Genomic DNA, 72,089 nt, shown 5'->3' on the forward strand with positions numbered 1-72,089 from the left:
AAAACAGACACTAACTCAGAGTAAAAGGCTGGAAAACAACTTTCCAAGCAAATGATCAGAAGAAGCAAGCTGGAGTAGCCATTCTAATATCGAATAAAATTGATTTCCATCCAAAAGTCCTCAAAAAAGATCAGGAAGGACACTTCATATTCATTAAAGGAAAAATCCACCAAGATGAACTCTCAATCCTAAATATCTATGCTCCAAATGCAAGGGCACCTACATACATGAAAGATACCTTAGTAAAGCTCAAAGCACACATTGCACCTCACACAATAGTAGTAGGAGATTTCAACACCCTACTCTCATCAATGGACAGGTAATGGAAACAGAAATTAAACAGAGACATAGACAGACTAAGAGAAGTCATGAACCAAATGGATTTAACAGATATTTATAGAACAGTCTATCCTAAAGCAAAAGGATATAACTTCTTCTCACCACCTCATGGTACTTTCTCCAAAATTGACCAAATAATTGGTCATAAAACAGGCCTCAACAGATATAGAAAGATAGAAACAATCCCATGCATCCTATCAGACCACCAGGGGATAAAGCTGACCTTCAATAACAATAAGGAAAGAATGCTCACATATACATGGAAGTTGAATAATGCTCTACTCAGGGATAACCTGGTCAAGGAAGAAATACAGAAAGAAATTAAAGACTTCTTAGAATTTAATGAAAATGAAGGTACAACATACCCAAACTTATGGGACACAATGAAAGCTGTGCTAAGAGGAAAACTCATAGCTCTGAGTGCCTGCAGAAAGAAATAGGAGATAGCATATATCAATAACTTGACAGCACACCTAAAAGCTCCAGAACAAAAAGAAGCAAACACACCCAGGAGGAGTAGAAGGCAGGAAATTATCAAACTCAGAGCTGAAATCAACCAAATAGAAACAAAAAGTACTATACAAAGAATCAATAGAACCAAAACCTTTAGCCAGACTAATCAAAGGACACTGAGATTGTGTCCAAATTAACAAAATCAATGTAAGTTTTATAAAGGAAAACATTTAATTGGTGCTGCCTTACAGTTTCAGAGGTTTAGTCCATTATCATCAAGGCAGAATTATGGCAGTATCCAGGCAGGCACGGTGCAGGAGGGGCTGAGTTCTACATCTTCACCTGAAGGAAATCAGGATCAGGCTAAGCATCCTCAAACAGCTAAGAGGAGGACCTCCAAGCTCACACCCACAGTGGCACACTTCCTCCAACAAGGCCACACATTCTAATAGTGCCACTCCCTGGACCAAGCATACCATCACAATAATGATGGATAATCATTTTGATGTGTTCTTGAATTACTTTTCAAGAATTTATTGAGTAATTTTGCATCGATATTCATAAGGGAAATTGGTCTAAAATTCTCTTTCTTTGTTGGCTTTTTGTGTGCTTTAGGTATAAGCATAATGGTGATTTCATAGAAGGAATTGGGTAGTGTTCCTTCTGTTTCTATTTTGTGGAGTAGTTTGGACAGAACTAGTATTAGGTCTTCTGTGGTGGTCTAATAGAATTCTAAACCCATAGAGCACTAAACCCATCTGGTCCTGGGCTCTTATTTTTGGGAGACGTTAAATAACTGCTCTTATTTCTTTAGGAGTTATGGAATTGTTTAGATGGTTTATCTCATCCTGATTTAACTTTGGTACCTGGTATCTGTCTAGAAAATTGTCTATTTCAGCCAGATTTTCCAGTTTTGTTGAATATAGGCTTTTGTAGTAGGATTTACTGATTTTTTGAATTTCCTCAGATTCTGTTGTTATGTCTCCCTTTTCATTTCTGTTTGTATATTTTTTTTCTGATTGTCCTTTACATTACCTTCTTTTTTTAATCTTTATTAACTTGAGTATTTTTTATTTACATTTCGATTGTTATTCCCCTTCGTGGTTTCTGGGCCAACATTCACCTAACCCCTCCCCCTCCCCTTCTATATGGGCTTCCCCTCTCCATCCTCCTCCCATTACCACATTCACCCTAATAATCACGTTCACTGTGGGTTCAGTCTTGGCAGGACCAAGTTAATTTGAGATACATTATCTGTGCCCTTTGGTTAGTCTGGCTGAGGGTTTATCTATCTTGTTGATTTTTCTCAAAGAACCAGCTCCTGGTTTTGTTGATTCTTTGTATAGTTCTTTTTGTTTTTACTTGGTTGATTTTAGCCCTGAGTTTGATTGTTTCCTGTCATCTACTCTGCTTGGGTGTATTTGATTCTTTTTTTCCCTAGAGCTTTTAGGTATGCTATCAAGCTGCTAATGTATACTCTCTCCAGTTTCTTTTGGAGCCACTCAGAGCTATGAGATTTCCTCCTAGCACTGACTTCATTGTTTCCCATAAGTTTTGGTATGCTGTGCCTTAATTTTCATTAAATTCTAAAAAATCTTTAATTTTTTTCTTTATTTCTTCCTTGACCAGGTTATCATTGAGCAGAGCACTGTTCAAGTTCAGTATGTATGTGGGCTTCCTGTCGTTTTTGTTGTTATTGAAGACAAGCCTTAGTCCATGGTTATCTGATAGGATGCATGGGATTATTTGAATTCTTGTATCTGTTGAGGCCTGTTCTGTGACCGATTATATGATAAATTTTGGAGAAGGTACCATAGGTGCTGGAAAGAAGATATGTTCTTTTGTTTTAGGATGATATGCTCCATAAATACCTGTTTAATCCATTTGTTTTATAACTTCTGTTAGTTTCGCTGTTTCTCTGTTTCTATGATCTGTTCATTGATGAGAGTTGGGTGTTGAAATTCCCCATTATTATTGTGTCATTTGCAATGTGTGCTTTGAGCTTTGGTAAGGTTTCTTTTATGAATGTATGTACCCTAGCATTTGGAAGATAGATATTTGGGATTCAAGTTTCATCTGGGTGGATTTTTCCCTTGATGAAATATGAAGTGTCCTTCCTTATCTGTTTTGATATCTTTTGGTTGAAAGTTGATTTTAGTCTGCATTAGAAAGGCTACTTCAGCTTATTTGTTTGGACCATTTGCTTAGAAAACTGTTTTCTAGCCTTTTACTCTGAGGTAGTGACTCTTTTCACTGAGGTATGTTTCCTGTATGAAGCAAAATGCTTGGCCTCTTTATATATTCATTCTGTTAATCTATGTCTTTTTATTGAGGAATTGAGTCCATTGATGTTAAGAGATATTAAGGAATAGTGATTTCTGTTTTCTGTTATTTTTGTTGTTAGAGTTAGAATTATGTTTGTGTGAATATCTCCTTTTGGGTTTGTTGCAAGAAGATTACTTTCTTCCTTTTCTAGTGTGTAGTATCCATCCTTCTGTTGGAGTTTTCGATCTGTTATCCTTTATAGGGCTAGATTTGTGGAAAGATGTTGTGTAAGTTTGTATTGTCATGGAATATCCTGGTTTCTCCATCTATGTTTATTGAGAGTTTTGCTGGATATAGTAGCCTGGGCTGGCATTTGTTTTCTGTTAGCATCTGTATGACATCTGTCCAGGATCTTCTGGTTTTCATAGTCTCTGGTGATAAGTCTGGTATAATTCTGATAGGTCTGCCTTTATATATTACTTGTTTTTTTTCTCTTACTGTTTTTAATAGTCTCTCTTTGTTTTGTGTGTTTGGTGTTTTGACTATGAAATAAGTCAAATGGAAGCATTTTTCTGGTTTTCTCTTTCTGGGAATCTTACTATACTTGCTTCTGTGTTTTATACTTTTAAATTACTTCATTTTGAATTAAAGTTTTTGTGTCTTGTAGGACAAGGTCAAAATTAATTCTTTTGCACATTTATTGAAATTACTTTGAATCACAAATTAAGTGGTGTTTTCACACTTTAAAAATTTATTGATAGATTTAGATATGGTGTTTCATGTCTGATATGGTCACATTTGGGAAGGTGAAATAGTTCAAGTCAATACCATCTTTGCCTACAGTATGACCTTAGATGGATAAATTATTAAAATTAATGGTCATGAAGTAGAGGATAGATTATTTCTCTGATATTGAAATGAGCCAATTCTAGCCACACTAGAATATATATTAAAGGTAGGTTTACTGGGAACCTGCTCCTTTGTGAGTTCACTGGACACAAGGATTGAGGCCAGGAAAGATACCATGGGGAGGTGGGCATGGGGAAAAAGAGAGAAAGAGTGAGTTCATTCAAGTATAGAGAGAAGTAAAGAGAGAGAGAGAGAGAGAGAGAGAGAGAGAGAGAGAGAGAGAGAGAGAGATCAAAATATCTGGATTATATAGAGAAGATTCTTTGTGGGAAAGAGCCTCTGAGGAAAGGCTGGCCAGCCCCAGAGATGTAAATTTCAGGGTTGGGAGCAGGTTGTACTACGTTGGGACTGAGGGGTTCTTGGAGAACCTGGAGGCTTGGTCTGCTTTGATATACAAAATATGTACTTCAGTAACAAAAAGTTAAATCACTTTTAGGCCTTAGTATGACTTAATTATTGTCTTCATTTGAAAATTAATCATGATAATTGTCTGTCAAGTAAACAAGCATGGACTTATGATGGCTACTCTTGGTTATCAACCTCATTACATCTGAAGATAAGACCCAAAAATAAAGAACATACTAGTGAAGGTTTTGCTTAATTCCAAGAAGTAAATCCATTTCTAATGTAGATCTTTGATATAGAAATACACACCTTTAATCAAACCTTTGAGCTGGAAAATACATGCTTTTAATCCATATCTTTAATCTAGAACAATTCTAGGCTATGCCTTATCCTGAAATAAAACCCTAAGACGTAAGTTGGTACCAGGGACTCAGATATTGCTCTGATAGACTTGCTTATGCTTTTATTTGGAGGAATGAGGATTTTGGAAGCAGTGTAATGCTTTAAGTAGGTCTTAATGGACTTTACTAGTAAAACATGGAAGACTTTTGTGCAGAGGGTGATTTTAGCTGTGGAGGCCTGCCTCCAGAGGTTTCAAAGGAGAATTTTAGTATGTTGCCTAGAGATACTTATTGTGATATATTGCTGAATAATTTTATTGTTTTTGCCTTTGTCAGATAGTTCTCCTGAAGCCAAGATGAAGAGATTTAGATTAAGTATATTGGCAAAGAAAATCTCAAAACAGCATAGACTTTGTCCTGTGTTTCACTCTTCTGAAGACAGTTTGCATATGAGCCTAGATGCATATGCATGTATGCAATGTATGTATATTATACACATACACAGTCAAATATATATATTTTAAGGATTAAAGGAGCACCAGGAAGGTAGCTATATCCTGTGTTCAAGGAAATACATAGATATTAAATAGAATGAAAGGAATGATGACCTCTAAGCAAGATCTCATCCTGCTAGCTTCCATTTTGTAAACAGGATTTCAGGAAAATTTAGGTCCAGGTGTGGTTGTCTACACCTTTAATCCCAGCCTACAGGAGCAGAGGTATGCACATCTCTTAGTTGAAGGTCAGCCTGGTCTACAGAGCAAGTTCCAAGATATCCAAAAGTAGGCAGAGAAGGAAACCATGGAAAATAAAAAGCTGGTGAAGATGAATTGAACTAGGGGATCATGTTCCACTGCCAGCAAGCAGCATAACTTGGCAGCTTTAGACATGTGTTTCTGGCCTTAGAGTCAAGAATATAAGAAATGTGGTATGACATCTCCCTCTAAGACTATGAAAAGTTGCTGAGGCCAGAATGGGTGTGGAAACATAGATATGCTATTATATAAAGCTGTAAAGACGAAGACTGGATTGCCTTGGAGACCCCAGTAGTTTAGAGATGCTAGAGCTGTGGAATTCTTGCCCAGAAAAGTGATTATAGGGAGTAGAATCAGCTGAAGAGAAAGAAATGTGTTGTAGTCAACAAAGCTGAAATTAGTTGGAGATCTGAAGAGTCTTTAGAGACCAGACACAGAGATACAGTGTTTGGAATTGGTTCGGCTACTTTTCAGCCTTGCTTTGGTCCAGGATTTCCTTAGTATGATCCCTTTCCTGTGCATTGGAAAAGTAACATGTACTCCTGAACTATTTTGTTATGGATGCAATATGATTTTGATATTATAGATGTTTGTAGTTAAAAGACTGCATGAATCTCCAAAGAGATTTTGAACCTTGGCCTTTTAAACATTGTTTAGACTATGATAGAGTATAGGGACCTTGGAATTAGGATTGAATGCAGTTTACATTATGTTATGACAACAAGTCTAAGTTGAGCAGATAGTGGATTGCGGTGTTTTTAATGGGTAAGGTCCCACATAGATTCACATCTTTGAATGCTTGCTCCAAAGGGATTAGCACTATTACAAGGTGTGGCCTTGTTGTAGTAGGCATGGTCTTTTTGGAGGAAGTGTGTCATAAAGGGGCATGCTTTGAAGTCTCATAAATATTCAACTAATGCCCAGTAGAGAAGACATTGTCTCTTTCTGCTACCTTCAGATTTCTGCTCATTTTCTAGCACCATGTCTATGTGTGCACTGCCATGCTTTCCACCATGATGATAATGATGTAAACCTCTGAAATTATTTTTCTTTATAAGAAAAGGTTACCTTTCATACTGTGACTTTACAGCAATAAAGCTCTAACTAAGACAGCATTCAAAATAAATATGCTTTAAGGTGAGTTCTAAAATTAAAATCTTGTGGTTTATATTATATATACCAGACATCTAGGGTTGTGTCAATTGTCAGGGACAAAATTGGTACCTGATACCAGGCCAATGAGTCTCGAAAGTTCTTATTACTTCTGTCCAACACATAGAGTCATACCAGAACTATGCTCATATCAGCTCTGGTGCTGTGTTATACACAATGAGTTCCATTTTAAATATTTTTATAAATTAGTTAAAAATTCATACAATACATTTTGATCTATTCATACCTCTTCTCCTGATTTCCTCCTATATAAATTTATCAATAAAGCCCATTCCTCTGCCCTGTAGAAAGCTAGGGAATACATTGGAGTTTAGCATTAAATATATGTTGTTCATACATTCAATAATGCTTGCTATTGAAGAAGCAATTCATGTATATGTCAAGTGTCTCTCTTACAAATGAAAAGGTGACAAGTTTTAAACACAGGTATGTGAAGATAGAAGTTGTATAATAAAAGAATATGATGCCAAAGGAATGGGGGTTCTGGGGCGTGAGGTTGGATTGGGTAAGTGGGTGAGGAAGGGTGGATTGGGGAATACCGTCTCAGAGCCAAATGGGAGGGGCAATGTGGTGAACTGCCCTGGGATGAGGGACTAGGAAAGTGTCAATATTTTGAATGTAAATAAATAAGTTAATAAAATTATTAGTCTGCTAAAAAGGAATATAAAAATAATTAAAAGGAAAAGAATGAAGGAGAGAGCAATGGAGGCGACTAGGTAAAGACAAGATATTTCAAACAAACCAAGGTTTCTTACTATGAATTTTCACTAACAAGTTTTTGTTGTTGATGACTTGAGACTGGTATTATATACATCATATTTTTATCATGTTTACCCCTCCCACTACTCTTACCAGAACCCCCAAACTGTTTACTCTACCTATTTCTCTCCATTGTTTTACCACAAATGCCCATCTGCCTTTTTATTTTTGTCTTTTTCTTAAACCAGCATGACAGTCAAAACTTGGCTACTAGTCCAAAAGTGGCATGACAGTTATGGATTCAACAAACTGCTCTTATTGCAATTCAGGCTTATTCCACTGGAAGAAATTCACATCCTAGTACTATGATCAGGAAATAATCATAGGTGAGGGGACCACAGAAGAAAGTATTAATAGAAATTATATTTTTTATTTAAATAGGTATGATGTGACTTATAAATTGAATTCTAAACAATTGTGTATAGTAAAATTACTACTACAAATGGTTTTTGTTTGTTTGTTTGATTGATTATTTTTTAATCAGTGTACTGAAGAGACTAATAATGGGTCAAGCTCCTGAGGAGAAGTGAATGTTGCTGTGTCATAAAGGATCATTCTTCTCTCTTGAGCCTCAGGGGTCATTGAGTAAGAGGCATGGAAAAAATGTAAAAGCTGGAAGAAGAATATTGTGTTGTGTAATTATTTCTTCCAAATTGAACCATTCTGTCTAGGAGGAAAAAAGGCTATTAAGAGTGATGAAACAACACAGTGTTCGAAAGTTATGATCTAAACAAATTATAATGCTTATAATGCTCTGGAAATTTGAGAAAAAAGAATAATAAAGTCTGTGGTGCAAATGTAAAACAAGAGAATGGGCCTAGAGCAAGAGTGAGATTGAGACATGTCCAAACCCTGGAAATCTCATCTTGAGACTAACAAGAGTAAATATTGTTTCCTCTCTGCTCTCTGGTCTTGCATGCCCCAGGATACACAGCTCTACAACTCCTACCTTAACCACAACTGATGTATTCATGTAGCTTTATGGCCAAATTGCAGGTTTGAGCACTTGGAATTCTTCTCCATATAAATGAAGCATTCCTAGTACTCCAGTCTAAGGCAATAATGTACACTCATCAAAAAACCCAACCCATTTATTCAGGATCATATCAACATTGTTCACTCCAAATAACAAAGATCTGTTTTACTGAGTACTGTCTAAAAGAGTTGTTGGACTTTCCCCTTAGAAAAACTGTCTCTTATCAGGACTCACTTGGCCTGACCTAAATCCTGCTAATTTGCCTACCCAGGAGAGCTTAGTTCTTTTCATTCAAGATGGTTTGCAATGGTGTCAGAATAACCCAAGGGCAGGAGCAGAACAGGGCTCACAAGGCCCCTTTCAAAGGCAATATTTTCATGATAGAGACTGGCTGGATAAATATGTGTAAGCTATACAGGGGACAACAGAGACTGAGTTTTTATGAATCAATGTGCATGCTTGGGTAGGCTACATAGTAATGCAGCATTGGTTCACCCATGCTTCTGTAATCAACTCCTCATCTATATTCATGTAAGTCAATCTCTAATATTCACTAAATGATACAAGAATGGAGTCACTTTTGATCTGTCGTTAGTACTCTAATTGATATGATTAGATTTATTGATATGATTCTTCAGAAAGTCATCGAACACTATGTCTAATGAAAGCAATGATATTGGTTTATTTCCCCTAATGAAAACAAACATTAGCACCTCTTATCTATGAAGTTTCTTTGGGTAAATATTGAGAGTATTAAAAAAACTCACCATAGTAAAAAATGTAGGATGTAACTGACCATGGGTTGTTACCACAAATATATGTATCTACAATTCAACCTCTACATCTAATACAAAAGGGACATCAATGTAGTGAGGATATCAAAATGTAGAAGCCAAAGACCAGGATGTCTGGTGCTTAATGTTGTCTTATAAACATGACAGAGTAGTGACACCCATTAAATCTCAATGATATGTCAATATCAATATAAAGAATAACTGAACAATGAAAACAACAGTTGACATGACAGTATGTAAGACAGAATTTCACAAGGCTCTATACCCTATTGAAGAATCACATAGAATCAAATGGGTTGCTGAGAGAGAAGAATACATCTTTCTAAGGATAAGCCTTTGATATGCTTTCAAATGGCCATCTCTAAGCATGTGTACCCAGCAACAATAAATGGATTCAGTAGGGTGGGTATATAAAAATAATATTTAAAACAAAGTATAAATTTGAGGTAAAGATAGGAAGATGCATGAGAAGTTAAAGGTGATGGTGGTGTAGAAATAATGCAAATAGTATGCTTATATAGAAAGCCATAAAAATCTTAAATTAAAAAATGATATTAGGGGTTAGACATTGTGAGATTTCTCATTCCCCTTTTGTGTGAACACTTTTGGTGTTGTCATTGTTCTGTCATACATATACAGCCATATCTCTGAGTTGGTTTTATAAATAGTTTCCCTGTCTTTCCTTACAGACATGGTCTCACACCTGTCTTCTTAGTCCTCTTCCTCTTATAATCTTCCAGACCCTCTTTCCAGATATTCACTAAGCCTTAGGTGCAGGATATTTTTGACATATCTCTTGGACTGAACTCCCCACAATTATTTGCTTTCTGTATTATAATGAGTCCTGTTTATTTCAAATAGTCTCTATCTGCAAATAGAAGCTTCTTTGGTGTTTGGTGAGAGCATTACCTGTCTGTTAGTGCAAGGATAAGATATAGAATGAAGTTTGGAATTATGCTGACCTAGTAGAGTTGCAATAGCAAGTTCTTTCAGATACATAACCTGGGTATGGTTGGGTTTCTAATACCAGGCACAGTTTGCCTCCTGATGATCAGGCTGCTGGGAGAGGGAGAAATAATCTCTCTCATGAATGAGTGCTCTAATTTTTTATCCAAATCAAACTGGTCATCATCGAAATCATAGACTCATAAGTAACACTGAGTGATCTCATCAGGTTTTGTTTACAAATTTAGGCCCTTAAATATAACTAATAACATAATCAAAAGAAGACAGATAGATGGTCAATATGAGAGGGAGCGTAAGAGTATAAGAGTTGAAGAGGTTGGAAGAGGAAAGAGAAGAGAGGGAAAAATGTAATTGTATTTTAATTAAAATTATTCTGGAAAATGTGATGCAACACACAAAATTAGTGATAAATTAGAGCATTGAGTGCAACTTCTTCATCCATGTGAACAGTAGCTGTTAGAAGAGTGCTAAGCACAAGGCTTACTTTGCTGGTAGTTCACATTACTTAAAATTAAAGAAACTATTCTGAATAAGAATCAATATGCCTGAACTCAATTTCAATAGCATGATGGTTCTCTTGTTTCTGGGATGACATGGTTTCTGTCTCTCCTGAGTAATGTGTCATTGTAATCTGTCTTCCAAATTGCTTGTCTTGTTTGGTTTTCATTTTCTAGTGGCTTCTCCACTGAAATTTAAATTTCCTAAGAGAGGTTCACATTTATTAACCTATGTACAGAGCTCACCTAGCTTCTAGAGTACAACAAATATTCAATATATATTTAGGAAATGAATGAATGAATGAATGATTTTTTTTCATATCTGGGTGTGAAACCTCTTTGGTGACAGACATCCAAACACTACATTCTAGCATCCAATTGACCTGAGTCATAATCCTAAATTTATTCTGAAATAACACATGAATACACATGAATACAACCTCTATTTACTCTCTCATCTGTTAAAAATAAGATTGTATGCATAGTATGTGTATTTAAAAATTATTAACCTAAGATAATAAAGTGAATATAATCTAATTGGTAGAACCCTTGCCTAACATATTTACATCTCTGTGCTAGATCCCCAATACTACAATAACTGTTAGACAATTTTTCGTTAAGTGCTTGAACAAAGGAGACAGGGGGATCAAAAGTTCAAGGTCATTCTTAGCTACTTAGCAAATTCAAGTCCACCTAAACTATATGGGTCCATCTGAAAAAGAGAAAGATAAGATACATACATCATGAAATACACAACATTGTGAAGGAATCTTTGACAGTGACATATATATTCTGTAAGGATTATGTTTATATTCATGTTTGTGCATATGTTCATGTGAGTTCAGATGCCATTATGCCACAGTACATATATACAGTGATCAGAAATCGATGTCACTATCTTTCCTGACTTTCCAACCTTCTGATACAGGGTCTTTTATCATTCACTGCTCCATACATAGGCTAATGTACCAGGGGATTTTCAGTGATGATTCTGTCTCCACCTCTCCTCTGTCAACAGGAACAGGAGACACTTTGAATGAAAATTGACTGTTGCTCAGTGATCAACCACTTTTTCCAAGGTAATATCACGGATATAATGTAGAACTTAATGAAACCAATGCTAGCAGTAGAGCTGAGATGAATCTTCATGTGGAGAATCATTGACTCTTCTTTTCTACCTTATAGCATATAAACTGTGCCACCTGTTACATCTTTGAGGTGGGGATTATGAAGTGTTAACCCTTTGTTGGAAAGCATCCATACCGCTTTCTTTACACTATTTTCTAGGTAACAATTATATTTTATACTCTTCCTTATAAAAATTGAATTTGCTTCAATCATTGAAATTTGCATCTCATCTATCCCTATATTCACCAAAGTACCGACCTAATAGAGATTTTACATCAACCTTTAAAATATTTAAAGAAATGAATGAAAAAAAAACCAAAACTAGTTCACTTTTTTATTTTGTCTAATATTGTCTAACACGAACCAAAATGAATCAAATATCAACTTGAATGATTTACCTAGGATTATTTGTGACTCTATAGCTCCCATGATTACCAAGTAAAAGTCCACCAATACTCACATAAAAAGGGAAACAAAATATTAATAGAGATTGACAGAGTCTTTGAAAATTAATTGTTTGCATGTGTGAAATACACTCAGTAGTTACTGGGAATGAGGTAATGATCCCTGATGATTTGAATTCACACTGGAATCCAGAGCCTCAGCAGGGACTCATATTGAGTGATAAACAATGACAGTGAAGAGAGCTGTGTAACTATAAAAACCACAGTAACTTTGAACTTATTAATGAAATGAGTTTTTATTTCAAAAGGTAAGTTATTTTACTTTGTTTAATATTATCTAACACAAACCAAATTCATCAAATATCAACTTAAATGATTTACCTAAGATTGTTTGTGAATGTATAACTCTCATGATTACCATGTTGGTAAATGGAGATACTTTCTTCTTTGAAAATACACTATATTTCCAAACATGGCACAAGAAGAAGAAAAGAGGTATCCAACAAATAGGTAACAGAAAACAAATGAACAAACTTTATTGAATCATTATATTTACATAGGCAAATAATTCAGAATGGTTGGGTATAAAACTAAGGTTCTTTTTTTATTTTATTTAAAATAGACTTTTCTCTCATACGATATATCCCAATCACAGTTTCTCCCTCTTTCACTTTTCCCAGCTATCCTCCAGTTTTCAAAGATTCCTTATTTATTCATCCATCGTTAAGACCCAATTCTATCATGACCCTCAAGTGTATAAACATGTAACCTTGAGCTAACAGCCTAACAATTTCAGTAGCTTTAAAATACTTTTGTTGCTTATGTCACTGAATATCACATGCAAAAGACATTCTTTGTAGAATACATTTTGCAACATCAGAGACATCACAGTGGACAAATAATATAATTATAGAATGTGAGAGGTGAGAAACAATCTGCTCCTTGTTGGGTGAACCTTGATAAACCTCTCAACTCCATAATTTGGGTATTTATTGATCAGTATCCTCTGTTGAAAATCATGTGAATTGATTCCATCACACTCTAGTTTTAAAAAGCTTTGATATTGGGAAAGGATTTGATGTGTTTCAATAAAAATTTATAATAATATGATAATATTATTCATATTTTATATGGTGATAAAATTGATATTTCAATTTATTTTAAAGATGGTTATCTACTTAGAATCATTAAGAATATTTAATGAACTTAGAACAGGAAGTTCCATTTGTAAATTTGATGTGATCTCTATTTTATTTCTTCTCAATTCTGAAAAGAAAATTTATCATTTAAAAAGTTGATGAATATATGACCTTACTTACAGAAATGATAGATTTTATGACCAGTGTCATCAACAACGAACCTCTCTGTGTATGAGTCATTGGAAAACTGAAATGCTTCCTGCTGTCTGGCCTTAATTGTTATGTGCCTTCAACTGCATGGCTACTCTTTATAGTGTGGTCACTAAAAGAAATAGACTGAGTTTGTACTCCCTTACCTCCATTTTTAATTCTCTTTTTTTAAAAGTTTTGGTATTTTTGTGTATATGAATGTTGCATGTATGTGCATACATATATGGTCACCTCAGGTATATCTGGTGCCAAGAACCACAGAAGAAGTCACTGGATGCCCAGAACTAAAATCACAGACCGGGAGAAATTGTGTGCAAGGGATGAAACATGGGTTCTACATAAATACATCAAGTACTCTTAAACATTGGACCACTTCTCCAGCCTTATAAGTGGAAAAAGTCCATGGGGTAATAAAGCTGTAAAGAGACTCTGATGAAAATGATGGTGTGTGTGTGTGTGTGTGTGTGTGTGTGTGTGTGTGTCATATCAACTTTGTAGTGAGAATCTTTAAAAGAAAAGCCATCTCACCATGCAAAGTCTTATAATTGTAAATATTTAGCTCTAATGTCAACAAAGTGTGTTTTATTACAAATAAATACAAATAAAAGTTACATGTGTGTTTCTTACCTTGAAGCTATTTCATTCTATAAAACATCAATTATAAAAGAAACTTTGGGTCTTAGACATAAAAGTAAAAACATAATAAATTTTAAAGCCCGTGCTAATTATTTAGTAAGCATTAAATGAAGTTAGTAAAGATTTATCTTTATTAAATAATAATATGGTTTTAGGTATTAATTCCCTTAAAATAAATATATTTTCATCAAAATTTGTATTTTTGTATATTTTTTGAGAATAGAATGGTGTAGGAAACATACGATATGTATGGATGCCTAAGGACAACATTCCTGCCACCATTTGAGCTCCAGTAATCAAACCCTTCATATCAGGTATCAGCTTGATGACAAGAACCTTTACCTGAAAAATCATCTTGCCAGAGAAAGTCTCATAATTTTAAACATTTAGATTTAGCACCAACTAAATACGTTTTATTTTAAATAAATGGAAATAAAGCTTACTTATTATTCATAACCTATTTCTAGGATTTCTGCTTAAATAATTTTCAAGGCATTATTTCACACATATATATAAACAATGAAATCTCAGATGTAAAACTCCATTATTGGTTCAATCTTTTGAATAGTATATTGGTGTGTCATGCTCTCTGTGTCTATATTAATTAAACTGAAGTAAAATATTTATAGATCATGTCTATTCTGTCTCCATCACAACCTTGATCTGGCAGGAACCACACTGTCCAATGGCTTTCCTGCAGGATGGGAACTACACTGCAGTGACAGAATTCATTTTATTGGGATTAACTGATGACCCAGTCCTCAGAATTGTCCTCTTCACCATCATCCTGTGTATCTACCTGGTGACTGTTTCTGGAAACCTCAGCACCATCCTTCTCATCAGAGTCTCTTCCCAGCTTCATCACCCCATGTACTTTTTTCTCAGTCACTTGGCTTCTGTTGACATAGGCATTTCATCTTCTGTCACACCCAATATGCTTGTCAACTTCCTGCTGGACAGAAATAGTATCTCCTATATTGGATGTGGCATTCAGCTTGGTTCAGCTGATTTCATTGCATCAGTTGAATGCTTTCTTCTGGCTGCCATGGCTTATGATCGCTTCATGGCAATCTGCAACCCACTGCTTTATTCCACCAAAATGTCCACACAAGTCTGTATCCAGCTGGTTGTGGGATCTTATATAGGGGGTTTTCTTAATGCTTCCCTAATTGTAATGGTTTACTTTTTTTCTTTTCTCTTCTGTGGACCAAATATAGTTGATCATTTTTTCTGTGATTTTGCTCCTTTAGTGGAACTCTCCTGTTCTGATGTCAGTGACTCTGTATTTCTTATCTCATTTTCTGCTGGCTCAGTCACTATTATCACAGTGTTCATCATAGCCATCTCCTATTCCTATATCCTCATCACCATCCTGAAGATACACTCCACTGAGGGTCGACATAAGGCCTTCTCCACATGCACCTCCCATCTCACTGCAGTCATTCTCTACTATGGAACTGTCACCTTCATTTATGTGATGCCCAAGTCTAACTATTCTACTGATCAGAACAAGGTGGTGTCTGTGTTCTACATGGTGGTCGTCCCCATGTTGAACCCGCTCATCTACAGTCTCAGCAACAATGAGATTAAAGGTACTCTGAAGAGACAGCTTGGTATGAAAACAGTTTCTTAGAATTATCCTGGAGTTTTTATTTTTGTAATACAATATTTTGATAAAATATGCAGACAAAAACAATCATCATCTCAGACTTGGTTATTAGCATTATTAATAATCTTTTTCCTTCTTATTTCCTTTTCCTTCTAGAACATATAGCAATTTTGTTTTATTGCATATCCCCTTTTAGAATTTTATGCAAAGTTTGTGCATTATTTTCACCCTCCCTCCCAATTCCTACCAGTCTTGTAGCTGTGTTTCCCAACTACGTGTCCTTATTTTCATCAAATTTACTTGTGCTGTTCATATATACTCTGGGATGTAGGCATCTACCAGAGAACAATTATCTTACCAAAGGACAAACCCTTAAGACAATTGATTCTCCTCTTATTAGTTATCAATTGTCAATTACACTTTACCTAGAGGTGCATTTCATGATTACTTCCCACAGCCACATTTGAATTTGGTTTTAGCTCATACAGGTTGGCTGGGATATCATGAGTTCATATCTACAACCCTTCTGAAAAAGAGGGTTTCTTTGCAGTCATCTAATAGGTCTCCTTGTAGTCATCCACCACCGCTGTCCCTTTGCAATCTTTTCACCCAGTCCTTGACAAGATGCCACTGCTTGTAGATGAGAGGGGAATGAAATAGATGCTCCAATTAGAGCTGTGCCTTCCACAGTGGCCTCTAACTCCCCGAACATTGAACAGTTGTGTGTTATTTGCTAGCTACTGCAATTAGTACGTATTTCTCTGATGACAGTTGGGAAGTATGCTAATCTATGGGTGTAATGATAAGTCATTAAAAGGTGGTTTATACTACATCTATTTAGTAATAAAATGGTGATAGAATTTTTTGCTAGGGCCTTTGTCATGTCTAGCACAATTTTGGCCCTGAGAGTGTTGTTAGGTGTGGATTTCATCTTCCGTAGGTAGTCTTACATCCAGTCAGAAAGTAGCTTGTTACTCTCATGACATTGATATAACTTATACCATCATTAGGCATGTCTTTCCTTTCTGGTGGTTACTGTAGTTTGTAAGGTTCACAAGAAAAGTTGTCTGCATAGAAATTGCCATTTAAAATCATCTTCATATTACGTTATTCCTATTGAAATATTTCAATACCTTCCATGTCATTCAGAATAGAATCTAAATACTCTCCATAAACCTTCCCTTTGATCAACCTTACTTGCTCCCTCTTTAGGTTATAAGAATGAATGCACATGTTGTTTTCTTTCTGGAAACTTTTTGCCCACTCTTCATACCTACAAGCCCTTCTAATTTTCTTACTTTAATATCACTTGACCCATGTGGGTTTCATTTCAAACTAATATAACTCATCCTCACCATAGCTAACTTTAGCACTAGTATTCATTCTATTTATGTATGCCAACATATATGCGCATGTCTAACATATATGAAAATATTTTAATTTTATGTAACAATAAATGTTGACATAGAAACAGTTGGAAAACCTATTTAAGAGTGCAATTAAGAACATCAATAAAATACTGAAGTTTAAGAGAAGTTGAGTAATATCTTATGAATTTCAAAGTGATATACAATTGGTTATGGTAAACTCAAATATTATTGATATTGAGCAAATATATAGACCAACAGAACAGAAAAGGTGGTTCACAGTTAGTTGCATATGATATGAATTATCTTCTGTAATATTAGGGATTAGTAAAATATTTTGACAAAAACCCTATTTTCCTCTATCTTTATAAATAAACATGTCAGCTGTAATATATTAAGCACAGCTTTAAATAAAAACAATTGTCTTATGATATTTATTTATTTATTTATTTATTTATTTATTTATTTATTTGGAGCTGGGGACCGAACCCAGGACCTTGCGCTTGCTAGGCAAGCGCTCTACCACTGAGCTAAATCCCCAACCCCCGATATTTATTTTTTTATTAGCTAAAGGAAACATCACACAACAAAGGTAGAAATCAGAGCATGTCTTGGTGGAATCAGTTTTTGCCTTCTACCACATGGACATGATTGAGGGTCAGGCATTGCTATCAGGCTTTATGACGAGTGGCATTACAATTGTGATTTCTCTCTGGTTCTTCAAAAAGTATTATTTAGGAATACAATTCAGTAGGTATATGAGGACCAGACATAACACCGTGCCATATCATTCTATAGCATGGCAATGTCTATAACATTAAACAACACCTGGAGGGACCCTGAAAATGCAGATGGTGCTATTTTAAGATATATTGTGTATCAGAGGGACAAAGAGCTTCTGAGAAATTCTATTCTGCCCATATTACCATTTTAAGGCATTTTAAAAATCCATGAAATAAGTGTCTATGCACAGAGATGTCTGCTGTGTCAATGTGGTAAATTTGCCGTTGATTCTTTCATATGATATTTGTCAATATTTTTTCTTTCTTCTTCTTTTAAGAAAGGAATTAATTTGTGTAACAATTTCTCAGGAATATTCCATCATGGAAGGTATAGCAATAGTAAAGGAAGGCAAAGAAACAGGAGCATGTTGGGGCATCTTTTGGGTATACACCCGAGAGGTATAGCTGGGTCCTCAGGTAATTCAACGTCCAATTTTCTGAGGAACCTCCAGACTGATTTCCAGAATGGTTGTACCAGTCTGTAATCCCACCAACAATGGAGGAGTGTTCCTCTTACTCCGCATCCTCGACAGCATTTGCTGTCACCTGAGATTTTGATCTTGGCCATTCTCACTGGTGTGAGGTGAAATCTCAGGGTTATTTTGCTTTGCATTTCCCTTATGACTAAAGATGTTGAACATTTCTTTAGGTGTTTCTCAGAATGGCTATTCAGCATCCATCAGCTGTGAATTCTTTGTTTAGCTCTGAACCTCCTTTTTTAATAGGGTTATTTGTCTCCCTGCGGTCTAACTTCTTGAGTTCTTTGTATATTTTGGATATAAGGCCTCTATCTGTTGTAGGATTGGTAAAGATCTTTTCCCAATCGGTTGGTTGTTGTTTTGTCCTAACAACAGTGTCCTTTGCCTTACAGAAGCTTTGCAGTTTTATGAGATCCTATTTGTTGATTCTTGATCTTCATGCATAAGCCATTGTTGTTTTGTTCAGGAAATTTTCTCCAGTGCCCATGTGTTCGAGATACTTCCCCACTTTTTCTTCTATTAGTTTGAGTGCATTTGGTTTGATGTGGAAGTCCTTGATCCACTTGGACTTAAGCTTTGTACAGGGTGATAAGCATGGATACCCAAAAGATGCCCCAACATATAACAAAGACACATGCTCCACTATGTTCATAGCAGCCTTATTTATAATAGCCAGAAGCTGGAAAGAACCCAGATGCCCTTCAACAGAGGAATGGATACAGAAAATGTGGTACATCTACACAATGGAATATTACTCAGCTATCAAAAAACAATGCCTTTATAAAATTCATAGGCAAATGGATGGAACTGGAAAATATCATCCTGAGTGAGGTAATCCAATCACAGAAAAATGCACATGGTATGCACTCATTGATAAGTGGATATTAGCCCAAATGCTTGAATTACCCTAGATTAACAGAACACGTGAAACTCAAGAAGGATGACCAAAATGCGAATGCTTCACTCCTCCTTTAAAAGGGGAACAAGAATACCCTTGGGAGGGAATAGGGAGGCAAAGTTTAGAACAGAGGCAGAAGGAACACCCATTCATAGCCTGCCCCACATGTGGCCCATATGTATATAGCCACCAAACTAGATAAGATGGATGAAGCAGGTTGACAGGAACCGGATGTAGATCTCTCCTGAGAGACACACCCAGAATACAGCAAATACATAGGCGAATGCCAGCAGCAATCCACTGAACTGAGAACGCGACCCCTGTTGAAGGAATCAGAGAAAGGACTGGAAGAGCTTGAAGGGGGTTGAGCCCCCATATGAACAACAATGCCAACCAACCAGAGCTTCCAGGGACTAAGCCACTACCCAAAGACTATACATGGACTGACCCTGGGCTCCAGCCTCATAGATAGCAATGAATAGCCTAGTAAGAGCACCAGTGGAAGGGGAAGCCCTTGGTCCTGCCAAGACTGAACCCCCAGTGAACGTGATTGTTGCAGGGAGGGTGTTAATTGGGGGAGGATGGGGAGGGTAAGCCCATATAGAAGGGGAAGGGTAAGCGTTAGGGGGATATTGGCCAGGAAACCGGGAAGGGGAATAACAATCGAAATGTAAATAAGAAATACTCAAGTTAATAAAGAAAAAAAAGAGGGTTAAGTGCGATGCTTCTCCACTTGGGAGGGAGAAGAAAGCAGAGGTCAGAGGGAAGGTGAGAGACTGGAGGGGTTGGGGGAAGTGTAAAATGGAAATATATTTAGGAATTGGGTGTGCGTGACCAGGAGTGAATCCCCAAGAGCTAGTAGAATGAATGAATATATAAAATCTCAGGATGTGGTAGGTGAGGTGACTCTCTATTATGTACCAGAGACCTGGGACAGGAGAGAATCTCAAGGTTCAAAGACAGGGACATTAGATGATATGATCAACATTTAGTAGAGGGGACTTGTAGAATCCATTTCTGGTACAAAACCAGGCATCAAGTGGATGGATAAGGTTGCCATCCCATAGTCAAAAACTTTGATCCAGAATTGTTCCTGTCTAAAAGAAAGGCAGAGAAAAATGGAGAAGAGACTGAGAGAAAGGACGTCCAATTACCAACTCAAATTTAGACTCTTCACAAGGGGAGGCTCCAAGGTATGACACTATTATTCATGCTATGATGTACTTACAGAGAAAAGCCTAGCATGGCTTCCCTCCTAGAGGCACAAGAGTCAGAAGCAGCTGACTAAGACAGAAGCAGATATTTGCACTCACACAGTGGTCTGAAGTTGGGAACAACTGTGGATGAGATAGGAAAAGGCTGGAAGAAGTTGAGGATGAGGGCAATCCCTTAGGAAAACTAGCAGTCTCAGACAATGTGCTACCCATCAATGTGCAGCATGATCCACAGAGAGCAGAGAACTGCCTATTTTGGTCTCAATGAAAGAAGAAGCAACTAACTCTTGAGAGACTTGAGTCCCTGGGGTATGGGAATACCTAGCAGGACGTTAGGGGTTGTGGGCATGTGGAGTTCTTTCTCTTCAAGATGGGAGAGGAGGAATGGGATGGAAAACTGTTTGACTGAGAGGGTGATAAAGATTGTACTGTGTTGCCTGAGCCCTGGAATACATGTTATTCACCGTCCAACCCTACCTACCCTTGGGGGTTGGAGGTGAGGTGGCACAGAGTCAAAGACACAGACTCTGGGAACAGGTCTCCTGTTCCACCCAGGCTGCGTTAATCCCAAGAAAGCATTTCTTCTAAACAGCAGTTCTTGATCAGTTGGCATTGTCTGTACCAGCAATCTATGTTCTTTCAGGCAGTCCTCAATTGGTCCTCCAACAGGTGAGGCTCCCATTGTTTACGTAACGGTGGCCCTACTGCTCCTGCTACAGGAGTGTAAAACATTTTAAACATAATTTCAAAATAAATTTTTCCCAACTTAATTTTTGGTTATATTGTTTTATGGCAGCAAGAGAAACCATAAGAGATATTGACTCTGGTTTATTGTGATAATCCTGGACATGATAATGTTTTGGGGAGAGGATTATGGAAGGACTTTAGAACTATGGACTAGAAAATCCATTAAGTGTTGAGAGCCCAATGACCTGTTCTCTAGGAACAAGGAAGCTAAAAATATTGAGAACACAGGCTAGGTTTGTAACATTTTGTGGAAAGCAAATACTATTGGGAGTTTTGTGTGAAGAATCTTTAATTCTGAGTAGCTGTGACTGTAGAATCTGCTTTGCTTAACAAGTTACTAGAACTACTAAAGATTTTTGCAGAGATATTCAGTGATCTCCAGCTTAAGCCAGAATATTAGTGGTGATTAAGATAAGACTTAAATCTTTTGTCATCTCTCTGAAGTGTTTGCACAGTGTAAGTATACCAAACCTCTGTTTTGACATGCCAAATTGTGTCTCTTAATGTGGAGGTATGTCAATGTAAGACACTCCATATTTCTATTTGTTCTAAAGCTGTGAATAGATCAAGAAGGATGACTGATGCTTCACCCAGTGTTTGCAGTAGTTGAGTCTCTGAAGAGAACCAAACACCTTGGAAGAGCATAGAATTCATGAATCAATTCCAGACGATTGAAAATTGAGTTACTTATACTGCTAAGGCTTGGTTTTACTTTGTTCAGATTGTTATTATGCCCTGTTTCTTCTTTGTTTTCTATGAGGTCACAGTTTAGAGAATTTGAGTTTTAGAACAGTTGTGATTTTCAATGTGAGATCTTTTGAATAAATGAAAGGAAAATATTTGGACAACAAACTGCATGCTCTTATTTTGGTGTTGTGGTGGAGGAAATAGAACCTATAGTCATCTGAAAACTACGGAAGTGTTAAAAAAACACTTTCATAAGGTCTATCTATAACCAATTCTCTTGGATTTTTTTCTAATTCATGACAGAGAGGGCCTAGCTCATTGTGGTTACTCCCATACTTTGATCAGTGTCCTAGGTTTAATAAGAAACTGACTGACATAGTCATGAGAAGCAAGACAAGATGCAAACAATAAAATAAGTCAAATAAATCTGTTTCTCCAATAAAAAAAAAGAAAGAAAGAAAGAAACAGAAGCATGAGGCTTACTCATCACATTTCATCTATAATTAGAAAACAAAGCATGATCAGGAAGTAGGGGGGCAGGTTATAATATCTCAAATACTGCTCGAAACAGCGTCTTTCATACTGCCAGTTTCCACTTCCTTAAGAACTATTACTGGACCAAACAACTCCATTAGCCAGGGATCAAATTACTCACTTCCCGTGACTTGCTCAGCCTGTCTTTTTATGTGATCATGGGCCACCTCCTCTTCTAATCCTATTCCTCGCCTCTTACCTGCCATCAAAATTTGAAACCATAGGGGATTGATTCTCTGAGTGCTCCACATTGGTTTACAACCCACTACTAGCAAAGGAGATATGTTCTCTCCATTCTGACTAATATCTCCAATTCATTGGTTCATCTTAACACTCAAAATTAGTCTATCTATGCCCTAAATACACTGGTTAAACTGTATCATTAGGACTTATAAACTCATCACAAACAGTTTTTCAAAAAAAAAAAAAAAAAACCACCTACTGCATACTATCTACTTGCTCAATCCAGATGTCATAACCTCTCTCCCCTAGTTGCTTTCATCATCCCTCCCCATTGGATAAAAGTGATTTTCCCCTCTTCTAACAGGTTTAAGTGACAGTTCAGTTGCTAGTCTTTACTCTTGCAGCTATGTTTCCATTTATTCTTCATTTCATCCATTCATTTTTAAAAATGACATGATAAAAATAATATTATTTTGGAGTTGAACAAGGCTGTGGATTATTGTCTATATTCTAGTAAGGGCACACAAAAGTTAAGTCAAGAGCCTCTGGTTGGGCAGTGGAAAAGGGAGGTGGGCTGAGAATTTTAGAGAGTAGTACAGAGAGTACAGAGAGACAGAGGAAGGGAGGGAGAGGAAGAGATAAGATGGAACCTATAGCAGAGAAAGAGGAGCCAGAACCACACAATCCTGGGAACCATAACTATTGGGAATTTCTTAGATAGATGGTTAAATAGTAAGTAGGGTACATTTGCCACATCTGCGTGTGTAGCTTGTGTTTATATCAATTGAGTTTTTAGTTCATTATTCAGGCATTTTGTGGGTTGAGAATTTACTAATCTAAATATGACTTATAAATTACAAGCCTCCAGAGTTTTGATTTTACCTTGTTATGGGGATTTGTGACAGCTAACCACAGGGGGCAATGGCTGGGAATGTGAGTGGAAAATCTCTTGGGATGAGAATAGACCTGTCTGCTGCTGGTGCCTTGCCAGTGATAGCGTGGGTTACATATTTTATATTTCATGCGACACAAGAAATATCAAAAGAAGGAAAGGAATACAAGGGAAGACACAAGAATCAGAGACCTACTCATTTAATTACTCAGAACTCCATAAAATTATGAAGTTGAAAGACCATCTATACACAGATTTGGAATGGATCCATGCAGGTCCCATGCATGTTACTTCAGTCTCTGTGAATTCATATTCATATTGCTAATGATGATTTAAAGGGATGTATGGGACCCAGAGGCATATGTTGGACAATCCTTTGAGGGTACAGTGAGAAAAGGCAGAAAAAAGACAGAGATAAAAAATATATTCAGGATGCCTGTCCAGTGAATACGACAACAGCACATTTAATCTGTATAGCCTTTTTATACCCCACAGTTCCATGTGGAACAAAATCACAAGCTAGCAGAAACAATGGTTATTGAACATATAGGGTATCTTTTCCCTTCTGGAGTCCCTGTTCCATGATTAATAGAACATTCGGCCTCTAGCACTGAGCATCAGGTGCATTTTTTTTATCATTTCATTTGTCAGCAGGCCAGAAAATCTGTCAGCAGACCCTGACCCTCCTTTAATCAGCCTGTCTATTGGTGCAGAAAGACTGTGCATGTCTTAGGCATCCCTTCAAGAAATGTGGACTTTATCTGCCACCAGTACATTAATTCTAGTATCCATGCCCTATCTTAGGTTGATCCACGTCTGAGAGAATCTTACATGTCTTTGATTACCAGCCTCTGCAATGGGGATTGTAACCTATTATATTGCAGTTTTGAGCCATATATGATAGATATCTCCATGGATGTTAAAAAAGAAACAACATTTAGCCACAAGTAGTAACAGGTATAATCCTATAACTATTAGACTAAGTATCCAAGGCAAGTACTGAAAAGGCCAAAAGAGTAAATAAAACCAGGAAGGCGTGTTCATTCTTAATTGCTCTAATCATTCAGAGGCAGCTTTTGCAGCACCGAATTGCAGGACTTTGGCATCGTCTAGATTCAAAATTTCCTGATGGAATTGAATTAGGTCCAAAAAAAGTTAGCATCATGCTAAACATCTTTAACATCTTCATGCAAACATACTCAATACCAACCTTGTTGACTTTCATTATACCCTTTTGGAGTAATACAAATTCATTGGTATTCTACATGACTCATATTCTAAATGTGATCTCACTTCTGGCCCTTGAACTTCATCTTTTAAATACTATACTACTTCATACAAGGCATTTATCTTTTGTTCTAGCTTAATACCTGTATCTTTTTGCATTCCTAAAGCTACAGTAACATTTTTAGACAAAACATTAACAAAGTGAACAGTTTCAACGAATTGAGATAAGCTAGTGTGGCTGTAGTAGCAATGACTATAATAGACACTATAGGAAGAATTCTAGCATTGAAAAATACAATCATTCTTTTAGGTCTACTCAAAGCTTTTGGAATTTTATTCAACACTTGCAAGCATTAATATGTTTACCAACCAATGTTCTGAAACATTGACTAGAAGCATAACAGATGAAGGTTGATGTACTATCATAACAGAAATTCCTTGCACAGTGTCAGATACACAATTAGCCAAATTACAGTTGTAGCAAGTTACATTGAATCTGGACCCTTACATAGTGATGTTACTTTTCCTACCAACAGTGCATATGGTGGGGAAGCACAGACCAGTACATTTCCCACTGGCATCAATCTGAACCCAGTGTTCCATCTCCATTAATATCTATGTTAGCTGACTTAATATTTCCCAATATAGGTCTGTGATGGTTTTGAGCTAGATCACAAAAGTTCTTTTTGTGACAGTTCTTTTTGCCAGTCATCCATATTTGTTTGAGGACTCTCCTCAGTTGGCATCAGAAAGTGCCTCATCAACATCAGCATCATGGGTCTGGTCAATTGCATTTTCCCACATGGCAAACCAAATGCTCTGCAAACCACCTGTCACTTTCAGGATCCTGTGGAAAAACACAACATACCATTTTCCCCATATAAATACCAGAATGGGATCATGCCATATGACAGTAAGCAGGTCTGTCGATTTCACCTGGATATAAGTATGCTGAGTTGTAGGGTGTAACAGACACTTGGCAGCAGAGAGTCCATTGGCATCCAAGGTCAAAACATTTAAAATAAACTTTTGTAGTGAAGGAGTATACAACTCTCCATTTTTTACTTTTTGTAACTGAATTTTAAAGCACCATTGGCTCCTTCTATACAAATAAATTATTATATATATAAATTATTATTATATTTTATTTTAAAAATATTTTTAAATATTAGTTTAAGATATAAATTTTTATAAGTCTGAACATTCTCTTATTATTGCTACAAATATGAGTTATAAAACATAAAAATTAATGACATAAATGTTAAAAGAAAACATTTCTTTAAAAATAAATTATATATTTAAAAATATTTAAATATTTGATTAAAATAATTAAACTTTATTCATTTTATTGAAGTACTGCTACAGAATCCCCCATAAGTTTTTTTGCTGTCTACCGCAACCTGGTCACAAAATCTTGGAAGAACTTGGAAACTGCCTAATTATGATGAGAACTTCAGGTCTTTCATTAAAGAAATCAAAGGAGACTTTAGAAAATCAAGAGATCTCTCCCATGTTCATGGATTGGTAGGATTATCATAGTAAAAAATGGCCATGTGATCAAAAGCAACCTACAGATTCAATGCAATTCCCATCAAACACAATTCTTCAGAGACCTGGAAAAAACAATTCTCAATTTCATATAGAAAAACCAGAGACACAGGATAGTGAAAACAATTCATAATAAAAAAAGAAATTCTGGGAGTTATTTTGTCCTATTGACAGCGTCCTTTGCCTAACAGAAGCTTTGCAATTTTAGGAGGTCTCATTTATCAATTCTTGGTCTTAGAGCATGAACCACTAGTGTTCTTTTTTTTTCATTCTTTTTTTTTTTTTTTTTTTTTCGGAGCTGGGGACCAAACCCAGGGCCTTGAGCTCACTAGGCAAGCGCTCTACCGCTGAGCTAAATCCCCAACCCAATCCCCAACCCACTGGTGTTCTATTAAGGAAGATTTCCCCTGTCCCTGTGTTTGAGGCTTGTCTCTTCTATTAGTTTCAGTGTATCTGACTTTATGTGGAGGTCTTTGATCTACTTGGAGTTGAGTTTTGTACAAGGAGATAACAATGGATCAATTTATATTCTTTTACATACTGACCTCCAGTTGAACTGGAACCATTTATAGAAAATGCTGTCTTTTTCTATTGGATACTTTTAGCCACTTTGTCAAAGATTAAGTGACCATAGGTGTGTGGGTCCATATCTCGGTCTTCAATTCTATTCCATTAATCTATGTGCCTATCGCTGTACCTGAGTGACATAATCCAGTCACAAAAGAAGATACATAGTATGCACTCACTGTTAAGTGGATATTAGCCAAAAAACTTGAAAAACCTAAGAAAAAAAATTCACAGATCATATGAAGCTCAAGAAGAAGGAAGAACAAAATGTAGATGCTTTAGTCCTTCTTAGAAGGGAGAACAAAATATTCTTGGGAGGAAATACAGGGACAAAGAGTGGAGCAGAGACTGGAGAAAAGGTCATCCAGAGACTCCTCCACCTGGGGATCCATACCATATGCAGGTACCAAACTTAGTCACTATTTCTGATGCCAAGAAGTGCTTGCTGACAGGAGATAGATATGGATGTCTCCTAAGAGGCTCTGCCAGAGTCTTACTGATACAGATGAGGATGCTTGCAGCTAGCCATTGGACTAAGCAGGGGACTGCAACATAGGAATAAGAGAAAGGACTGAAGAAGCTAAAGGGGTTTGCAACCCCAGAGGAAGAACAATAATATCAAGCAACCAGACCTCACCAGAGCTCCCAGGGACTAAACCACCAACCAATGAGTATACAATGGAGGTGCCCATGGCCACATATGTAGTAGAGAATGGCATTGTCCAGCATCAATAGGCAGAAAAGCCCTTGGTCCTGTGAAGGCTCATTTTGTCAATGTAGGGGAATGCCATGGCATTGAGCTGGGAGTGGGTGGGTGTGGGTACATCTTCATAGAAGCAGGGGGATAAGAGAGGGGGTATGGAAGAGGGAGGAGGAAAGGGGAGAACATTTGAAATATAAATACATAAAATATCAAAAAAATTAAAAAATACTTCTGGGGAAATCACCTCGAGATGTACAACAGAGCAATAGTGATAAAAACTGCATCGTATTGGTACAAAGAGAGACAGACTGATCTGTGGAATGAAGACTCAGAAATGAAACCACATACTTCTGAATACTTGATCTTTGACAAAGAATCCAAAACTATACAATTTAAAGAAGAAAGCATTTTCAATAAATGATGCTGATTTAACTGGCAGTTGGTATGTAGAAAAATGAAAAATAGATCCACATTTGTGACATTGCACAAAGCTCAAGTCAAAGTTGATCAAGGACCTCAAAACAAAAAATGATACACTGAATCTTAAAGAAAAGAAAGTTGGAAAGAGCCTTGAACACATGGGCACAGGGGAAATTTCCTAAACAGAACTCCAGTGGCTCAGGCTCTAATATCAAGAAACTGAAAAGCTTCTGTAAGGCAAAAGACATAAACAATAGGATAAAACAACAACCTACTGATTGGGGAAAAAGCTTCACTAACCCTACATCTGATAGAGGGCTAATATTCAAAATATATCAAAAAGCTATAACTCCAAAAAATAAAACAAACAACCTAATAAAAAATTGGAGCTAAACAGAGAATTCACAACAGAAGAATCTCCAATGCCTGGGAAGCACTTAAAGAATTGTCTAATGTCCTTAGTGATCAGGGAAACACAAATCAAAACGACTCTGAGATTGCACCTTATACAATCAGAATGGCTAAGATCAAAAACTCAGGTGACAGCACATATTGATGAGGATGTGGAGAAAGAGGAACACTCCTCCATTGCTGGTGGGATTCCAAACTGGTACAACTTCTCTGGAAATCAATTTTCAGGTTCCTCCGAAAATTGGAAATAGGTCTACCTTAAGACCCAGCTATACCACTCTTGAGCATATACCCAAAAGATACCACACCATACCACAGAGCCACATGCTCTATTCTGTTCAGAGCAGCTTTATTTATAATAGTCAGAAGCTGGAGACAATCCAGATGTTCCACAATGTAAGAATGTATATAGAAGATATGGTTCATTTACACACTGCAATACTATTCAGCTATTAAGATGAAGGACATCATATATTTTGCAGGCAAATGGAATATTCTGAGTGAGGAAACTCATACCCAATAGGACATGCATGGTATGTATTAAAAAATAAGTGGATATTAGCAAAAAATGTACAGAATACCCAGGATACATTCCACAGAACTCAAGAAGGTTAGGAGAAGGGTCCAAGTGAGGATGCTTCAATCGCACTGGCAAGGGAGAAGAAAGCATTCATAGGAGGCAGAGGGAGGGATCTGGATGGAAGAGGGCATGGGGAGGGAAAAAGGGCAACATGATTAGGTATTGGAGTGGAGGAGGGAAAACAGTAGAGAAGCTATGAGGGAAAGCAGAATGAATGGGAAAATGCAACTGCAGGGGATGGAAGGCAGGTGTACCCTCTAGAATGTACCAGAGACCTGGGAGGTGAGAGATGCTCAGGACTCCAAGGGAGGTACCTTATATGAAATGCCCAACAGGGGTGGGAGGAACTTGAAGAATCCACCTCCTATAAAAAGAATGGGCACCAAATGGAGACATGGGGTTGCTATCCCATAGTCAAAAACTCCTACCCAGAATTGTTCCTATCTAAAAGAACTGTGGACATAAAAATGGAGATGAGACTGAGGAAAAGAAGATCCAGTGACCAGCCAGAATTGCAATCCAGCTCAAGAGGAGGCTCTAAGACCTGTCACTATTACTGATGCTATGCTATGTTTACAGGCAGGAGCCTGGTATGGATGTCCTCTGAGAGGCCCATGAAGCAGCTGACTGAGACGGAGGCAGATATTTACACCCAACCAATGGACTGATGTTGGGTACCACTGTGGTTGAAGTAGGGAAAGCTGGAAGAAGCTGAGGAGGGCTACCCCATCAGAAAACCAGCGATCTCAACAAATCCTGACCCCTTACATCTGTCAGACACTGAGCCACAAATGAAGAAGCATATAAGAGGTGGTCTGATACATATACAGCAGAGACTTCCTGGTGTGGTCTTAATGGGAGAAGTGGTGGCTAACCTTTGAGAGCTTTGAGGCCCTAGGGAGTGGGAAGGCTTGGTGGTACTGGGGAGCACATCCACTTGGAGATAGAGGGAGGGGGAATTAGATGAGGAAATGTGGGAGGGTGGGTCAGGAGAGAGATAATGACTGGACTTTAAAACATTAAAGTAATAAATAAAAAAAAATTCAAGGGATGCTTTAACCTATCCTTTGCCCAATGGATGAATTTTTGGCAATTGATGTCTACTTATAGGGGGTTCATTCTCACTTAAGAATGTGACTGCTGGTAGGTTTCTCATACTCCTGTGCATGGCTATGCACGGATTTACCTGTGGGCAATGTAAATTGGACTCAGGGGATTATTAATAAGAAGAAATTAAATAAAGGTTCAACTAACAGTCACTTGAAGGAGTTGGGGGAAAGTGGTGTTAGATGGCTATGATCAATGTACTTTATGAAAAGATATAGAATTTTAAAAAATAAAGCATTGAAATGTATTAAAAAAATAACTGTTGAGCAGGCTCATGATACTGCCCCTCTTCTGCTAGCATCTCAAATGTAATAGACAATTGCTGTGCTGGATTGATCCCATTAGTATTTTGATACTGCTCAACAAATCCTGATTTCCATAATAAATAATCTTCTCCTGAGAATCATGCCATTGACAATTGTTTTCAGCCCCCAGGATTGAGGGGGCTCCATGGTAAATGATTCAAGCATAGCCTCAATAAATGGGGCTGTTGGCCCATACTGTGCACATGCAGTTTTTAAGTTTTTTTTAACTGTTTAAACAGAAGAGGCTGATACATTTTGAACCTATCACCTTTAAGATTGACCTCTTCTGTAACTGGAAACGCAAAATGAAATCCCCTGAACATCATTTCCTCTCTTAGTACCTCTTTCAAGGTCACTTGTATGAGAAACAAAAGCCTCTGTGAAGGCTATGTCCCAGACAGCTGTCTCAGTAGTGCTACAACTGATGGCTCTGTCTTTGTCTCTGCCTCTGGAGGAAGGTCCAGTCCAGATAGGACTCTTAGTACTTTATGAGCATTCAGCTTAGGATCCACTCTGATGGTCCTAAGAACTCCCCTTGAGCTTGTGGAGCCCGCAATTGCTGCATTTGCACAGACAATGAAGTAAAAGTATTTTGCAATCACTGCACTTCTCTGTAACTACCTTGTCCTCGGAATTGCTTTTGAGTTCTTCCAAAGCAACAGTTGGCAATAATTTGTCTCCCTATGATATCTAGCAGCTCCTGCTTCCAGCTGCTTAGTATACATAAGCTTGACTGCAAGAGCAGGGTACTTAGTTTCACTTTCTCACTTCTTTGTTGAAGTGTCCTCTGATGGGAGCTGCTTTCATTGTAATCTATTTCTCTTTCTCATGTCTAGAGTCTATACTATCTCTAATCATAGTTAAGAAACTATAAGTTTCTACAGACATTTTACCTGGTCCACGTTGATCATAATAATTTTGAAGTCTTTCCCCAACCTTTTTCCAGGTCACTAACTTTCCTAGTTAGTTTTTTTTTCTGCATCTTTACTTACTTATTTTCATTTAATTAAACACACACTTAAGTCTCCATTTTCTAAAACCAGAAATGGTTTTTGTTTTTAAACCAGGAGTAATGTGGTGCCCATAATCTTGAACCATTTCACCCAAGGATTGAGGTATTTCTTCTACTCTAGGGAAAGTCTTGTTGCCCATTTTGAACTGCTGACTTCCATTCTTCTGGAATTTGTTTTCACTTTCCCACATTGAAATGAATCTCTAAAAGAATGTTAGGATGACTTTCCTCACATCATATTAAGGTGTGATTCTGCATTGTTAATTTTGATTGCTGTACTGGCAGAGAACTTCTTGCTGGCAGGATTTTGGTATTATCATTTCTATGGCCCATCACCTACTTCTGATTTGTAAATGCTTGTTCATCTCCCACCTCCCCAAAACATGGAGGTCAGGCAATACCTCATTGCTGAAAGGCAAATTAAGAATTGTTCTGGCATTTTCTTTCTGCTGATTGGTTAAAATTAAAGTCAGACAGCTAATAGCTTGAATCAAGAAGTACTGGGTCAGAATTTATCTGCAGGTAGAGAGACAGGTAGGATAAAAGCAGATGTGAGATTTGAAACAGATACAGAAAGAAACAGAAGGGAACTGAAGGGAAACCGGAACCTGGCAGGGAGGTAGAGAGCTATTGACATGGATTGGGGCAAGTTGAGAAGTCAGGTTAAGTTAAATGAGCTAGTGGAGAGATTGCCCCGACTCCCCCAGCTAAAAGGCCAAAAGTTTTAAACTACATAAATGTCTTATGTCTTTACTATTGTGACTAGGAGGCAAATTCTAGGTCTCCAGGAAACAGATCACATTAACCAGTTTTATAGAGATATAGAAAATAAGGACTCTACAGATTAACAAGTATTAAATGATAGAATTTTCTAACTACTATTTTCAATCATAAGAGGAGAGAGTGACATGACTCTCATGGCCCAGATGTGTTGAATGGGTGCTGCAATCCACACTATTCTCCTGTTGACAATCACAGTTAGAGTAGGGAAACAGGCTAATGCACATTTTTGTAAAATCTGTTACTAACATTATGGTCATTATTTTCAGAAGAACAGACATTGTCAATTCAAGACTTAGTAAAGGAGAGAGATTCCTTAATTTCTTACAGACTAGCTATCTCCAATATTTTCTTGTTTCATTTTTAAAGGGATTAATTTCCTTTTAATTTTTATATGTATGAGTGCTCTACATTTGAAGAGGTGCACCACATACATTTCAGGTCCCTTTAGAAGGCAGAAGAGTGTGCTGAATCCATTAGACTCAGTATTGTAGATGTTTTTGAGACAATGTAGGTTCTGAAAACTGAACCAAGATAATAAGCAAGAGTAGAATGGTATTTATCCAGTCCACCCAACTCCTAATTTACTCTTAATTCCACCCTACATCCCTCTGTATTATATATTTGTCTTCTTCTTTAATTTCTTTTCTCCTACATTTAGTATATGTGTTTGTAAATAAGAGCACAATTTGTTAAGAGTCATTTCATTTCTTCTACCATTTAGGTTCCATGGAATCAAAACCACATGATTGGACTTGGTGGTATTCACTTTTCCCACTGAGAGTTTGCTTCTTCTTAAGAACACTCATGTAAGGAGCTGTATACAAATCTTTCCAGATAGCTCAATCCAGTCTTTATGACTTGAAAAGAATTTCAACATGTCTGATAAAAGTGTAAGGCAAACCTCCTACACCAGACCTTAGAACATTAGTTATGTCAATCCCAAATTCTTGAACATAAAGATTATATTCCTCCTATACACTGAATTCACTTTTCTGAGGTTGGAATAGTCAACCTGTTTTCTGTATTTTATTTAATGTATTGGCTAAGCATGGATTTATTAAGAAATAATAAGTTAATGACTAGTAAGAAATTTCCAGATATTTCTTGGTATGCTTGAGGATAGTCTAGAAAGAAGACAGGAAAAATATATAAAAAGCCAGTCTACCATGACAACTTATAATTGTTTCAGAAATATTATTTCAGATGGGAGTTGTTTTAAGGTAGATACAGAATTACCATCAGACCATTCATTCCATGTAGATATATTTGTTGAGTTTTGTATCCTAGTAGCAAGTAGCCAAGAAAGACATGTTACTGAATGAAAAAATCAACATTTTAAAACTTAAAGCATAGTAGAAAAGAAAAAAGTAGTTAATAATGTTAGAGTTAGTGTTAGGAAAGATGGGTTATATTAACTTGTGTAGACTAGAAAAGAAATACCCCTGGGCCAGGAATATTAGAGAAAGAAAATTGAAAGGGCCTATAAGTATAGAGAGTGGGTTGAAATTGCCAGATGGAAAATTGCAAGTGCCCTCATCCTTATAGTCCCATGAAAGACAAGTCAACTCAGAGTATAAATAGAAGTATAAACTCAGTGGAAAATAGAAGAATACCTGAATTATCTTCTGAATGGAAAGAAAGGTATTAAAATACTTCAATAAAAGCAACCAAATACAAATGTATTTTTGAATTTCATATGTGTTGTACAGACAAGTTGTCTTAATAACCCTACAAGCTACAATAACCACTTGCCTAGAAATACATGCCTACTGGTGCTATAGTGACACATATATCATGGGAGTAGCCAGGAACTGACAGAATCTAAGGCTAGCTCCAGAAGATGAAACCCTTATTTTATATCATTCTCAGAGTTAAAACATGTACTAGACATATCAAAAACCCTGGTAAAGAATATAGAATAAAAGAACAGACAGCTCTAAATGAGATGTACATATCACTCTCCTCTCCTCTATAAGCAAAGGAATCCTTGTCAAGGAGTGGGGGAAATGATTGAAAGAGTCATAGCTGGTGGATGACTACAAAAATACCTTTGGATGGCTACAAAGAAACTTTTTATTTCCATACACAACATCATGGTTGTAGATATGAACTCATGAGTGTGTATGAGTTCAAACCGAACAAAATCCCAGGATGGAGCTGGGAACTGGGAATAAAGTCCCTCTCTATTTGAGGAGTAATTGACAATTGATATCTGGGAAGAGGACAGTCAATTGTTTTTACGGGTTTGTCCTTTGGAAGGATAACCAAGCTACAGAAGATGCCTACACACCAAAGTATATACAGGCAGAACAAGTATTATCAGACAAAAAAGATGGATTCTGGAAGGGGAGCTATAATACTAGGAGAAATTGGAAAGAGGGGGTGAAAAATAAACACTTTGTATAAAGTTTTCAAAGACAGATATAAAACCACAAAATAGTAAATGTAATGAAACAAAATAGCTATACATTCTGGGAGGAAAAGGAGCTGAGAAGCAAAAGAGTAAGGAGAAAACTAGCAACCAAATGTCACATAGTGGTCACGTTGATCTTACATAATTGCTCTTATCATATTAAGCTTGAAAAAATAAGAGATCATTCTATGAAACTGTTTTCCTCCAAATCTGTTTCTTCAGAGCACTTTTAATCTCATTATTTCTGAGACTGTAAATGAGGGGGTTCAACATGGGGATCACCAACAAGTAGAAGACAGACACTACCTTGTTCTGGTCAGTGGAGAAACTGGACTTGGGCATCACATAAATGAATGTAACAGTTCCATAGAATAAAGTGACTGCAGTGAGATGGGAGGTGCAGGTGGAGAAGGCCTTCTGTCGACCCTCAGTGGAGTGCATCTTCAGGATGGTAATGAGAATATAGGAATAGGAGATGGCTATGACAAGTGCTGTGACCATAGTAACTGAGCCAGCAGAAAATGAGGTAGCAATAACATAAACACTGACATCAGAACAGGAGAGCTCAATCAAAGGAGCAAAATCACAGAAAAAATGATTGATTATATTTGGTCCACAGAAGAGAAAAGAACAAAAGGAAACCATGGCAAAGGAAGCGTTAAGGAAACCCCCTATATAAGAACCCACAACCAACTGGATACAGACTTGTGTGGACATTTTGGTGGAATAAAGCAGTGGGTTACAGATTGCCATGAAGCGATCATAAGCCATGGCAGCCAGAAGGAAGCATTCAGCTGCACCAAAGAAAGCAACTAGGCTGAGCTGTATGCCACATCCAAGGTAGGAGATGATATTTCTCTCTACCAGAAAATTAGCAAGCATATTGGGTGTGACAGAAGATGAGTAGCCTATGTCAACAGAAGCCAAGTGGCTGAGAAAAAAGTACATGGGGTGATGGAGCTGGGAGGAGACTCTGATGAGAAGGATGGTGCTGAGGTTCCCAGACACAGTCACCAGGTAGATGCACAGGATGATGGTGAAGAGGATGACTCTAAGAAGTGGGTCATCTGTTAATCCCAATAAAAGGAACTCTGCCACTGTAGTATGGTTCCCATTCTCTAGCCAAGACATGGGATAATATAGCTGCTGCCAGATGAAGTCTGTAATGGAGTCAGAACAGGAAGGGATTTATAAATAGTTCACTTCATTTCATTTAATAAAGACATATAAAGCATTACAATCTAACCTGTTATTCAAAAATTGGATCAACGATGGATGTTTTTACTCTGGAATTCATTGTTTATACATTTGTGCAAATTAAGGCCTTAAAAATTATTTAAGCAGAAATGCTAAACATGTGTTATAAATAAATAATGTCTACTTACATTTATAATAAAACATACTTAATTGCCATCAAAGTTGTAGATTTAAAATTATGAGACTTTGCCTGGTGATAAAGTTACCTGATAGCCAGAGTTTGATTGTAAATCAGATGATGGGAGGAGAGAAACAACTCCTGATTATTGGCCTTTGGTCTATACATGTATGTCATGTTTCCTACACAGTTCTCCTCACACAGATGAACAGATATATGTACAATAATATGAGTCTTAATAACAATAGAGTTATAAGTATAAACAAAGACTTAAGATCTAAAATCATATGATTATTTAATTACTAATCTTTTGAATGCTTACTAAATCATCAGGACAGGATTTAATTTTTTTCATTTTCAATTTTATATCTATGTAATGTTAGTTTATTTATTTCATTTCTTTATTTATTTCCATTTTACAGAAGAAAGGAGTTTCATGTTACACACACACACACACACACACACACACACACACACACACACACACACTAATGGGGATGGAAAGGTGGTTCAATTGTTTAGTACTTGTTATACTTGGAGAGAACCCAGGTTTGATCCCTAGCATTTATAGTGTTTCTCCTAGCATTCTGTAGTTCAAATTCTGGGGATCCAGTGGACTTTTGTTTGGTTCACAGGCACCAGGAATACAGGTGGTACACGATTATATATTGACATGCGTGCAACATTCTTACACACAAAAATAAAAGTTAATGAAACTTTAAAAGTGAATTAGAAGTGAACATAAGGCAGGTTGGACTCAATATATTAAATATATTAACTTTAGTAAGCACACTATAAATATAGAGTAGCCATGTAGTTGAGGGCACATACAAAGTAAGGACAGACAACAGGTAGCATTTCGAGTTTTCAGTGACTAATATATAGAAAGGTGCTTTGTTGGTGATACTGGTCATAATATCTATCAGTTCTGTAAATAAGGTCATGTCTTCATCAGCTTTCTTTTCAGAATTTAAATTTCTTTTCAGAAAATAAATTTCTTTTCAGAATTGAGAAGAAATAGAATGAAAGTCACACTAAATTTATAAATGGAACTTCCTGCTGTAAGCACAATAATATTGTAAATGATTCTAAATAGATTATTGTCTTTGAAATAATTTGAATATCAACTTCATCATATAAAATATGAATAATGCAACATTTTTCTAATTTTTATTGAAATGCACCAAATCTTTTCCAATGTTATAGTGTTTTTTAACTAGAGTGTGAAGGAATTAATTTATATAATTTTTAAGGGTGAAATTGCTCAATAAATATTCAAACTAAAAGAGGTTAAGAGAAGTATCTAGGTTATCCTAACAAGGGGCAGATTTTCTCTCATCTCTCACATTCTATATTTACATTTTTAATCTGTCCAGTATGATATCTGATGCTGGAAAACCTACAAACAAAGGAGGGTTTTGCATAAGATATTCACCTACATTAAGAAACTAAAACATTTGAAAGGTACAGAACTTTTTAGCTTTATGGCTGAGTGATACATGTGTATATGTTTCAAGGCCATGTTGGTTTCTTATCTGACCAATTGATGGATAAGTATAGAATCTTTGAAAACTTCAGGGTAGTTGCAAAGAGTGAAAGGAAGAGAAACTGTGATCGGGGTATATTGTATGAGGAAAAAATCTATTTTCAATAAAGTAAAAAAAAATCTTAGCCATTCTGAATAATTTGCCTATGTAAATATAAGTTCATTTCACAAATTTCATTTTCATTTTGTTACATATTTGCTTGATTCCATTTGACTTCTTTCTATGCGATATTTGCAAACTTTGGTAAAATTTCAAAAAGTATCTCTATTAACAAGCAAAGTAAAAACTCTTACCTCTTGAAATAAAAATTCATTTTAGAGTAAGAAGTTAAAAGTTACTATAGCTTTATAGTTTCAAAATTGTTTCTACTGTCATTGTTTGTCACCAAGGATAAGTCCCTGCAGAGAATCTGGATTCCAGTGTGAGTTGAATGCAACAGGGATCATTACATCATTCCAAATGAGTACTAAGCAATTGATTTCACACAGAGACATAATTAATTTTGAAGGAATTAATTATTATTAATTATTGTTTTCCTTCTTATGTGAGAATTGATACACATTCACTTGGTATTCATGGGAGGTACAGGATGACAAAAAATCTTAGGTAAATCGTTAAAAGTTGATATTTGATTTAAGTTAGTTCATGTTAGAAGATAATAAGTGAAGTATAAAAGTAAACTATTTTGGCTTTTCTCATTTATGTATCTGGATTTTTCTTTTAGTATTTTAGTGGTTAGTGTAACATATTCTGTAATATAAGAGTTCTAGTGAATATAGGAAGGGATGTAATACAAAGTTCAATAATTACTTGAGGCCACCACAATATTTTTAGGCAAGTGTGTAGAATGTGATTTTTACCTAGAAAGTAGTGCAAAGAAGGAGGTATTGATGTTTTCAAGATAAGACTTAACATTTCATAATTCATACTTCAGATAGGTAACAGCTGGTAAATCTTATATGCCACAAGGGAGAAAAGAAGGCTTAGTGATCCTCCACCTGAAGATTCATCTCCATTCCATTGCTAATCTTGCTTTTTTATGTTCTACATTGTACCCTTGATATTACTTTGATAAAAGTGGTTGACCACTGAGCATCAGTCAACGTTCATTTCAATTGTCTCTTGACCCTGTTGGCAGAGATGAGGTAGAGAGAGGTTCATCACTGCAAACTCCCTGGAATACTCACCTGTGTATGGAGCAGTGGATGACAGAAAAATCTCTGTATCAAACTTTGACAAATTAGGAAATATAGTGATTTGAATTCTGTCCATTGTATATGTACTATGGTATGCTGGCACCTGGACTCACATAAACATAACCACAATCACGCATGCATACTTCATACACAAAATCTACAAAACAGCTGTCAAAGAAAGCATCATTCACTAAGTTGTATATGTATAAATTTTCTTTCTCTTTTTAATATAGGCTAACATAATCCAGATTGACTGAATTTGCTAAGTAAGGGTATGAAATTCTGATCTTTTATTTTCATGTCTTGTGTACTTAACTGACATGTATTTAAAACAGTTATGTGGTACTGTGGATCTAGAACATGATTGTAAGTATGCAAGGCAAGGATTCTATCAGTTGGATTATATTAATAAGACATTATCTTAGCTTAAGTATTTGTTTACATACATAATCATACATCCTATCATCATTTTATAGATGAGAGTGGGAACAGTTTGAGTTTAAATGACTTATAAATGTATTCATGGCTCAAGTCATAATTTAGGACTCTGACTCAGGTTGCATTGGATGCTATAATCTACAGCTTGGATGACTCTCACCAATGAGTTTTCACAACGAGATATAAGAAAATCATTCATGCATTCATTCTTCCTTTCAAAAACATGTGTTTAAAATTTGTTGTATTCCAGAAACACAGTTAATGCTGTACATATGTTAAGGAAAGTTAACCTCTTAGGAAATTCAGACTTCAGTGGAGTAGTCACTAGAGAATGAATACCAAATATGGAAAGAAGTAAGAAGGACAGATTACACTGACAACTTAATCCGGAGTCTCACATACCATGTCATGCCAGAACCAAGGCTGACTTCATGGTATTGAAATCATGCTCATACATCCTGATTCTCATTAAGTACCTTTTATTCGATGTCATGTGAACTAGCGCAGCAAAGCAAACTTCTGTTGTATGCTTTCCTGACAGCTATGGTTGAGATGGTTGAGAAAGCTAAACTCACTGCTCTCATTTATCATTAATTTTGTGTTTTATGTTACATTTTCTCAGAAAATTTTTATTTTAATTAAAATGTAATTAAATCACTTCCCTCTCTTCTCTTCCCAACCTCTTTAATGCTCTTCCATTCCGTTTGAAACTGATGATCTGTTTCTTTTGCTTTTGTTGTTAGTTATATTTAAGGGCATGAATATGTAAATGTAATCTTCTGAGTTCACATACTATTCCTTATGTATATATTCCTTCAGTGCTGGCCACCTTGATTTGGATAACATATTGTGGATCTCATTTCTGAGAGAATATTTCTCCCTCTCTCAGCATTCTGATCAGCGTGGAGGCAAAATTGTGTCCAATCTAAGAATCTAACCAACTATCTAGGCTATGCATCTAAGAGGAGAATTTGCTACAGCCACTTTACTAGATCAGCAATACAATCAGATAAGAGAAGCTCTTACTCAACACCAAAGAAGCTTCCCTTTGCAGCAGATTAAGACAATTACAGAAAAACAGAACTGGTTATACTATAGACTTCAAATGATTATGGTGATTCCAGCCCAATGGATATGTGTGTAACATAAGGCCTGCACTTAAGGCTTGGTGAACATCTCAAAAGAGGGTCTGAAAGATTGTAAAAGAAAAAGGGCCAGTCCAAGTATAGTCTTTGAGTAGTGGCTTAGTCCCTGGGAGCTTTGGTTGGTTGGCATTGTTGTTCTTATGGGGTTGCAAATTGAATGTCAGGGGGCGTGGCAAGGGGGAGTGGATGTGGGGGGAACACCGTTGTGGGGGAGGAGAAGGGGATAGGGGGTTTATGGACAGGAAACCAGGAAAGGAAATAATATTTGAAATATAAATAAAGAAATATATCCAATATAAATAAATAAATAAATAAATAAATAAATAAATACTAAAAAAAGAGAGAGGACAAAGGAAGTCAGCTATGAGACTATGTCTCCTAAAAATGACAGGAAAACTATATTTATAATACCAACTCAAAAATATGGCTCTCTAGTTAGGTATCATTGGACCTGCAATACTGCTGCTCTTTGGGTATTCAGATGCTGTTACTTGCCAATCCTGGATGAAAGGAATTAAGCTTATCAAGGCACATGAGTTAACATTACTATAGTCAGGCCAAGTAAGTGCCATGGTGTTACTGTTTTTGGTGTTACAGATCCTCTTTATCAGGAGAAAGTGAAACAGATCCTTTACACAGTATTCAGTGAAACACATCTTTATTTGGGGATAACAAGGGCTTTATAAAGCCTTAGAATGTTAGTAGGTTTTTTTTTTTTTTGTAGTATACATTATTGACTGGGGCTGAGGTGTTAGGAATGCTTCATTTACATGAAGAAGAATTCCACACACTTAAATCTGTAATTTGCCCATGAAGCTACATGACTATCTCAATGGTAGTGGTAGATGTGGTAGTCATAGTTTTATGTACTTTGGAGCATGCAGGACCAGAACAGGGAAGGCACTATCCTTTTTCCTGCTGGTTTCAAGATGAGATTTTTGAGATTTTTTTCATCTTTATTAAATTGGGTATTTCTTATTTACATTTCTATTGTTATTCCCTTTCCCGGTTTCTGGGCCAACATCCCCCTAAACCCTCCCCCTCCCCTTCTCTATGCTTATTCCCCTCCCCATCCTTCCCCCATTACCGCCTTCTCCCCAACAATTATGTTCACTGGGGGCTCAGTCTTGGCAGGACCAAGGACTTCCCTTTCCACTGGTGCTCTTACTAGGCTATTCATTGCTACTTATGAGGTTGGAGCCCAGGGTCAGTCCATGTATAGATTTTTTGGGGATTTAGACATATCTCAACCTCATTCCTGTTCTAGGTCCAATCTCCCATGCGACCCTTGCCCTACTGGCCTTAGTAGGCAGAAGAAGGAGACTGTGTTACACTGGGCATAGAGAGCATAATTAAGAAAGGCATCAAAGTCATCCTTGACACTGAACCACTTCCTCCAACTAGTCCACATGTACTCCAATAAGACCATAACTTCAAAATGCCATTCCCCATTGGCCATGCATTCAAATACAGGATTCTGTGGAGGCCATACCAATTTAAACCACCACCAATACAATGGTTGTATTAATTACAGTTCTCCATAGTTACAGAACTTATAGAGTGAAACTTAGAGAATAAGTTTCTCTCGGTATATCAAAAGGGTTTTGTATTATGTGTATTCTGTACCTTTTGACCAATATCCACATATTAGTGAGTAAATGCAATGCATACCCTTTGGGGTCTAAGTTACTTCACTCAGGATGGTATTTTCTAGTTCCATCCATTTGACTAAAAAACTCATGATTTCTTGTTCTTAATAGTTGAACAGTGTTCCAATGTGTAAATGAACCACATTTTCTGAAACCATTCTCCACTGTGGGACATCTGGTTTGTTTCCAGCTTCTGGCTATCACAAATAAGTCCATTATAAACATTGTGGAGCATGTGCCCCTCTGGTATGGTAGGATATTTTTGGATATATTCCTAAGAGAAGTATAACTAGGTCATCATGTAGATCTATTCCAATTTTCTGAGGAACCTCTAGATTGATTTCCAGAGTGGTTGTACCAGTTCACAAAACCACCAGCAATGAAGGAGTGTTCCTCCTTATCCTTTGCCCATATATGCTGTCATCTGAGTTTTTTATCTTAGCCATTCTGATTGGAGTACTGTGGAACTCAGAGCTGTTTTGATTTGCATTTTCCTGATCACTAAAGACTTGGAATCTTTTTAAGTGCTTCTTTGCCATTCATAATTCCTCTTGTGAATTCTCTGTTTAGCTCTATACACAATTTTTTTGAATCAGTTGTTTGAGGTTTTGGAGGTTAACATCTTGAATTTTTATGTTTTGGATATTGGCCCTCAAATGGATATGGGGTTAGTGAAGATTTTTTCCCAATCTGTAGGTTGCTGATTTTTCCTAATGATTATGTTCTTTGCCTTACAGAAGCCTTTTCAGTTTCATGAGATCCCATTTATGAATTCTTGAACTTAGAGCCTTAGCCATGTGAGTTCCACTTAGGAAATTTCTCCCCAAGCCAATGAGTTCAAAATCCTTTCCCACTTTTTCTTCTTTTAGATTCTGCGAGCCATTTTCATGTGGAGCTTCTTGATCAACTTGGATTTGAGCTATGTTCAAGGTGAAAAATATGTATTTATCTTCATTTTTCTACATACTCCCTGCCAGTTAGACATCCACTATTTATTGAAGATACTTTTTTCTTTCCACTGTAGAGTTCAACTCATTGATTATCCTGTTTATCTATGTACCAATACCATGAAGTTTTTATCACTATTGCTCTGTAGTATAGCTGTGATCAGGGATAGTGATTCCCCACAGAAGTTCTTTCATTGTTAAGAATTGTTTTCACAATTAGACAAAAAAAGGAAATCAAAGTTATACAAATTGGAAAGGAAGAATGAGAATATCACTGTTTGGAGATGATATGATAGTGTACTTAAATGACCCTAAAAATTCCACCGGAGAACTCCTACAATTGATAACCTCAGCAAAGTGGTTGGATATAAAATTAACTGAAACAAATCAATATACTTCCTCTACTCAAAGGATAAATGGGCTGATAAAGAAATTAGGGAAATTAAACCCTTTGTAATAGTCACAAGTAATATAAAATATCTTGGGTGACTCTAACCAAACAAATGAAAGATCTGTATGACAAGAGTGTCCACTCTTCAAAGAAAGAAATTGAAGAAGACACTAGAAGATGGAAAGATCTCCCATATCCATGAATTGGCAGGATTAATATAGTAAAAGTGGACATCATGCTGAAAGCAGTCTACAGATTGAATGCAATTAGCATCAAAATTCCAACTCATTTTTTCATAAGATTTAGAAAGGGAAATATAAATTCCTTTGGAATAACAAAATATCCAGGATAGCAAAAACAATTCTCAACAATAAAAGAACTCTGCAGGCATCACCATCCCTGAGCTCAAGCTGTACGACAGAGGGATAGTGATTACAAGTGCGTGATATTGGTACAGAGGCAGGTAGATCAATGGAATAGAACTGAAGACCCAGAAATGAGCCTATACACCTATGGTTACTTGACCTTTGACAAAGAAGCTAAAACCATCCAGTGGAAAAAAGACAGCATTTCAACAAATGGTGCTGGTTCAACTGGTGTTTAGCATATAGAAGAGCGCAAATGGATCCATTCTTATCTTCCTGTACAAAGCTCAATTTGAAATGGATCAAAGACCTCCACATAAAACTAGATACACAGAATCTAACAAAAGAGAAAGTAGGGAAAGGCGTTGGACACATGGGCACAGGAGAAAGCTTCCTGAACACCAACGGCTTATGCTGTAAGATCAAGAATAGACAAATGGGACCTCGTATATTTGAAAGGATTCTATAAGGCAAAGAACACTCTCAATAGGACAAAATGGCAACCAATAGATGGGGAAAAGATCTTCACCAAACATATCATTGAATAGAGGGCTAATATTCAATATATACAAAGAACTCAAGAAGTTATACTTGAGAGAATCTAATAACTATTAGAAATGGGGAACAGAGCTAAACAGAATTCTAAACTAAGGAAATTAGTTATTTCCTTATAGTTAATTGAATGGCCAAGAAGCACCTAAGGAAATGTTCAACATCCATAGTCATCAGGGAAATGTAAGTCAAAAATACCTTGAAATTCCACCTCATACCAGTCAGAATGGCTAAGATCAAAAATTCAAGTGACAGCAGATGCTGGTGAGGATGTGGAGAAAGAGGAACACTCCTCCATTGCTGGTGGAATAACAAGCTGCTGTTGTAAAAGTATAAAAAAAATGCTGTCTTTTATCCCCTACTAGATCTGGCATTGCAGTGCCCCAAGATATCTGCTAGATACTTTAAGTCTCAGTCAGCAAAGCCTCTCACCCGCTTTGCTCCATCCCATGTCATACTGACGAAGGTCTCTCTCTGAGGCTGGCAGTAATATCTCTACCTATGTAGTTCCCAAGGCAGGTTTCCAGGCCAGAAACACACATCCCAACTCCGTGGCATCCCACACACTCTCCCAAATTCAATTCTCCACAAGATAAACCACACAACACAACAACCTCTGAACCAATTAATAAGATATAATTGCCCACCTAAACATACAAAGCCCAGTACACATCCATCCCTTAAGAACATTCATAACAACCTGTAAAGGTACAGCATGGAATCTTTTTTTTTGTTGTTGTTCTTATAAAAATGTACTTTATTTTAAAATCAGTCTATAAAAGTAAAAATCACATACAAAAAATACAGATTGCTGCAACATGTTGGCAAAATAGCTCCCAGCTGGACTTGTGTAAGGAAGAACAGGTACTGACTGAGGCACCTGAGGGCACCTGGAGGGCAGGGTCCAACCAGAGTCTGCCATCAGCCCATCACTAATGTGTAAACAATAGTTTCAAGTAGTAGTTAGCACTCTTTTAACTACTAGGGAGTTGAAGCATGACCATTCTTGTGTGACACTTAAAATGTTCTTTAGGTCTGAGCAGATGAGGGCACTTCACGTTGTTAAATAAAAGTTTTTGAAGAAGAGGTTAATAGAAATGGATTACAGCTCTGAAACACTCTAGAGGTAACTGCCTTAATTTTTTTTTCATTTTCTAAGAAACACAATTTGATCCTTTTGCTTCTGTGTATCAAGAGCTAAAAAGACACATCTGTTATCAAAAGGTTTAATGCCCCGTGATCCTTCAGCGCCCGTGTGAAGTGTAAGCCATGCTACCTGCTCAGAAGCTGCACCTGCCCACACTTCCAGTGCGTTTCTGATGGACAGAAATCCATTCTACCTAACAACTTTAGGTCCAGTAACCTAATGGGCAGTTTCAAGCCATCACTGTAAAAGATCACTGAAAAGAATTTCAAGTCCTTGATTTCAGAGTAATATAAAAATAACTGCAGTACTCAAGGAACGATCAGCATGCCCAATCAGCTCAGAATTCTATCAGGCTTTTCAGAGTGCTGACTAGACTATTGCATTCCTCAAACAAAGTAAGTAATTTTAAAAAGCTAAGCAACCACACATAGATTGTAACATACGTTGATTATAAAGTTTTAAAAGCACACGAGTAGGGTTTCCTTACCTAATTTAAGATCCTGGAAACATAGCACAACTCCTAAAAACAGCAAAGGATACTTCATATTAACCCAGTTTTAGTGAACAGCCTTTGAGGTTTCAAATCCTGCACCAATCCTAACTTCCTGCTCTGGTTGTGTGTGTGTGTGTGTCTTTTCTCATTTAGAGTTTAAGGTACATCATGCAGAACTGTACTTCTCTCTGTTAAGCTAACCTTATACCTGCACACAAAGTTGAAATGTGTTAATTCCCAGAAAAGACCACCTCCAACGCTACCAGCCTCTGTTGCTTTCTTTCCAGCTCACCATACATATAGCTTATTCTTCAAAGTCAAGTTTTATAAAATACTGAATAATTAAATAGATAAAGTGATATACACCATGAAGACTGTAAGCCAGGGGTAATTAAAAAAACTCGATTCTAAATAGACTTAATTAGAAGGGCACTTAGAAGAGTTGCCTCAAATTTTGCTTTAAAAAGCATCCTGAAATAATAGGCTCACCTAAAATTTCCAAAGACCTAATGCTTATTAGGCCCTTAGGGCACAGCACTGCCAGAAACAGCTCTCTGTTTCTGAAAAACACTTCATGGCTGTCCCTCTCAAATGGTTCCCTTCCATACATGTAAAGTGAAGGCGAAGGCAAAACCAACAGGAAGAGTACCCAAGGTCTCCAGCACGTGGATCGGCTGCTTGTGTCCTCCTTCCAGAGGAAGAGGAGACACAGCTTTACGGTAAGCACTTCATAAACAACTGGGCTTTTTCAGACAGTCGGCATTTGATACCCCAAATCTCCGGGTTCTTCTTGTTGTCCATAGTTGGCCTTGCAATGGAGGTGAAATAGGCACAATTAATCTGCAGGCGAGGAAGATCTTCTCTCAGTAGCTGAAGGGTCCCATCTGGCACGATTCCAAAAACTTGTAGTGTTTTTAGTGTGGGGATTTCTCCAAGTTCAAGTAGAGTCTCAGGTATTATATCATAGCACTGGCTGAGCGAGAGGTGTTGGAGGTGGTTGAGTTGAAAAAATTCGGGAAAGCAGTCATTCTTTAGCATGATATTGTCACTTAAGTCGAGGCAGACGAGGTTGGGGTATCGTTTAATTAGGGTACAAAGATCTGTTTTCTGGAGGTTCTTTCGGTAGCCACTGAGGTTCAGCTGGGTGAGGGTGTCTGGTAAATGTGCCACAGTCGCTTGCACATGCTTTTCAGTAAAGTCAAAGTACCAGGAGAGATTCAGTTCATCCAGTCTGGAGCAGCTGCTCAGCAGGGTGGCCACGGCAAACTCTGAAAATCCAGAGCACCCACAAAGGTTCAGTCGCACCAAGTTTTCATTCTACGTAAGAGTAGTGACAATGGGATCTGAAAGCTGCAGGCCTTCCAGACTCAGATTCTGCAGCTTGGAGCACTCAGACAGAATCCTGTGGAGGTTTGACACATTTATAACTGAGTTCGACAGGTCCGTGTGCTATACACGGAAAGAGCTGAAGCTTTCACCCAGTGGCTGCTCCATAAACGACCGTGGGCAGCAGAAGGCCACAACTTCTCGAGAGAGCAAGCGCACAGTCAGGTCTGGGTGCATATTTTTGCCTACATGGTCTAGAGATTGCCAGAGAGACTAGTCGAGCGAGAAGCGGTACCACCTCTTGCAAACTCCAGAGACTCTCAAAAGCTCAGGGAGACACAGACAGATAAAGATCCTCAGGAGCAGTTCATCTGGAAGGGAGTCCCAGGAAACACCTGGAAAGTTCTCTTGATTGAGCTTAGGCCGACAGATGATCACAAAGTCTTTGTCACTTGCTTTGCTCTCTAGCCTTTTCCTTGGAGGGCTCTGGGGGTGGCCGAGGTTTGAAAGCAGTCCATGTGGGATGTTCTCACTGTCCACCTCTTCCTTCTCCAAGGCAGAGACACCCATGCCTGACAGCAGTTCAGAAGTCTTGCTGGAATCCCATCCCCATGTGAAGCTGGTGGTGATGTTGCTACTATGGTCTGGAATCTCCTGAAGGTGTTTCTTATGCATGGTGTCCACTGATTAAGGAGTTTTGAATGCTTGAATTAACTGAAGAACAGCATGGAATCTTAACGTCAGCTTCCATGTTGTCTCTCTCAGCTGGCTACTCTCCCCTCTCCCCCCTTATGTTCCTGTCTCCTCCTCTTCCTTCAAACTTTTCTCCCGTCCACCCTTCCTTCTCGTCCAATGACAGGCCTCATTCTATCTTGTACCTGCCTCACCTGTGACATCATCCCACAACAAGCTGGTTTAATTACTCTGGAAATCAGTCTTGCAGTGCCTCATAAAATTGGACATAGTACTACCTGAGGACCCAGCTCTACCACTCCTGAGCATATACCCATAGATGCTCCAACATGTAATAAGGACACATACTCCACTATGTTCATAGCAGCCATATGTATAATAGCTAGACACTGGAAACAACCAAGATGTCCCCCAACAGAATAATGGATACAGAAAATATGGTACATTTATAGAATGGAATATTATTCTGCTATTAAAAATGATGACTTCCTGAAATTTTCAGGCAAATTGATGAAATGAGAAATTATCATCCTGAGTGAGGTAACTCAATCACAAAAGATCACACATGGTATGTACTCACTGATAAGTTGATATTAGGTAAACAACTTGGAATACCCACGATACTCATGGACCCCATGAAGTGCAAGAGGAAGAATGACCAAAGTGTAGATACTTCAGTCCTACTTAGAAAGGAAACAAAACAATCAAGGGAAGTAGAGGATGGGAAGGACTTGAGAGGAAGCAAGGAGAGGGAGGGGGAAAATGAGGGTCAGAATCAGGTATGGGAGGAGATGGAGATGCACAGAGGGTCAGGAAATTGAACAGAGGTGTGTGGCAATGGGGGATGGGGAACTGGGTGTAGCAACCAGAAAGTCCCAGATGCCAGTAGAGCAAGAGCCTCTCAGGACCCCATGGTGATGGCATTAGCTAAAATAAATCACAAAGAGGAGGGAGAACCAATTGAGAACATATCCAGGGTTTAGGCATGGCTGCCTGTTGAGGGATAGGGCCACCAATCTCCAAATTTTAAGCAAGAATCGCTCCTGTCTAAAAGAAATACAGGGACACAGAGGGGAGCAGAGACTGAAGAAATGGCTATCCAGAGACTACTCCACCTGGGGATCCATCTCACATGCAGACACCAAGCTCAGATACTATAGCTGATGCCAATAAGTGCTACCTGACAGGAGCCTGCTATTCCTGTCTCCTGAGAGGCTTTGCCAGAACCTGACCGATACAGATGTGGATGCTCAAAGCCAACCATCAGACTGATCACAGGAACCCCAATGGAGTATTTAGGGGAAAGACTGAAGGAGCTGAAGGGGCCTTATCTTGTATCAACAGGACCTCTTGCACCAAGAGGGCCTGTAAATGCTTAATGCCCCAGTGTAGAGGAATGCTAAGACACTGAGACATGAGTGTGGGGGTGGGTGGGTGGGAGAGTAACTTCATAGAAGCAAGGTAAGGGGGATGTGATAGGATTGCAGAGGGGAAAAAGTGAAAGGTAATAAAATTTGGTTTTTCCTTTGACAAGTATGAAGTGTTCTTCCTTATCTTTTTTTGATAGTTTTTGGTTGAAATTCTATTTTATTCAATATTAAAATGGCTACTCCAGCTGGTTTCTTGGAACCATTCTCCTGAAAAAAAATTTCACCATTTTATTCCGAGATAGTTTCTGTCTTTGTCACTGAGGTGCATTTCCTGTATGAATCAAAATGCTGGGTCCTGTTTATATGTCCATTCAGTTTGTCTATATCTTTTTATTGGGGAATTGAGTCCATTGCTGTTAAGAGATATTAAGGAAAAGCATTCTGTTATTTTTGTTGTTAGAGGTGGAATTATGTTTGTGTGTCTCTCTCCTTTTGGTTTTGTTGCAAGGAGATTACTTTTTTGCTTTTTTCAGGGTGTCAGGGTGTAGTTTCCATCCTTATGTTGGAGTTTTCCATGTATTATCCTTTGTAAGACTGGATTTCTGGAAAGATACTGTGTAAATTATTTTCATGGAATATCTTGGTTTCTCCATCTAGTTATTTGAGGGTTTTGATTTTGTACAGTAGCCTGGACTGGCATTCGTGTTCTCTTAGGCTGTGTATGTCATCTACCCAGGAACTTCTGGCTTTCATAGACTCTGGTTAGAAATCTGCTATAATTCTGATAGGTCTGCCTTTGTATGTTACTTGACCTTTTTCCCTTACTGCTTTTAATATTCTTTTTTTTGTTTTATGCATTTGGTGTTTTGATTATTTTGTGATGGAAGGCATTTCTTTTCCGGTCCAATATATTTGAAGTTCTGTAGATTTCTTGTATGTTCATGGGCATCTCTTTCTTTCAGTTAGGGAAGTTTCCTTCTATAATTTTGTTGAAGATATTTATTGGGCCTTTAAGTTGGGAATTTTTACTCTCTTCTATACCTATTATCCTTAGGTTTTGTCTTCATAGTGTGTCCTGGTTTTCTTGAATGTTTTGGGTTAGCAGGTTTTTGCATTTTGAATTCTCATTCTCTGTTGTGTTAACGTTTTCTATGGTATCATCTGCCCTTGAGATTTTCTCTTTTACCCCTTTTATTCTGTTTGTGATGCTTGCATCCATGACTCCTGATTTCATTCCTAGGATTTCTTTCTCCAGAGTCTCTCTTTTTAATTTCTTTATTGTTTCTTCTTCCATTTTTAGATCCTGGATGGTTTTATTCAACTCCTTCACATGTTTAGTTGTGTTTTCCTATAATTCTCTAGGGGATTTTTTTTTTTGTCTTTCCTCTTTAAGGGGTTCTACCTGTTTACCTGTGCTCTTCTGTATTTCTTTAAGGGAGTTATTTATGTCTGTTCTAAAGTCCTCTATCATCATCATGAGATGTGATTTTCAATGCAAATTTTCCTTTTCCAGTGTGATGGGGTATCCAGGCCTTGCTGCGGTGGGAGAACTGGTTTCTAATGATGCCAAGCAGTCTTGGTTTCTGTTGCTTATGTTCTTGTGCTTGCCTCTTGCCATCTTGTTTTCTCTTCTGCTACTTGCTCTTGCTGTCTCGGACTGGAGCCTGTCCCTCCTGTAATCCTGGTTGTGTCAGAACGCCTCAGAGTCCAGTTGTTTCTGATTCTGTGATCCTGTGATCCTGAGATCCTGGATGTGTCAGAGCTCCTGGCAGTCAAATTCTATCTGGGATCCTCAATCCTGGTTGGCCAACCTCCTCAGATCCTATTGTGTCAGAGCTCCACGGAGTCAGGCTTTCTCAGGGTGTTGCAGGAGTGTGTGGGGAGCCAGAGCCCTGGGTTTGCTTTGAGCACAGGTGCAAGCTCGAAGGAACCTGTGCTTCTGGCTGGGTGGGGATTTTTTTCCTGGTTTTTGTGGGTGTCCCAGTAAAGACAGGTGTTGAGAAAGATGTGGCCTAAATTGTGATCTTGAGTGTGTCAGAACTCCCGTGATCCTGTTGTGTCCAGTCTCCTGGGAGTAGAGCTTCCTCTGTGACCCTGTGAACCTGTGATCCTTTGTGTTTCAGAGCACCTGGGAGTCGGGCTCCCTCTGGGTATGATAAGAATAGATGTGGAACCAGCGCCCCAGGTCTGTTCTGGGACCAGGTTCAGACAGGAAGGAACACGTGCCACTGGTTGGGCTGGGATTACTGCGTTCCTGGATCTTCGGGGACCCAGTTACTCTGGGTACTGGGGTATATGTTGTGGTCTCTCTGTGATCCTGGGTGTTTCATAGAACCTGGGAGTCAGGCTTTCTCTGGGAGTTGTAGGATTGGGTGCAGAGCCTGTGCCACAGGTCTGCTCTGGGAACAGGTTCAAATTTGAAGGAACCTGAGCCATTGACTGGGCGAGGTTTCCTTAGTCCCTGGATCCCCAGGGGACCCAATTACTCCAGGTGTTGGGGCAGGTCTCCTCATCTGTGATCCTGGTCTTGTTAGAGCACCTGGAAGTTCAGCTTCCTCTGGATGTTGTGGGAATGAGTGCAGAGCCAGAGCCCAAGGTCTGCTCAGGGCACTAGTCCAGATTGGAAGGAGGGGAATAACATTTGCGATGTGAATAAATACACTATCCAATTAAAAACAAATTGTTTTTACTATCCTTGGTCCACATGAAAGTGTGACTTGATTTTTCCATGTGTTTGAAGAATTGTGTTGAAATTTTGATGGGTTTTGTATTGAGTCTGTAGATTCTTGTGGTAGGATGCTCATTTTTACCATGGGAGAGGAGAAGGAGAAGGATAAAGGGAAACATGATCAGGTATAGGGGGATTAGACAGGAGAGAACCTTGAGGGCCAGCAGAATGAATGGAAATATGCAACTTTGGGGGCTGTGAGGTGCGGGGCTCTAGAATGTACCAGACACCTGGGAGGTGAGAGACTGTCAGGACTCAAAGAGAGGGACCATAGATTAAATGCCCAACAATGGGAAGAGGAAACTTGTAAAGTCCATTTTCAGTAGAAAAACAGGGCATCAGGTAGAGGCACGTGGTGGCCATCCCACAGTCAAAAACCCAGAGTTGTTCCTGTTTAAAAGAACTGCAGACATAAATATGGAGATGAGACAGAGGGAAGGGAAGTCCAATGACAAGCCCAACTTGGGATTTGTCTCAAGGGGAGGCTTCAAGGCCTGACATTATTGCTGGTGTTATGGCATGATTACAGACAGGAGCCTAGAATGGCTGTCCTCTGAGAGGCCCAACAAACAGCTAACTGAGACAAATAGTCCCAACTGAAGTCTGAGGACCCCTGTGGTGGAATTAGGAAAAGGATGGAAGAAGCTAAGGAGGAGGGTTACCTCATAGAAAGACCAACAGTCTCAACTAACCTGGACCTGAGATATCTCGGAAACTGAGATATCTTATAGCCAGGAATATAAGACCTGGTCAGAGGCCCCTGACACATACACAGCAAAGGACTGCCCTTTCTGGCCTTAACGGAAGAAGAGGTGCCTTACCCTTGAGAGACATGATGCCCCAGGTATTAGGGAGCTCTGGTGGCAGGGCACAGATATCCTCTTGGAGACAGGGGAAGGATGAATAGAATGAGGAAGTGTAGGAGGGAAAACCAGGAGGGAGGCAATGTCTGGATCTTAAAAATAAAAGTAATAAAAGAAATGATAAATTTAACCTAGTTTGTGTTGGTTACAATTGTTCTGTAACCTCCCACAGAATGTTAGGTTATGAATAAATGATAACAATTAACACTGTTATTTATAACACTGTTATTTATACTTCTCTACACTCTTTTTAACTCCCAATTCTGTCTCTTCCAGTAGCAAGCCACGTAAGTCATCAGTTTGTTGATTCAGAAGCCTGAAAGTAATTTATCTCTCCCTCCTTTGTCTTTACTCTAATAATGGAGAAATGGTTTGCAATTCTGCTCACCATGAATCTACCACTTCCTTCTTTTTCACTGATAGTGAGGATTCAACCCAACCCTTTCATCACTTACTTTAAGTAAATCAACCATTAAGATATTTAATATTATCTGTGAATATGATTAGGATATGGTGACCACATAATTGGTTCAAGGCGTGCCTTAATTGTAATTTTAGATGTGAATAGTATTTAGTAATCATTGACTAAAATAGTTAATTCCTTACAATCTGAATGGTCATCATCCAATTAACTAACAGGTTTTTTTCTTTTCTTTTTTTTATGATAGAGGTCTTCAGAAGAGGAAGGACATTTAACTCTATTCTCTTTAACCTATTCTCTCTCTCTCTCTCTCTCTCTCTCTCTCTCTCTCTCTCTCTCTCTCTCTTTCTGTGTGTGTGTGTGTCTGTTTGTCTCTTTTTGTGTCTGCCTCTGCCCTGTCTCTGTCTCTTTGTCTATGTTCCCCCTCATGTGTATCTTTCCTGCCATTTCTCTTCATCTTTTATTCCTCCGTGTATGTAAATTCAGGGGCCAATTATATCAAATATCTTGAAACAGTAATTTGTGTGTGCTTATATGTATTTTTATGTATGTGTAGTCTGTTTATATGGGTAAGCCTACTACAGTCCTCCTCTATCCTTATTCTTTTTCAATTTGGTATTTATGCATTGACCATAGCCATAAATCTAAATGGTATGTATTCACTTATCAATGGATATTATCTGCAAAATATAGGATATCCATGCTACATTCTACAGACCAAAGAAGGCTGGACAGGAAGGAGAACCCAAGCAAAGATGTCTGAGTCTCACTTGGAAGGAGGAATTGAATGGTAGTGTAAGGTAGAGGGAGGAAGGGAACTGAGGGGGAGAGGAATAGTTAGGAGATTAGGGATGAGTTCAAGGAGGGAAAGGTGAGATGGCCTGGTAGCCATCAGAATGAAGAGAGATCTGCAACTGACAGGGGAGGAAGATAGGGAGCATCTCCAGGAAGACATGGAGACCTGGAATAGAAGAGATGCCTAAGAATCAATGGGGGTGTCCCATTGGGGATATAAAGCCTGGGAAGGCTGCCTCCTGTAGTTGGGAAGGAACCCAATACAGTGACAAGGACACCAACCTACCCACAAATCTTTTGACCCAAAATGTATTCTGTCTACAAGAAATGCAGGGATTGGAGATGGAGCTGAGACTCAGGGAAGGGACAAACAATAACTTGTGCAAATCGAGACACAACCCTGACACTATTAATGATACTCTGTTGTAATTTCAGATAGGAGTCTAGCACGGTTGTCCTCTGAGAGGTTCCACTCACCAGCTGAGTAGACAGATGTAAACACCCACAGCCAAACGGAGGACGGAGATTGGGCACTCATATGGAAGAACAAGAGGAAGGATTGCAGGATTCAAAGGATTGAAATTACATAATGTAGGATGTCATACAGGTGAAGGCAGATACAAGACAGAACGAGGTCTGTCACTGGACTTGGATCAGAGGTTATTGTGTTATGTGTTCTTTCATATGGTGATTTAAGTTTAAGAAAGTTTGTGGCGATGGAGACACTGGGCCACTATGGAATTGAGATGTATATTCTGGCATGGTGGCAACCTGTCTTGGGAACTAAATAGGTAGAGAGATTGTTGCCAGGCTCAGAGAGAAGCCTTCGGCAGTGTGACATGGGATGGAGCAAAGCAGGTGAGATGCTTTGCTGACTGAGATGACGATATCTACCAGATGTCATGGGGCAATATGGTGCTGATCTAGTGCGGGCTAAAAGACAGCAATATATATATATATATATATATATATATATATATATATATATATATATATATAATTTTACAGCAAATTCCCTCTGTCCTGTTTCAACTTTGTCCTTGTCCCCAATCAAATAACCTGGATGCTTGGGGCTCTCAGAGATTAAACCACCAACCAAAGAGCATACACAGTGTGGAGCTAAGCCACTCTGGACATATGTAGAACATGTGCATCTCAGCCTTCTTGTGGATCCTAAACAACTGGAGGAGGGGCTGTCTCAAAAGCTGTTGCTTTATGTGCAATATGTTCTTATAGTTAGGCTGCCTTGTCTTGCCTCAGTTGGAGAGGAAGCACCTAGCCTCCTAGAGACTTGAAGATACCAGAGGGGCCCACCCACTCAGAGAAGAAAGGGAAGGGGAAGGGGTTAGGAATATGGAAGAGGTAAATGGAAGGGGCAGTGAGGCGTATGTAAACTGAATAAGTAATCAGTAAATAAAAAATATAAAAATTATATAAAGACAGCATAATAGAGGCAGAGACATGTTGATAGGGTCCTACCGGAATTTGACTCAAAATATGTTCTGCCTACAAGATGGAGAGGGACAAAGATGAAACAGGACAGAGGGAATGGCCAACCAATGACTATTCCAAATTGAGACACATTCTATGGGCATAAACCAATCCCTGACAATATTAATGGTACTCTGTTATGCTTGCAGACAGGAGCCTAGCAAAACTGTCTTCTCAGAGGCTCCACCTAGCAACCAATTGAAACAGGTGCAGAGACTCACAGACAAACATTAGATAGATCTCTTGTGGAAGAGTTAGAAGGACTGAGAAAACCAAAGGATATAGGGACTCCATAGGAAGATCAAGAGAGTCAAAGAGCCTTGACTCACGGTGACAAGGCAACCAACCAAAGAACAAGCATGGGCTGGATATAGGACCTGTGAAGCTTGATATTCATGTTGTTACCAGAAAAACTGGATCTTCTCTTGAATCTATTGCCTGCCTGTTAATCCTGTTCCCCAAACTGGGCTGCCTTGTATGGGCTGGCAGAGAGAGAATGCACCTAGTCCTGCGGTGACTTGATGTGCCAGGGTGGGGTGGAATGGGGGATGATCTGTGGGGCAAATCCCAGGGAGAACAAATATTTAAATATTGGTGTTTAAATAGAATAAATAATGAATTAATGAAACATGGGATTTAACAGAAAATAAACATTGCCATCCATGACCTGAACCTGAAAGATATGACCTTCTACTTTATAGAAACCTACAGCTTTAAGGCAGAAGTATGGGTGGTTGGATAGCTGTGTTATGAACAGGATTCCTATTGTGGTATATCCAGCCAACTCAAGAGATCATTCAAATTCCCTGTTTTCTATCAAAGCAGCAAATTTTCTTTTTAGCATTCTGTTGAGCTCAGTGCCTTAATGAGGCCCTTAAGGACATACTCCTGGGGATAATTGAGGTGATCTCACTCCTGTGAATGTAGGGGTTCAGTTTTCTAGGGTTATTTTAGCCATGGGACTTACCATGGGACTTACACGGGGCTTACATGTACTTCTGCAAGTCTTTTGTATGGTTTATTTCTTTGGTGGCCTTAATATTATATTTTCTCCTACATTATATTATATATCTCAACCCTGTAACTAGAAGCTTTGTTTGGTGACAAGAGATAGCCAGCTGGACCTCAGCCTCCCTTGAAGACTTCATTAGGATGGCCTTCATTTTGTCTTCTAGGAGATTTCTCATGCATTATATTCTAATACATTATATTGTATACATTATATTATGATTAAAATGTCCTTACCACTCTCCTCCTCAGCTTCTCCTTCCCTCCTGTCCTATCAGGATCCAGTCCTTTTTGTCTCTCATTGGGAATGAATAAGCTTCTAAGAGATAACAGTAAAACATAACAAATAAAATAAAGGAAGATAAAATCAATCACTCTGTTGTTGGACAACACAAACCAATGGGGGGAAAAGCCCAAAGAGAAGGCACAAGAATCAGAGACTCACCTCTTAACACACTCAGAAATCCCATATAAAATATTAAACTGAGTTCTATAACATTTATTCAGATGACTTGTTTTACACTCAGTTAAGCCCTGTGCTTAATGCCACAGCCCCTGTGAATTCATATCACCTTTGTTCAATTGGTTTAGTGGGCTTTGTTCTCCTGGTATTCTTTCTTCCCTCTGGCTCCTGTGATCCTCAGCCTCCTCTTTCATGGGGTACCATGGCTTTGAGTGGAAGTTAGAGGGGACATTCCATGTAGAGCTGTGTTTTCCAAATTCTTCTGTGTGTAATGTCTGGTTGAGGGTGGCTTCATTTGTTCGCATCAGCTACAGGAGGAAGCCTCTCTGCTGATGACTTTATAAGGCATGATCTATGAATATAGCAGAGCATCAATGTTATTTTATTTCTACTTTTATTTGGCCAGTAGTACTTAGTTTTACCCTAGTTGTCTGGGCTATGTAATCTCTGTTCTTTGTCATCCAAGCACTGTCAGGTAGGGGTTCCATGCCATGGAGTAGGCCTTAAATCAAACTAGGCATTTGTTGTCTACTCTCATAGCCTCTGTGCCACATGTTACTACAGTATAGTGCATTCATGATATATTGTATATCAGAGGTATTTTGTATAGGTTCTGCCCCAACCTACATGGCAGATGTGGAGGTTCTGCCCTGCATAGCATATGTCAGGTTCAGCCCATACCTGTATAGCAAGTGTTGCTGTATCAACTATTTTTGCTATCACAGAACTTGGTGGAATTTCCTTGCCTGAGTTTAGAGTTCCACTTTTAGAAGAGATACCTGTGCCAAGAAATGGAAGCCTATGTCATTGGCTGCCAACATAGGTAATTTATGTCATCAGTCATGTCTAAGGTTTGGGCTTATGGTTTTTGCCTCTGTAAGCCTGCTGCTTTGCAATAAAGCTGATCCTTGATCAGAACTTTGTATTGACTCCATTCTTCTCTTGTCCCTGTTGTTTGCTGCCCAGATCCCCATTTGAGTTATCTACAGTTGTGGGTCGACTACAGTTTTTGGCTGGGTTGGTGTATATATTTGTTTTTTGATAGACTGTAGAGTTCCTTCCCATACCAAAGGAACTAGAACATGGAAGAGAAAGTAACCAGCTCAAGCTGTCCATGTTCAATGAGTTGTATGGCTATGCTGTCAGTTTGTAAAGAGCAAATTATTGTCTTCACAACAACCTCAGTTGATTGGAAATGTCTATGGTAACCTATGGAAAAAAACTCAACTGGATATAACTCAGTCCTGACACTGGAAGCTTTTCTTGGTGACAAGAAATGGCCAGTTAGGTCTCAGTTTCCTGTATTATTGGGAGGCTTCATTAGGGCATCTTTCATTTTATATTTTAGGAGATTTCTACTACAACAAGTTATCATGCCAGTCCTCAAATACATATCACCTTTAGCTGAATTCCCCACATTCTTTTATTTAACCCTATCTTCCCCCTCTTTCCTTACTTATTCTTATTTTTCTGTCCTACACCCTGAGTCCATACATAAAATCTTTTGTACTTTCCCTTTTAAGGGAGACCCATACATACCACATAGACCCTTTCCCTATACTAAACCTCTCTTTTTCTATGGATTATAACTTGGTTATCATTTATTTAATGGCTGATATACACAGAGAGGAGAATACATACAGAGAAATTTCATAAGTTCCGATAGACCACATCACTCTAATATGTTCCTTTTATATTTTTAAAAAGATTTATTTTTTAATGTATATGAGAGTCTTGCATTTAAGGATGTATACTATATGTATGCCAGGTTACATTAGAAGGCAGAAAAATTTACTGAATTCCTTAAACCTATAATTTTAGATGGCTATGAACACAATGTGGGTTCATTGCCTCTTGGATTCATGCTGTTTCTGATTATTATAGAGTCATTAACATTAACATGGGGACATTCCTTGGAGGGATGTGAAAATATGTAGATTATAATACAAAGTAGCCTTATGCCCAAAGCTGCCATCAACACTCATGAAGGCCCACTTCAACTGACCCTGTCCCAGGGGCAGGAAACATGTTATTTTGCCCCCAGCAAGATAAATCAGGTCCTCTCCAAGAGTAGTATGTGCTCTTAAAAGCTAAGCCATCTTTCCAGTCCATCAGATTTCCTCTTAATTCTACTCTATATCCCCTTGTTATGTATCTCAAGTCTGACCTTCTTCTTTATGTTCTTTATGTTTCATTTAGTGTATGTGTAAGTGTGTGAGTGTGTGAGAGAGAGAGAAAAGAGAGGGAAAGAGAGAGAGAGAGAGAGAGAGAGAGAGAGAGAGAGAGAGAGAGAGAGAGTGTTTCTAAGAGCTCAACTTTATGAGTTGGTTCTTTCTATCTTATAGGTTTCTAGGATCAAAGTCCAATTAATAGGCACAGAGATATTACCTTTTCCCAGTAAGCCTCTGCTTCTTCATATTAATAATAATCATGTTGGGAACTTTATACCTACCTCTCCTGACAGTTTGCTCAAAGTCTTTAGTACTTAACACACATCCCAAAGTATTTGGCAAAATTAAGGTGAATCTGATTGCATGAGACTTTAGAACTTTGGTCACATTAACCCCAAATTATTGAACATAAAGGTTGGCCTCCCTATCAAACCTGAATCTGTAGGTCCAATGTCAGAGTGTTCAAATGCTTTCTGTATGAACCTAGGTACCTGAAAAATAAGTTAATGACCAGTAAGAACCATTAATGTATGTATCAACAAAGATTACCATCTCATTCCTTATATATTTGATGATACCTTATTGAGAAGACAGATAAAAGCTGTTAAAAACCAGCAGTGTCTTCCATAATGACAAATTCTTTCTGGAATATTGTGTCAGAACTTTGGAGTTATTTTACAGTTAGATACTTTATAACCATTGAGCCATTCGTTCCATGTAGGGATTTTTATTGAGTATTTATTGTATTTCTGAACCAAATAGATGCTACAGATCTGTTAATGAATGAAATAATTTTCATGGAATTCATACTTCAGTGGAGAGCACATTAGAAAAAAATGAACCTTTTAAAACATAGGGGAACACCCATAAAGAAGGGGAGAGGGGAGGGGGATGTTTGCCCGGAAACCGGGAAAGGGAATAACACTCGAAATGTATATAAGAAATACTCAAGTTAAAAAAAACATAGAATGTGGTAGGGAAGAATAAATGGATCTGATATGAGTCATGAAGGTAGCGCTGGCATTGTTTGGTGTTAACTTGGGTAGGCTAACAATAAAATCCCCATGGGACAAGTGGTAGTACAGCAGGAAACTAAGAAGGGGTTGAGAAGAGTATCTGGATTCTATTCTAAAGAAAGTTCAAAAAAATTAAAATAGGTGCAGCCTAAAACAATCATGTTTTCAATTATATGTTGAATATGTAATTTATCTTGTGAACATTACAAGTATGCACCATCAAGGAATGACATGCTTACCAATGGTGTAGTGACACAGATATCATGGAAACAAACAACAACTTCCTTATTGGATCTAAGTCTAATTCCACAATATAAAAAACACACCTAACACAACCTGTGCTCTACAGGTCATAAACCCTACAGAAGAACCTACCGCCATTATTTCCCTCAGTGGACACAGTGTCAGACCAATTTGCTATGACTTATTATCATACCCATACATTAGTACACCTTCAAGCCTTCATCATCATAGCTTCTTTTTATAGTAGATGGTATTTAACATTACTTGTCAACGTGCACAGAATTAGAGACCGTGGAAGACTCAGCACTAGATGGGATATCTTTATCACACTTCTTTCTTTCCAACCTAAAGATTGCTGTGGAGAGAGGGTGGGGAGATTTTAAGAGCCAGAGCTTGTGGATGACTACAGACAAAAATGTTTTCAGAACACAAAAGAATGAATGAAAATATTATTTTGTGTTAGGTGTGTTTGCACAAGATCAAACAAACAAAATCCTAGCACTGAGAGAAGACAAAGGTATGAGCTTCATAGGTAGCTGAGGAGTTTTGGGAAACTGGTATCTTCTAGGAGAAGGAAAAACAGTTTTTTAATAATGGTGTGGCCCCCTGGTAAGCCAACCATGCTTCAGTGGAAGCCTAAATACTTTGTATTAACAAATAGCACAAAATGAGTTTGATAGAAAAGGACAGTTGGGTATGTAGGAGACGAAGTTAAACTGAGAAGAGTTGAGAGGGGCTGAACACAGTTAATTATATTGTATCATTTTCTCAAAGACTCATCAAAACATACAAAAGAGAAACGCAATGAAAAGCAATTGCTATATATACTGGGAGTAAAAGGTGACCAAGTTAAGGAGAGTAACAAGAAGGTGAATAACCAAACCTCAGAGGACAGTTCAATTGGTTTTGTGTAACTGGCATTATATTAAGTTTTACAAAACAATATATTGTTCTGAGAAAACATATTCTTAGCAAGCTGTTTTTTCAGAGCACCCTTAATCTCATTACTCCTGAGGCTATAGATGAGGGGGTTCAACATGGGGATCACCACCATATAAAACACAGACACCACCTTGTTCTGGTCTGTGGAGTAGCTGGACTTGGGCATCACATAAATGAATGTGATGGTTCCATAGAACAGAGTGACTGCAGTGAGGTGGGAAGTGCAGGTAGAGAATGCTTTCTGTCGACCCTCAGTGGAACGCATCTTCAGGATGGTGATGAGGATATAGGTATAGGAAATGGCTATGATAAACACTGTGAGCATAGTAACTGAGGCAGCAGAAAATGAGGTAACAGCTACAGGAACACTGACATCAGAACAAGAAAGTTCTACTAACAGAGCAAAATCACAGTAAAAGTGATTGATTCTATTTGGTCCACAGAAGGACAAGGAAAAAAAGGAAAGGGTAAAGGAAGAGGCATTAAGAAATCCCCCTATATAAGATCCCACAACCAACTGGACACAGACTTGTGTGGACATTTTCGTTGAATAAAGCAGTGGGTTGCAGATTGCTACAAAACGATCATAAGCCATGGCAGCCAAAAGGAAGCATTCAAGACCCCCAAAGAAAGCAGCTGAGCCAAACTGTATAGAACATCCAAGATAGGAGATGGTATTTTGGTTTATAAGGAAGTTGACAAGCATATTGGGCGTGACAGAAGATGAGTAGCCTATGTCAGCAAAACCCAAGTGACTAAGAAAAAAGTACATGGGGTGATGGAGCTGGGGAGAGACTCTGATGAGAAGGATGGTGCTGAGGTTCCCAGACACAGTCACCAGGTAGATGCACAGGATGATGGTGAAGAGGATGACTCTAAGAACTTTATCATCTGTTAATCCCAATAAAATGAACTCTGTTACTGCAGTGTTGTTTCCATGCTTCAGGAGAGCCATGGGACAATGTAGTTGTTGCTAGATTAAGACTGTGATGGTAAATTACAAAATGGGATTTAGAAATAAGCACATAATTTCATTTAATACAGTCATGGAGAACAAGAGAAATTAATATATCATTCAATAATTGAATCAATTATGGATGTTTAGCTAGAATTTTCAATATTTGAACATTTATGTGCAATAATCATTCAAAATTACTTAAGATGAAGCACTATAACTGTGTGATAAAAATAATTTTAACTATGTTAATTTGTCATACATCATACTTAATAATCATTAACACTTAAGTTATGAGACTTAGCCTAGTGAGATGACTTCACAGATAAATATTCTTGCCACTGAGTCTGACAGCTGACAGCTGACAACTAGAGTTTGATTCCTGGAACCGTGATATAGGAATAACAAATTCCAGAATATTGTTCATTGTTTTCCACACATATGCCATGTTACCAGTAAAACTACCTCATTCAAATAAACAGATAAATAAATACAAAATAGTGTGAATCTTAAAAAGTAACAATATACTTATTGTAAATTTAACAAAAACCAAAATGTAAATGTATAGAATTATTTAATGAAGACTTAAGTAATTGCTAACTTTTATTTAATGCTTACTACATTAAAATGTAGCACAGGACTAAAAATTCTTTTTATGTTTTCCTATTTTTATTTCTATGACATAGCATTATCCTTTTCATCATTTTCATTTTACAGCAGAAAATTATTTTAAGTTGAGTAACACATGCACACACACACACAAACACACACATACACAGAGGAAGTAATCAATTGTTGAGGCTTCAGAGATTGCTCAGTAATAAATAGCATTTGGTTCACTTACAAGGAACCCACGTTTGATCCCAAAACCTATTTTGTTTCTCATAGCATTCTGTAATTCCAATTCTGGGGACCTATTGCTCTTTTCTGGTTTTCCCAGGCACCATGCATGTATGTGAGGCCATTTGTATATGCAGGCAACATTCACACATAGAGAATAAAAATATTAAATCTTTAAAAAGAGAAGTAGATATGAATACTAGGTGGATTAAACTCAGATTATTACTTTAGTAACCACACTAGAAATGAAGGGTAGTTGAGTCTCATACAAATTAGGGGCAACATCTTTGTGACAGTTCTGCTTTCTGATGGTTAATATATAAAGAAGTGCTTTGCTGCTAACACGAGTGACAAAGTCTATTGTTTCCATATAAAAGATTGTATCTTAATCAGCTTTTAAGAGGATGATAAATTTTCTATTTAGAACTGAGAAGCAGAAAAGACATCACTCTAAAATTGTAAATGGAACCTGTTGTTGCAAGATCATTAAATATTTTAAATATTTCAAAATAGATCATCACTCTAAAATACTTTAAAATATTAATATAATCATTTAGCACATTATTATTAATTTTTATTAAGACACACCATATTATTTTCCAACATCATCTATTTTATAACTGGAGTATGATGACATGAAGTCACATGATTTTCAAGAGAGGACACTATCACCCTCAAATTCTATATTTACATCTTCATTTGTAAACCTGTTAGCTTTTTGTTGAATGCTACATGTATATAATTTAAAGATTGTGTTGATCTCTGGTCTTATGGGCAGATAGATAAGTAAGAAATCTATGAAGTCTAGTTTTATATCTGATCATTCTAGATAATTTGCTAATTAAATCCAAGATTATTATTTAAAAATTTGCTTCCCTGCCTTTTTATGCAATTGCATAATTCCATATGACTTGCTTCTCCAACATAAGTTGTAAATATACTATATTTCAAAGAAAAATTTAACAGAATTCAAAATCATACCTTTTGAAATAAGGATTCATTTCAAATTAAGAAGTTCAAAATTACTATGTTTTTATACATGCACAGCTCTCTCTACTGTCATTGTCTGTGACTGCAAATAAGTACCTCCTGAGGCTCTGGATTTCAGTGTGAATTCAAATCATCAGGGATTATTGACTTTTTCCAATAAAGTACTGAGCAGTTGATTTCACACAAACACAATTAATTTTTAGTGAATCTGCCACTCTCAAGCAATCTCTTGTGTTTCTCTTCATGTGAATATTGGTGCAATTTCACTAGGTAATTTTGGAATATACATGATTAAAAATTATCCCAGGTAAATATTTATGTAAGTTTATGTTTGATTAAGAATAGTTCACATTAAAAGGTATTAATATGGGGTTGGGGATTTAGCTCAGTGGTAGAGCGCTTGCCTAGGAAGCGCAAGGCCCTGGGTTCGATCCCCAGCTCCGAAAAAAAAGAACCAAAAAAAAAAGGTATTAATATAATTCCTAAAATAGAATAGTTTTGTTTCATTCATTCATGTGCACCAATCTTTCAGTATCTTAGTGGTTGATGTGAAATACTCTAGTAGGTACTTTGTGACTATAGGGAGGGACAAGTTGCACAGTTGAATAATTACTTTAGGCACACATAATTTTCATAATCAAGATTATAAAATTGCATCATTACTTAGTACATGGCTGATAGAAAGAGGTATATGTAATTTGTATTAAGAATGAATATTTCATAGTTCTTGTCTCAAACGCACGACATCTGGTCTCAACTTTCATGCTACCATGGTGGATAGAAGGTGCAGTGATCTTCCATGTCAAGTGTCAGCTCAATTCTTGCTCAAATTCTACTTTTATTAAAGTATACACTATACCCTTGATATCACCCTGATAAAAGCAGTTGAACACTGCACCAGTCTATTTTCAAAGTATCTCTTGTCCATGCTGGCAAAGAAGAGGTAGGAGATGGATCATTACTGGAACTTCCCTGTTCTACTACCTTGGACTATGGAGCAGTGACTGACAGAACTCATTTAAAAGTGGTCCAATTCCAGCACTAGAAGCTTCTTTTGGTGATTAGAGATGGCTAGTTGTGACTCTGTCTTCTCTATAATTTGATAACTTCATTTAGATTGCCTTTATGTATGTATATATCTTTGGAAGATTATCCTGTATTAGGTTTATACATTAACTTTCAAATTTTCATTAATTTTGGCTTTTTCTTCCAGTAGCCCCTCCTATGATACTTCTATCCCAGTGTGATTCTTCTACTCCATCCTCTATTCCCACTATATCTATTTTATTTCCCTTTCCTAACAAGATCTATCTATTTCTATACCCCAGAAAAGACAAGAAATCAGTCATCTCACAAAAAAATCCAAAAGAAGAGAATCCCCACCTCTCTCTCTCTCTCTCTCTCTCTCTCTCTCTCTCTCTCTCTCTCTCTCTCTCTCACACACAGACACACACACACAGACACACACAGACACACACACACACACACACACACACACACACACACACACACACACACACTACCATCTTCAACAAAACAAAATTCCAGGAACTAACCCTCATTAGTCATTATTATCTCCAAACATCAGTGGACTCAATTCCCAAGAAAAAGACACAGGCTAAGACAATGGATACTAAACAGAACACATCATTTTTTGTATACAAGAAACACACCTCAGTGCTGCAAAAAAGTTTTCTAGGAAAACTATCCCAAGAAACCAGCTGGAGCAGTCATTCTAATAGCCTAGTAAATAGACTTTCAACCGAAACTAATAAAAGGAGATTGGTAATGACACTTCATATTCATCTAAGGAAAAAATCCATCAGAATGACATCTCAATTATAAATATCTATGACCCAAATGCAAAGTAAACTATGTTCAAAAATAAACTTTACTAATGCTCAAAACACACATTGAACCCCACACAATAATAATGAGACTTTAACACCCTACTCTCAATAAGTCATCAAAACAGGAACTAAACTAAACAAAGATCCAAGGAAACTAATAAATTTTTGAATGAATAGACCTAACAGATATCTACAGAACATTTCACCCAAAACCAGAAGAATATACTTTCACTTCAGCACCTTACAGATCCTTCTCCCAAACTGACCATATAATTAGAAACCAAAGAAGCCTCAACAGATATGAGAAGATTGAAATAATTTCTTGCAGTCTATCAAATCACAGTAGACTAAGGATGAACTTCATTAACAAAAGAAACAGAAGAAATCTCACATACTAATTGAAACTAAACAACTCTCTGCTCAGTGATAACTTTTAAGGGTAGAAAAAAATCTAAACGCTTTCTAGAATTCAATGAAAAGAAAGGCATGGCATACCCAAACTTGTGGGACATAAGGACAGCAGTGTTAGGAGGAAAATTCATAGAACTAAGTGCCTTCATGAAGAGATGCTACACTAGCACCTTATCAGCGCATCTGAAAACTCTAGAACAAAAAGAAGCAAACACACCCAAGTGGAGCAGATCGAAGGAAGTAGTATCCTCTGGGCTGAAATCAACCAAATATAAACAAAGAGAACAATACAAGGAATCAACAAAAACAAGAGCAAGTTCTTTTAGAAAATCAACACATAGATAAACCCTTAGGCAAAATAACTGAAAGGCAAAGACAATATCTAAATTAACAAAATCAGAAATGGAAAAGGGGACATAATAAAAGAAACTGAGGTAGTGCAAAAATGTACCATGTTTTACTACAAAAACTTATTTGTTATACTCAACAAAACTGGAAAATCTAGATGAAATGGATGATTTTCTAGACAGATATCATGTACCAAAATTAAATCAAGATCAGATTAACTATCTAAACAGATACCAGATGCTTTTAGTGAAGAATTCTACCAGACCTTCAAAGAAGAGAATACCAATATTCTGCCTAATATTTCACAAAATAGAAAGAGAAGGGGCACTACCTAATTCATTCTATGAGGCCACAATTTTCCTGATATGCAAACTGTACAAGGACTCAATAAAGAAAGAGAACTTCATACTGATTTCTTTTATGAACAGCAAAAACACTCAATAAAATTCTTGTAAACAGAACCCAAGAACATATCAAAAATATTATCTACCATGATCAAGTAGGCTTAATGCCAGGGACACACAGATGGTTCAATATTCAAAAATCCGGTAAGGTAATCCACTATATAAACACACTCAAAGAAAAAGAAATCACATGATTATTTCATTAGATGCTGAAAAAGCCTTCTATAAAATTTGACACCACTTGATGTTAAAAGTCTTGGAGAGATCAGGAATTCAAAGCACATAAATAACTAAATATTATAAAAGCAACATTTAGCAAACCAATGGCCAACATCAAATCCAGTGGAGAGAAATTTAAAACAATCCCAGTGAAATCAGAGACAAAGTAAGCCTGCCCACTCTGCCATTATCTGTTCAATATAGTACTTGAAGTTCTAGGGAGAACAATAAGACAGCAAAAGGAGATGAACCAAGTACAAGTTGGGAAGAAAGAAGTTAAGGTATCACTAGTTGAGGATGATATGACAATACATATGCAAACCCCCAAATTCTACCAGAGAACTCTTATCACTGATAAACAACTTCAGCAAAGTGGTTGGAATATAAAATTAACTGAACAAGCCCAATCAGTGGGTCAACAGAGTCCCAAGGAAGGGAGTGAGGATGAAAAAAACAAGACAACAAGAAAACATTGGGGCATGACTTCAGCAAGCACTGAAGTTTATTTTTCTTCAAGATGCTTTTTATAGTGTACTAAATGCATTCAAAGGACAGGATAAACTTGTCCATAAAATTCCTATGGTCATTGTTTCTAGAAACTTATAATAGTCAAGACCAAAGAAACAGATATCTTCATCTGTATTTTTCTAGAGCCAAGTCTCCTGTCCTGGTACAACCCATCCAATTATTCTTGGCAACTTCTGTGAGGAAGCACCACAATCTCTCCAAATCTCCCCTGTGCTTTAATTTTTTTAAACAAGAGTGAATCTGTCTTAGGTTGTTCTGTCAAGAATGCTTTTCTTTCCCTATTGAAAATGCATCATTCATGGAAGTGTATCTCTGTCTTAGGTTGTAGAAATCCTGCCCAGAATCTTACTATCATTGATGGCCAGTCTGTTTTATTATTTGTTTCTCTTGTTAGTCTGTCTTAAGCTTTAATCCATGTATCTCAGCTGCCCAGATATTGATATTATAAAAGGCAAGTTTCATCAAAATGGGCAGAAATAAAAGTCTTCCCAGGACAAAAAGGGCTAAAAATGATTAAACTATATAAGTCATTTTTGAAGCTTCACCATCATGGGAACAACGACCTTGAACTATGAATAATTTTATCAGCACTATCAATGGCATCAAAACTCAATGGAATAGTATACTTTAAATTTATAATTTCTTTATGTAGCATTAGTATACCTAAAGGAGTATGAAAATTATGCCATATACTTTGTAGGTATCTTTGATTTTTTCCCAAATTTAATGTCTATCATTATAACATTTTGAGATCAGACAAATCCATTGATATTTAGCATGACATTTAAAATTATTTCTCTCTCTTAAGCTCTGAACTACTCCAATAATTTGAATAGTATCATAAAGGGTATCAATCTGCTATTACAAGTAACTATCTAAATATTCTTGACTAATAAAAGCATTAGTAACATTTGATGCTAAATGATTAACAAGTATAGCTGTTTTGACTTCTCTAGTCAAAACAATTTCAGAAGCAGTAGCGCTAGTTATTAATGTAAAAAAGTTACTGTATAGCAGTAACCAACCGAACTACCCTTTCATTTCTACTTAAAACCTGACTCATTTCTTTCAAAAAATTGTAATACTTTTTCAGAATACCAAAGTCCTGTCATTTTAACAGGCAATAAAACAAATTGGGAGATAGATTACCATAACAGACATGACAGATTTCAACACACTAACATAATTAGAAAGTATAAAATCAATATAACTTACATTAAATTCTGTAGAAGAAACAAAATAATATTAACACAGCCAATTAATAAAAGATTAGTAGCCTTAACACAGGCATTAACATTTGTTCAAAATCCAAATCAAGTCCCATTTTTGTCTACCAAACCATAGCTTCATAAAAAGCCACAGCCAACTTTCAAATATGCCATTGGAAATGACCTGGATCTGATTACCAAAGACCTATGGATGCTTCCTTTTTCCAATATGTGATTTATTCTCAGCCTAATCAATTACTTTTATATTATTAGGAACATTGAACTGCATAGGGGGTTTATTGTAACATTCTTTCCACATAAGACTTTCCATCTAAGAAGTTCCACTTTTTCTGTAGGTTCTGATTCACAAGGTCATATTTCATGAGGTTATGGGGCAGATCCTTCATAATATTCAGGCATGTCCATCTTTATGCATTTGGGTTATACTCTTTGAAAAATTTTTTTTCCAAATCTGGTGAACACAGAAATACACCCATTATTTGTGTCATTCTTCACAAAACAAACAGGGATCCCATCACCATGTGCAGTAACAGTCATTGTCTCATTATAAGTTTGCTGCCTGTGCAAAGGAATCCAAGAAATTGAGTATTACATTTTAAGTTGCTTTTCCCATTAAATCAGTTGCAAAAATAAAGCCTGAGAAGGTGTCATTAGTTACATATTTTTATTTTCCAAAGTCAGAAATATGAGTAATATTAATTTGCCATAATCAATTAAGTATGACTCCTCAAGGATTAGCACCATTATATGGTACAGGGAGCAATTGAGGACACTGAAGGCAAGTCTTTACAATTTGATGTGCTCATTCTCTAGAAATACCAAATTGTTGTCTCAAGCTGTTGCTATTTTGATGACGGGAAGAATGAGATTGTTTGGATAACTGTTCATGTATAAGGCCTATAATCTGCAGATTTGTATACAAATCTGCTGTGGCATTGCCCTCACTAAGGGGTCCAGGCAATCCACTATGAGTCCTTAAATATCCTATAAAGTAAGGGGCAGTATGCTATCTTAAGTTGAGTTGCATTTGCATAAATAATTGCAAAATTTGAGAATTAGCAGTATCAAAAATTGTAAGGAACAGTTTTAAGTAATTGAAATCCATGACCTAAATATTAACTATCAGTATACAAATTAGAAGTTTTATTTTTCAACATTCAAAAACAGCTGCTACAGCACATGAGTCAATTATTTGTGCTGAAGTGGAGGAAACCCAAGAGAATGAAAATGGGGTCCAATTATATATGTCAATTTTCTATTAGATGAGCCACCTGTAAATACAATAAGTGCATTCTCTGTGGACTGCACAAATTTACAGGAAAAAATAAGCATGCATGGAGACAATTTCTAACAACATCTCTCTAGGATGATTATCATCTATTTTGCCTGAAATATTTGCCCATATAATAGGTCAAATATCAATAATTTGCAATAACCAATTTACCTGCTGTTTGAAATAAATATGTATTTCATGAGGCTATTTTCTAAAATTGATTCGTGATTCTATCCTACAATTCAGTATCAACACAGCAATAGCTTCACAATAGGATGTCGAAACTTTACTTGGAGATGAATCCACATTAATGACCCCTTCTGCCAATGGACAATATTTATGGTGTATGGAAATTAGTCAGAATGCAAACAGCCAATAATTGGTCAAAATATATATTGCATTTGTTGTTGACTAATAGCTTCTTCTACTTTCTGCAAAGCTATTCATACTTCATCAATTAATTGCTGAGGGGAACTAAGAATCACATCTCCATTGAGAATTAAACAGAGGTTTGAGTTCTCCTGGGGTAAGCTTAAGATAAGGTCACAGCTAACTGACATCTCCCAATGCTTTTGAAAATCATTTGAAGTAAGTAAATTATCTGTCTTGATCTGAATTTTTGTGTCACAATTTGTTAGGATATAATTTATGTCCCAAATATTGAAAATATTGTCCGAATTATTGCCTTTGAATCTTTTCAGGAGCAATAACTAATTCCGAAAAATTTAAAGCTTGTGGTATCTGAGCAAAGGCTTGTAGTAAAACTCCTTCAGAGGAGTCAGCTAATAAAATATCACCCATATAATGAATAACATACACAGAAGGATTCAATGTCCTAACTTCTTGTATTGAAGCAGTAAAAAATCTTTTGGCATATGTAGGGCTATTAGCCATTCCCTGAGGTAAATCTTCCCAAATATATTGCTTCATGTGCTCTTTAAAATTACAAGCAGGCACACTAAATGCAAACCTTTTACATTATCAGGATGCAAAGGAATAGTATAAAAATAGTCTTTTAAATTAATACTTTATTTATTTACAGTAATTTTGTTGTAACAAAATCTTTTCTTAAAGTGCATTAGCATGTGCACACCCTGCACATATGAGGGTCAAATATCAGAAAATAATCTAAAATAATCAATGATAAATCTAATCTTTCTATAAGTTCTAATTGCAGCCTGACAGGTGGAATTAGCATTCTCATTGGTGAATTTTTTAACTAATACCATACCTGCATTAGCATCTCTGAAAACTCTTCCTGCAGTCTTGGTTAAATGATCAACAAATTTCTGAAAGGGCCCACCAGGATCCTGGCAAACTTTATAAATATCTGTGATAAATCTCCTTTAGTAGGTAAAGCACTCCATGCTGGTTGAACAGAACCACCAATATGGGCATAAACACTAGGGTTATATAATAATTGATTCTGCACATCTTCATATTGGCCCTGTCCTGCCAATATGTTGTCAGTAACAGGATTTTTAGCTCCAGCATTCAATTCAGCAGTATTTTGACTTTCTTAAAATTCTATTTTCAATAACAAGTAATTTCCTCCTCCTTAATATACATGGGATAATTGTTTTAAATCTGCAGGTGGAAGAGCATCAGTAGACGGGCATGTAGCACAGCCATAGTAAAAGGAACAGGAGGTCCATACTGAGCACAGGCAGGGTTTCCCTGCTGATGCTGAGTTTCAAAAACTGGACACTG

General features: G+C 37.3%; 3 protein-coding genes and 1 pseudogene across 3 annotated transcripts; 1 reads left to right on the forward strand and 3 right to left on the reverse strand.

Moving 5' to 3' along the window:
- The first annotated feature begins 14,774 nt into the window (after positions 1-14,774).
- On the forward strand, positions 14,775-15,722 carry LOC116894194 (olfactory receptor 483). Its single transcript, XM_032895908.1, has one exon. The coding sequence runs from the start codon at positions 14,775-14,777 to the stop codon at positions 15,720-15,722; it is 948 nt and encodes a 315-aa protein (XP_032751799.1).
- A 19,021-nt stretch (positions 15,723-34,743) lies between these two features.
- LOC116894196 (olfactory receptor 490-like) lies at positions 34,744-35,688 on the reverse strand. The gene has a single exon (XM_032895909.1). The coding sequence runs from the start codon at positions 35,686-35,688 to the stop codon at positions 34,744-34,746; it is 945 nt and encodes a 314-aa protein (XP_032751800.1).
- A 10,842-nt stretch (positions 35,689-46,530) lies between these two features.
- Positions 46,531-47,803, reverse strand: LOC116894197 (annotated as a pseudogene).
- Positions 47,804-61,315: 13,512 nt separating this feature from the next.
- LOC116894198 (olfactory receptor 502-like) lies at positions 61,316-62,287 on the reverse strand. The gene has a single exon (XM_032895910.1). The coding sequence runs from the start codon at positions 62,285-62,287 to the stop codon at positions 61,316-61,318; it is 972 nt and encodes a 323-aa protein (XP_032751801.1).
- Between the last annotated feature and the right edge of the window lie 9,802 nt (positions 62,288-72,089).

This window comes from Rattus rattus, chromosome 2 (genome assembly GCF_011064425.1).
Source record: "Rattus rattus isolate New Zealand chromosome 2, Rrattus_CSIRO_v1, whole genome shotgun sequence".
NCBI lineage: Eukaryota > Metazoa > Chordata > Mammalia > Rodentia > Muridae > Rattus > Rattus rattus.

What these genes read in the sequence shown, in the direction of transcription:
- LOC116894194 (XM_032895908.1), top strand. Translation starts at nt 14,775, where the DNA reads ATGGCTTTCCTGCAGGATGGGAACTACACTGCAGTGACAGAATTCATT.
- LOC116894196 (XM_032895909.1), bottom strand. Translation starts at nt 35,688, where the DNA reads ATGTCTTGGCTAGAGAATGGGAACCATACTACAGTGGCAGAGTTCCTT.
- LOC116894198 (XM_032895910.1), bottom strand. Translation starts at nt 62,287, where the DNA reads ATGGCTCTCCTGAAGCATGGAAACAACACTGCAGTAACAGAGTTCATT.